Source organism: Danio aesculapii, chromosome 24 (assembly GCF_903798145.1).
Source record: "Danio aesculapii chromosome 24, fDanAes4.1, whole genome shotgun sequence".
NCBI classification, from domain to species: Eukaryota; Metazoa; Chordata; class Actinopteri; order Cypriniformes; family Danionidae; genus Danio; species Danio aesculapii.
Window position 1 is genome coordinate 34,257,178 of NC_079458.1, and position 71,227 is coordinate 34,328,404.

Genomic DNA, 71,227 nt, shown 5'->3' on the forward strand with positions numbered 1-71,227 from the left:
AACCGGTAAAATGAAGTGTGGAATGATTGACCCTTTCACGCACTCAACGACTGTAGTTTTGCTCATGTAGCGGAAAGGGCAGAGCTATCAGGCACACATGTTGGATAACTTTATTTTGGATTGTGAAAGCAAAATTCTCCTCTGAGAGTGATTATGGCACCTGAATGCAGTTATAATAATGGCAAGCAGGGCCGTAGCGGACATTATAAAAGTGAGGGAACGGCTGTATAAGATCATACGTTCATATAATTATTATTCACCTGTTTCTAAATGGTCTGTTAGCCCCCCCTTTAATGGCAAGTATTATTGGGAAGTTTGGTCATTTATTTCACTAATTTGGCAACTGTCAAATGTCATCAGGGAAACAGTTTGAATTTCCGCTTAGTAAAAAAACATTAGTGTTCGATTTGTACGGTGGCCGGGAAGTGCATAACAACATTACAAAGTGTGAGACACTTTTACAAAGCTCGAGACAAATTTACATTTTGAAAAACATTTTTACCTATCATAAGACACAATTACGTGAAGTTTCATAAACTAATTTCGAGAGGAGCACGTGATATGATTGAGTACGACTGGCTGCTCATCTGTAATCAGTAATAATCCAATCAGAGTGATCCTAGTTTACTATAAATGGATCAATTTCTCCCTACTGTTCTATCTTCGTTTGGAAGAATCCCCCCTTCCACCCCATCTCTTCCTTTTCCTCCCTTTTCTAAAGGGGGAGCTCTCAATACCTACCTGATCTCGGATCTCCTGATATGTTTATCGACCGGGCGGGAGCCCTGGGCTCAAATATCTCCGAGCTCAGGGTTCTCTCCCAGGACAGCATGCCAAATCTGCTTTATACGCCAAGCATATCTAAGTGGGAACTCTTGAAATAGGAAAAACGATTTTACCAAGGACGAAACAAATTTACATTTTAGAAAAAAATGTACAAAACGCAAAACACTTTTACAAGTCCTGAAACAAATTTACAATTACAGATTCCTTACGGAAAGGGAATGTACCCAAAGACTTGTAAAGGGAATTTACCACAAAGAATTCAGTTGGCTGTTTATTGAGAGAAGCACGGTTGGCCTAACGAAATATGTCATAATCACTGTAGAGCTCTTACGCTAAAAATAACATGGAAACATCTTGATTTTTTAAGGTATTTAAACACCTCGTAAGACAATGAGGAGCTTAATGAATGCAGCAGGTTTTACAGCTCTTGTGGCTCCAGACTTCCTCCATGTTTGTGTCCAGTTTCCTGTTCGTGTAGAGGGAGGAAGAGGAGCAAGCATGAATGGAAAATGGAAGCTGCTCTGTGGACCGTTTACTACTCAACTCTCTGCTGTGAGTCTCTCTGTAATACTGCAATATGTAAATATTTTACATATTGCAGGCAGTGATGCACAATATTTCTACTAAAATGAAATGTGCTATACTAAATAGGTCTACTTGTTGTCTCAGAGATCATGATATTTGATGTTTTTTCAAAGACCAAAAGTGGAAAGGTCATAGATAGTTTTCATATATTTAAAATTTAAAACATTATGAAACGTGACCATGTTTTACACTCATTTTTGCCTATCAGCAAAGGTTTTTTTTATGTATTTACTGAAAGGTAATGTCAATTTGCCATTCATGGAGCTCCCTCTGATGGATGGTCACGGTAGTGCTTCCCTTGGTATTTATATCAGATGCCAAATTTTACACTAAAATGTGTTACTGGTTTTTGGTACGTTTACTGAAAGTGCTGGGAGAACATCTTACTATTTTTTTAATTTTACAAGTCTGACATTTTCTTATATTAAAAGCAAATATGAATCCTTAATATATAGAGCTCAAACAATGTGAATCCTCATAAAATAGGCTGATTTTGATGAGTGAGAAAATAACTTAAAGTTTTTGTTTGCCAATTCTTCTATGGATTGTCAAAACCTTGACAAATTCAATTGATTTGTTTTTTATAATAATTATTATAGCAAAGCAGCTTGACAAAAGGTTCATATTATATCATTACAATCAAAATCAGAGAGAGTTATGGTACTGAGAATAGGAAGGCCAGTATAAATCATAGGTCTCAAACTCCATTCCTGGAGGGCCACAGCTCTACTCAGTTTTGCTCCAACCCTGATCAAACACAGCTGATCCAAATAATCTAGGTGTTCAAAGGAGGCATGAACACCTTGATTAGTTGGATCAGCTGTGTTTGATGAATGAAATCAATTGTATTATGTTGAACTTAAACACTAAAAACTGAACTACACTGTTCCAATTTACTATGATCTTCTATGTGAAGCTGCTTTGACACAATCTACATTGTAAAAGCGCTATACAAATAAAGGTGAATTGAATATAATGTGTTGATTTTTAGTTTTGTTCCTTCAGTAGGTCACCTCAGAACAGCAAAGAGAAAGAAGACTCCTAATTTTCTGATCTGAAATTCTGAGGGATGGAAACTGGCAAAGGAGAAAGTGAAGGCCTAGGTTGATATGAGAAAAAAAAAAACAGGAAGTTCACCATTTGACACTACTGATGGTTACTTGTAGACCAGGGTTGCCCACAGTTGATCCTGGTGGGCCAATGTGCTGCAGAGTTTACTTCCAACTCCAATTAGACACACCTGAACCAGCTAATCAAGCTCTTTCTATGTATACTATAGAAATTTCAGGCAGGTGTGTTGAAGGAATTTGGAGCAAAACTATGCAGAACACTGGACCTCCAGGACCGAGTTTGGGCACCCCTGCTGTAGACAATGGGCGTTGTAATGCAGTCAAACGTTTACTAATTCAAGCACATCCGTTTAGAGCTCATTTCTGGCTAATGATGTCAGAAAAAAAATTGTGAACAGCGCATTTTTGTATTTATCGGGGAAGTCGTTCCGGAAATTTTCCGGATATTTACTAGTAACACTGTGTGAAAGGGGCTTTGGACTGATATAATGTACCTCACAGTAAAAGTAGTCTTTTCTGAAATTTCCAACTCTAATGGAACACTTAATAGTTTTAATTTAGCTCTCCTCGTCAGTCAGTCCTCTGTGGGGTGCTTTAAAGGAATTTTAATGTTGCATGTTTTATAAGCTGTTTGACATCCAGACTTCCCAGTTACAATTTTCAGTGTAACAAACATAGACTGTAAAAGATAGGTAACAAATGTAAGGCAACAAGCCACGCCCAACCACCCTTCTCGACGGTTTTACTGTTGTGCATGCGGTGCCATTCTAAAAGCCCTCCAGCAGGCGGCAACAGACTCAGTCAGAGGCTGCGATGCCGTGTCTCCTCACCAGCGAGTAACGGGCAGTAGGCTTGAGCGAAGGAGAGGAATGGACCTGTGAAAGACCTCTTCATCAGCGAGTGAGTGTCACTGTACTACACTGACATTATTACCCGTGGATAAACATTTTAGAGGGGTTTAGATGAGTGCCAAGTGAGAATACTGTCTACAACAAATGCTTTATTCGATGCAGCTAGCGAGTTAGCTCGTAGCTCGAAATGCCTGTGTCTCAAAACTTGGTGAGATGCCTACACAGACAGCATGTTTGGGCGTCAGAGGAGATTTACAAACCAGGGATTTTTGGTGCATTCCGGGACAGCAGTATTTACGCCTATTTGGTATTGACGCCTATTTAGGGGACACGTTAGGTTTTGTCACACAACCTGTAATTCTTTGACGTAACGTTATGTTGTGAAATGAAAATATGAGTATGTTTTAATAAAGAATGGTGTCTAGATAGGTAACGTTAGCTAACGTAACCAGTTGTGATGATTAGTTTAGTTTTTTGGACGATAAAATGCAATTAAAAAGTCGTAATCTTTATTTAGAAATGCTGTCTAAATAGGAAATTGCAGGGACAGAATCACAGCAGAATAGTTCGTTTTCAAATTATGTACACAGGGCCCTTAAATCACTAAATCCGCCTAAGTTATTTCGTTGAGGTAAAGTTAGTGTTATATTCGCACATTCCGACTTTCTCTTTAATAATTAAATCTCAGTAAAGTATTCGTTGCAATTTCTAAATAGTGAAATCATATTAGCAGCCAACAACCATCTAAGAACAACATTGTTTACAGTCAATTAAATAGTGGTAATGTTGTTTTGAAGTCATATTTACTGGTGATTTTAGTCCAAATATTCAAAGTACCATGGTAAACATGGAGCTGTCACTACAGGAATGTGCGAATATAAAACTAACTTTACCTCAATAGCAATTCCAGCCATAGAGCCCTACAGTCCTAAAATGCACCCTTTGTACCTTTAATCATTAAAAAAAGATTTTCTCTTTTATTACTCAATCTCCTTTTCTATGTTTTATCGTAATGCATTGTCTACATTTTAAATGATTTGTTTTCTTAAAATGAATTTACAACAAAAAATAATACGTAGAAAATAATGTTATTTCAAAGCTAAATCTTTATTTGATTTGACTGCTTTACTGCTCCATGATTAGATCCATGAATATCATTTCAGAGAAGTATTCTTTGCAAATTCTAAATAGTGAAATTATATTAGCATCCAATGACTATCAAAATGCAACAGTGTTTGCAGTCAAATAAATAGTGCCTATGTTGTTGTGAAGTCATACTTGCATGTTATTTCAGACCGAATATTCAAAGTACCATGGTGAACAATATAGGGAGCATCTCACTGTATGAATATAAAACCATCTTCATATTTGAGACACATCCTGTGATTCTTTGACGTAACGTTATGTTGTGAAATGAAAATATTAGTATGTTCTAATAAATAATGATGTCTAGATACTGTAGGTAACGTTAGCTAACGTAACTAGTTTAAATGATTAGTTGTTATATGTAATAAAGTCCTGATCTTTATTTAAAAATGCTGTCTAAATAGGTAATTACAGGGACAGAATCGCAGCAGAATAGTTTTTCAAACTGTGTACATGGGGGCGGATTTAGTGATTTGGGGGCCCTAAGCAGTTTCAACCATAGAGCCCTACAGTCCTAAAATGCACCCTTTGTACTTTTAAACATTAGAAAAATATATATATATAAAAATAAAAAATAGAAACTAATAAAAAAATAAAAAAATAAAACTAAAAAAAAATAATAAATAGAAAACAATGTTATTATAAAACTAAATCAGTATTTTATTTGACTGCTTTACTGCTCCATGATTGGGGTGTAAGACAAATTTGTGTAGATGTAATAATTCTATTAATATTTTATTTAATAGAAAACGAAGCAATAGGTGTAATTCATACTTTTTAGGTATTATTTGGGGCCCCCCAAATTTCCTGGGCCCTAAGCAGCTGCTTACTTCGCTTATTGGTAACATCCGCCCCTGTATGTACACAAACTAAAGGAGCTAAAGCTTCACAAGATGTCGTTATGGATGGGTTATACAGCACAGTGAATCTGGTTGTACCTAAACATAACCGAGGTAAAGTTGGTTTTATATTCACACGTTCTGAATTTGTCCTTAATACTATAATTTTGAAGTCATGCTTGCTTGTTATTTCTGACTGAATATTCAAAGTAGCATAGTAAACAAAATAGCAAGCATGTTACAAGTTTTCACTGAACGAAAGTGGAATATAAAACCAACTTTACCCAAATCTAAACATAAACATGCCACATTCTGTTAGGCATGGGCTGGTATAAGATTCTGACGGTATGATAACCCTGGGTAAAAATATCACAGTTTCATTGTATTGTGATTGCTGCTCTAAAATATACTCTTTTTAAATCTCTGAGTAAAAAACAAACTTTTTTCCCCTTTGAACACAATATATTTTATTTTTAGAAACATTTAAATATTTTGTAACAGTAAACATGTCAGGCTAAATAATTGAAGTGAATCGTTGACCTCTGCTGTCTTCATTTGTTTTAAATCTATTAATTATGTAATGTATTAATTATTTATTAATGTAATAAATTCATTTATTTCTTTAGAATTTAAAACGGCATCTTTGGATATCTTTTCTGCTAGAGATACAAAAAAAAAATCTAAAAACAAATAAATAAACAAACAAACAACAACAAAAAAATCCTACACGTTCCTTTTAGCAGAAAGTTTTGGCGGTTTTAAAACCTCGACTTTCCAAATCGTTGAGAGCAGTTATCGTCCCATGCCTACATTCTACATTCTGTACTTATGTTAACTCACACACGGGAACTGACAATTACTGTCAAAATACATGTTTTATATTTGTCTTATGATGATTATATTTGTCTTATATTAGTAGCATATTGCCATGTTCTATCATTGGTTACATAAAACTAGTAACAAATACTGTAGTACTTTAAATATGAAGAGTTCACATGCAAGTCCTCTAAGTGCCATCTGGAATTTTCTTCTACAATGAGCATTTTTCTCAGCCCCTTAGGTTTATGTTCAATTATTTTACGTTAAAAGTGATGAAAATAATCTATTCTTTGCCATAAAAGTGAAATTACTGAATCAAGTCAAAGAAACCTGAGAAGAATGGTATTATTAGAAGAAAATTTCAGATGGCACCTAGAGTTTTTTGCATCTAAACTCTTCATTTATGTTAGATAAAGTATGTCCAATAATAAAGTCTGCTTATTTGAAGACAGGTGTATGGCAGCAAGATAATTATTTCAAAATGTATATCATTGCCCTTTAGGACTCAAGTGTGAATTAAATATTTAAAAGGAGTGTAATTCCATATGATTGCAGCAACTGGTTTCACATTTCGATGGATTCTCTCGTGTTGCTGGCTCTGCATGGCTTTACAGAATGACACGTGCTGTTGCATTGCAATGCAATGTGTCTAAACTATAAATTGATTGATTTTTACCCAGATGTGCTGCTTGTATTGCTGAAAATGTTGTACACAGTACATGTTAATGATTGACCAATGCTTTTAAAATACAGAGGTCAGTTACTACACTACTGTCATGTAAGTCTGCTTATGCCACTATTTTCCATTCTAAAAACTAGGCAGCATCCTAGCTATTTATTTAAGTAGCTGCTTTATTGGTATTTAGAGGAGTGTGATTTGTGTCTCATACTATTGGGACGTTAATGTCAGTTGATAGATTATATATTAAATAACCTTGTGCTTAATGAGTTATTGAGTGAACTAAATGTTTTCCGAAAAAAAAAATACTTTGTCTTAATTTCTCTGTATAAAACTGTCTTTAAATAGCCAATATAAACACTTCAAGCTCTACATGTTTAGAAAATGCCTTATTTTTTATTTTAAATGTACAAAATGCCTCAGTGTTGCTTGTTTTAATTACTATCAATAATTATCATTTCATTCTGCGAAGATGCATTAAATTAATTGTAACTGACACCAAATACATTTGTAATGTTACAAAATCTTAACAGCAAATCATGATTCCTGAAACTTTAATATGACAGAGTTATAATAATGTTTCTGAAGCACCAAACAAGACTCAAATAATGACCAAAATCAAAACCGCGATCTGTTATACTCCCAATATCCTCATTTTTACCATATTGTTGTTCAGTAAAACTTTTCCGGCTAATAAAAGTAATAATAATAATAACTATAATAATAATAATGCACCATTGCAAGTAGTAATGATGATGATGATACTACTACTACTACTACTACTACTACTACTACTACTACTACTACTACTAATAATAGCCATACATCTTTTCAAGCCATCCGATATCTCAAGTCAAGTTAATTTGAGCTTTATTGTCATTCTACTACACGTGTGAACATACAGTGGATCAAAATGTAGTGTTTTGCAGGACCACTGTGCTACATAAACAAACATAATCCTTAATATAGATACAACACTGGACATAAGAGCCATTTTAAATGTGCAATATTACACAAGTAGCAGTGCAATTATGACTGTATATCAGCACTGGTGGGAGGCGAGCGTGCCTTAGTGTCCCACTAGTGCTGATAGACATCCATATCACACTGCTACGTGTGTGATATTGCATTAATACAGCAGTTCTATGGCATAATCATATATATATAAAAGAAAATCAAACACTGAGACTAAAAATATTTTCGGTATGAGGAACTATCTTCCGCTATTCATTATCATCTGCAGCTGACGTCAGAACAGCAGAAACAGTCATTTTAGAGCTAGTATAAATTATTCTCTAGCATAATGTCTAAAGTGATGACAAAACTGGTGATTTTGCTAAGATTATAAGATAGAAAATGAAAAGGCTGAACAGCAGGAAAGGCCATCAGTCTACAGATATTTTCCATTATTTCTCTGTTGCAATCAGGAGTCCACAATAATTGAACTCTGAAAAAGCCAGAGCAAACCAATGCCATCTGGTAGAAATTACTATGGTATAAATACAACATACAAAAGAGAGAGAGCAACATAGAATGTCACTTACCTGCTTTATAATGATTTGATCAGCTGTAGTCTTCATATTGACAGGCTGATGGATGCCAACACGCTGTATCTCAGAAATTATAAATATTTAAAATAGGCATTATTCTTAAAAATAAACTGCATAGTTGCAATCTAAACCTCTACATTATTGCTAAAAAGCCTCAAAAGTACATTATGTTGTACAATATTTGTCAAATTGTAGTGAGTTTATTGATCTGCGGTCACACAGGCTGTACGAGTGCTGTTATAAGAGAATATCGCACGACTATCAGCTAATAAGATTCGAGAATCAGACTGAACTGTTGTATAAACCTATAACAAGTAGTATAGTAATCTAAATATACTATACATATGCTATAACACATAATAATATACACATAAAAACCCAGGGCAGACTATAGAGTACTTTTACATAAGACAGAACAATATGGTGCAATATATTGTGCAAAAGAAGAAGTGGAAGAAAACAAGCAGTGCACCATGATTTGTGGTAAAGTCACAGGTAAACATTGTTTTCCATATTGAGTCCTAGTAAGATGGAGTTTAAGTAAAGTGTGTGGTGCATTTGGGGGGAGAAAAGTCTTTCTACAGGTGGTTTGTCAAGCCCACTCACTTCAATAATGCCAATTGTCAGGTTATCTACACTTGATTTCACATGGACTCACACTTGATTCTTTATTCTCAATGTCTTTTAGGGGCCTGATAATGGCCAGCCAAGGATGCTAGCATTACCATGGGCAGCGTCACTCTGCGCTACTTTTGTTATGGTTGCCTCTTCACCTCCGTGACCTGGTCGATTCTCCTGTTCCTCTATTTCAACCTCAGCCAGGAAAGCCGATTATCCTTCAGAAATGTGCCCGTCCAGGGGCAGCACCGTTTTCAGCCTCGTTTTACGCGTGGCCCTGCAGTCCAACATAAAGATGCGAGTCAAGTGCGTAAAGGCCAAGCACTGGAAGCTATCAAGCCAGATCTATCTCCAGAGCTGGGTTAGTGGATATTTCAGCTCTAAATCCATGTGTGTGTTTTAATTGTAATGCTGGACCAGTTATTTTAATTTTTTAATTTTTTATTATTACATTTTCTTGCAACCCCAAATCAGAAAAAGGAAAAAGGGGATTTCTACTTGCACTTGTATTTCATTGCATACAATACAACAGCGCATTATTTAACGTGTTCCTCATGATTTTTTAAAAATAAACACCTATTCCAATTTTGCTTCTTGCAACACATTTCAGAAAAGTTGGAACAGTAAAGCATTTACAGAACCACTTGTAATGTTTCCATACACTGTGCCCTTTTCCTTACACACTGAAATTTAGTCATGTGACGTTGTGTGCCGAGGCTTTGAAGCATGTCTCAAAAAAATGATACATCTCGCAGTGAAGCAGTGTACCGGAGCTTGATTCATTTTGCCATCATCACTTGATCAGTGACGTCCGAAGCTTCATTTTCGCCAATACCCACGTGACTGCTTCGAATTTTGATTTAAAGGTTTAAACACCCCCATGGGTTAGTAAAGTATATAGAGAGAGATTAGGCATCGATTACGTACATTTCTAATGTTTCAATGCACTGCACCGGTCCCATACACCAGTAATTAAACTAAAATACAATAGTAATTTATAGTAAAAAGTTTTTAAAGCATACTAAAGTGTATTAGCATATATTTTTTACAACTATCTTTAAAGAAAACCTCTGCATATCGTAGTATAGTGTTTAAAGGGGGCCAGCTGGCAAGTGCAACCTGAAAGGATTCCTCACATAGCCTCCTCCTTAGAGTATTCGCCTCCCATGCAGGAATTGCTGGTTCGATCCCTCCTTGGAACGAGACTAGTTGTAATATGATAAATGTAAATACTTTTAAATACCTTGGATTTAACTACAGTCATTGGTCGTGTAATGTAACAAACCTTATGTGTAAAAAACTAGAGTAATTTGTTTATATTACTGTTGTTGTTCTACATGAATGAGTTGGTCAGTTGTGAACATTTGACATTATTGCAACACAGTGCTTTCCCACACTCTATCCAGCAGAGGTCCTCATCGAGCACTGATTTAGAAAGCTTCGAGTAACAAATCTTTTTCCGATACAATTGAGTCGAGCGCTTCACTGGTTCAGAAAGCTTCACCATCACTACTGAAATTTCTCCAGACTTATCTTTGAATGATGTTATGCACTGTTGAAGGTGAAATATATAAATGTATTCCTATATTTCTTCGAGGAACTGGCGATCCTCGGCCCATCTTTGCTCCTAAATGACTAGACCTTTCTTGGATGCTGCTTTTGTACCAAATTATAATAACAATCACCTGTTGACAACACCTGTTTCAAATAATTATTTAACCAGTTTAGCTGATTACTAGGCCTAAACTTCTTCTGTCCTAACTTTTTTGGAATGTGTTGCAGGTCTGAATGACACGAAATAATGTATGTTTACAAATAAAATGAAGTTGACCGACCAAAACTTGAAATATTTGTGTTCATATTGTCTGCAATGAAATGCAAGTCAAAATAAGATTGGAAATCACAAATTTTTTTATTTGTGTTTTCCATACGGTTCCAACTTTTTCTGATTTCGGGATTTGGGATATCATCAAAAAATAGTTATTAGATAAAAGCCTATTCCAAATTTTCAGTGAGTGAATGACATCTAATGAGTGAGTGAATGAATGAAATTTCGCTTTCATTTGTATTATGTAATATTTCAAAATGTTCTTTAACAGAGTGATCATGGTTGCCAGGTTTTTTTTCAGCAAATCTAACCCAACGACCAATTAAAACTAGCACGTTGGGCAATCAAAACTGGCCCAATGACATAACTCAAAATATGCCACTGCCCATTTATTAAATACAGATTTTATATCACTGTGTGCATTATACATGGTTTCATTTTTGAAAATAACTATATACAGTATTAGTAATTATTAAGATTCTGTTGTCATAGAAATCTTCTAACCTTAAGATTGAAAGCACAGCTGGTATGGTGTCGCTCATGTGACTGCCGTGGGCCATCCAGTTAAAATGTTGACAAATGCAGAACAAGTGCAAAAATGTTGTGAAATTAATTTTAAAATAAAGATATGTAAAACATAAACATGTAATATGTTAATTAATTTATAAACCCACAGACTTTTCACTGTAGAATAGATATATTTTACAGTTATTAGTGAAAAATCCTGGAGAGTCCTGCTAAGCTGTTACTATGGAAACAAAAACAGCCACTCAAACCATCTCTCCTTTTGTGCCCCTGCGCTTCACGAAAGTGTGCTTACTCTTTCATCATTCTAGCAGTTTTTATCAATGGTAGAATATAAATTTGGTAGATTAAAAACGTTCGATGCAACTGTATCAATGTAATTATTGCAACATGTCAAACCTATAACCTGTGGAATAAAAAACAACATGCGGAAAATGGGGAAATGTATCCCAAGTCTGTGCGGAAACTATGGATTTGGCAACCCTGGGGGTGACTGAATCTCAGCTAGTATTTGACATATTGGGGGATGGGGATGGTGCAAATGAAAATTTCAATTGTTGAAAACTGTCTATTCCAGGGGTAAATGATTAGTGGTGTTTTTTGTTTTTCATTCTCATGATTTGGGTCCAATTAAACATCTAGCATTACAGTCAGGGATAAAAGGAGCCAGAACTACTCATTTACAATAATAAGCTTCAGCAGAATGCCAAGCTGATGTTTCACTGTGTTCTTTTATACATCCAGTTCGTCTACAGGTAATCAGTCTGCATAAGATGAAGATTGTACAAGATTGAATGGTTTGAAAAAGGTTTATTTGACAGGAAGGAGAAATAGACACCTATTGCTTTTGTTATGCAGTTGCAGCGAGTTTAGAATTAATTCAAGTCTAGGCAGTTATTGATGATTATTATTATTGAATTAATTTCAGATCATTTTAAAAGGAGCCACTGTACAGACCTGGGATTGTATTGCCAGATTGCCAGCTTTTGTAGGTATTCTGCAGTTAAGCTGCTTCTGGAACAGCTTTTGTTGCCATGACAACACCTCTTTTACACATACTGTATTCTGAAATTGAATCAATCCAAGTGTTTACTACACCATCTGTCTAACGCTGTGGACTCCTCTAGGTCCTCTGAAAGATGAAGCATTTATTTATTTTTATTGGACTTTTTTATTTTCAAATGATTGCTCTGATCTCTGATTTCAGGAATGATTTTTAACAAGCAGGATCAAGAGGTACGAGATATGGGCTATCATAAGCACGCCTTCAATGTGCTCATCAGTAACCGGCTCGGCTACCACAGAGATGTCCCAGACACCAGGACTGACAAGTACGAGCATTTGTTTCAATCTGTTTTTCAATTTCTATTCACTTTTATGGCCACTTTATTACGAACACCTTGCTAATACTGCCTTATGACATTAGAACAGGCGAAATGAGAAATAATTATGCAATAAATCCCGCTCAGCAACTTGCCACTTAATTGAGATCATATTTAACAGATGACCACAATTTAATCAATAGCTGGTGGGGAAAATCAGTACCCACCCTACATTGTTGCTCTTGCATCCCAGTTGTAAGAGCAACAGATAATAACTTGACTTCTAGTTGATCATTTGGAAAAGTGGCGAAGGTAGACTTTTCAGATGAATCGTCTGCTGAACTGCATCCCAATCATCACAAATACTGCAGAAGACCTATTGGAACCTGCATGGACCCAAGATTCACACAGAAATCAGTCAAGTTTGGTGAAGGAAAAATCATGGTTTGGGGTTACATTCAGTATGGATGCGTGCGAGAGATGGATGAGAGTATCCATCCGCTGCAGAGTGGATGACAACATCAACAGCCTGAGTTATCAAGACATTTGTGCTGCCCATTGCATTACAAACAACAAGAGAGAGCAAATTCTTCAGTAGGATAGCGCTCCTTCTCATACTTCAGCCTCCACATCAAAATTCCTGAAAGCAAAGAAGGTCAAGGTGCTCCAGGATTGGCCAGCCAGGTCACCAGACATAAACGCTATTGAGCATGTCTGGGGTAAGATGTTGGAGGCATTTAAAATGAATCCAAAGAATCTTGATAAACTCTGGGAGTCCTGCAAGAACGCTTTCTTTGCCATTCCAGATGACTTTATTAATTAGTTATTTGAGTCATTGCAGGGATGTATGGATGCAGTCGTCCAAGCTTATGAGAGTCATGCACAATATTAATTCTTTTACCACTGCAGCATGACTTTATTTCTGTACTGTACATTATTTCTGTTAGGTGACAAGACTTTTGTCTAAGCAAAGTCAGACCTTACTGTCTTAATCAAATAATTAAAAATCAAGGCATGATCATATTTTATTTTTGTTAAATAAGCATAGTCTAGAGGCCTTTGCCTTTCATATAAGCCACTTTTAAAACTAAATGATCAACTAGAAGTCGAGTTATTATTTGTTGTTCCTAAAACTTCTCAGGTAGAGTGGACATGTTTATCAACATTAAAGTAAGGAAAAAAGATGCAATTAAAGTGACTACATGGCAAGTTAAGTTACAGATTTTCACAGATTGTTTACCCCACCATTGAATCTATACATATACTTATGTAAATGTGTGTAAATATATTTTTATTCACTTTTAATATTATATTAATTTCAGTAATGTTATAAACTAATATCCAAATGGTTATGTATTTTTATTTATAATACAGTTTGTAAAGTAATATTTTCTGTCTTGTAGTTGATATGTTATATGAGAGACTTGCTTTGTTTCCCAAATAAGCCAATCTAATTGGTTTGCATAGTTTTAAATAAGTTAAAAAGTTATAATTTTTTTATGTCATGTTTTATGTGAAGCTGCTTTGGCACAATCTACATTGTATAAGCGCTATACAAATAAAGGTGAATTGAATTGAATTGAATGTTTTAACATTTTCGTAACTATACTTTAAAAAAATAAATATGTTGATTTTAAGATTTTATTATATATTTATATTATTTTTTTTTTTACAAAATTCTGCACATAATATCCAGAAATGTCCACAGGTTTCTGACCATGGTTATAGGATCATTTTTATTTAAATGAATAGTTCACCAAGGAATAAAAATTGTAATCCACCCCAAATTAAGTGAGCTATTATTTACTCTTCCTCAGGTTGTTCTGTTTTATTTTTAACACTATATTCTTTCAAATTAATTTAAAGTAATATTTGGATTTTAAAATGTAGGGTCCATGTGGGGATAAAGTACAAATATATTCCACATCAAAGTCAAGCTGTATGAAAAAGCAGATTAAAACTTGTGTTGTCGTTCCCAGAAATGTAGATCGCTTCTGAATTTCTGAAATGTCATAAGCATTATTATTCCTAGCTGTTTTAATTGGTGGAATTAAAAATGGCATTTCAGAGCTGAAGCAGATGGGGCAGTTTTCTTCAGTGAATGACAAGAAGTTCATATGGAGCTTCTTGGATATCTGTCATTGTATGAAAAGAGCCATCTAAGTTGCATCAGAAATAATCCCTTTGTGTTTGACACTGAACAACAAGGTTTGGGAGAATGGTAAATAATTACAGAGCTTTTATTCTTGGGTGAACCATTATATATGACCTAGAAAAATGAGCATTTTACGAGGTCAAGGTGCAAAACCTGCTACGTTGTGTAAATAGATATTAAAGAGCTTGTTTGGCGTAATACTGCTGTAAATCATCACAAGACTTCTCTTTCCAACAGGTGCAGGGACAGGGCTTATTCAGTGTCTTTGCCCACAGCCAGTATAGTAATCTGTTTCTTCAATGAGGCGTTCTCTGCTCTCCTGAGGACCGTTCACAGTGTGCTGGATCGCACACCAAACTACCTGCTCCATGAGATCATACTGGTGGATGACCACAGCGAACTGGGCAAGCTGCTTAACTTCTCTGAACATGTTTGGTCTACTGAAGCAGGACATGAAAAAAATTGACATATTGGATCTGACCTTAACTTTAATAAACAACCATCGAGTCCAAAGACTCTCGAAAGGCATTTGTGATGTCTCCAGACAAAAAAACTAAACTAAACTTTGGTTTACTAATAGGCATAAATAAAATAGTGTATTTTAAGTAGATTCATTCATTCATTTTATTTTCAGCTTAGTCCCTTTATTAATCAGGTGTCGCCACAGCGGAATGAACCGCCAACTTATCCAGCACATGTTTTTACACAGCGGATGCCCTCCCAGCCACAACCCAAAACTGGCAAACTATTTATGTAGATATGTACATTTAAATGAATATGTTTGTAAAATACTTTTAAAGGTGCCGTCAAGTGCTTTGAAACGTGCATTTTTATTCAATGTTTGACATAGTGTATAGCTCCACCCCTTTAAAAAAAAAAAAAAAAAACAGCCAATAGCATTTTGTTTTTATCGGCGCTCTGCCAGTGAGAGTGGTTGAGCTCAAACACATCAAGTGTCTTGAAGGGGGCGGGGCATGTCAGATAGTAGAGAGCATTTGATTGGTCAAGATTTGAAGAGAAACTGAAGTCTGAGGTGACGTAAACAAAAAAAACTTTGATCCATTTAGGTAAAAGTGACAAACGACCAGCTTGCTGTTTATATCAGTTTTATATCTTCTAAACACCAATTTTGTCACTGTTTTGGAGCACACTAGCTTATAAAAGCTAACAGTACTGATACTAACATCTAAAAACCTTTATTTTGCTTGATGAGACATTTAACATTCACAGCAGGTCTGAGACAAGACAACATTTACTAGCTTTAGCTGTAGTTCAGTACTCTATTAACTGTCCTGAAAAAAATCTATAACTAACTTTATGAAGCATTGAAGAGAGTGAAGGGGGTTAATATATCACTGCCTGAATGCGTTTAATTTTTAAACTGGGGTCAAGGGACCGACACGGGGTCACAGGTGAGTCCTAGGTCAGTTTAGAGAAGAACAAAAACATAGTAAAACTGTTAAGGTCCAATCCCAATTCTATCCCCTAGCCTTTCCCCTTACGTTTTGCACGTTCATGTTAAGTGGTAGGTGTTCCACAATTCTCTTTAGCTTGAAGGCGTAGGGATAAGGGGAAGGGCTAGATCGCCCTTAAAACTGAGACTTCTCAGGACCACTCTCGAAACCAAGGGGTACGAAAATTTCTCAGAGTACACCATCTACACTGGCAGTATAGCTGCACCCAGAAGTAAAGAGATGCACAAATTATTATTTTTTTGTCATTATAATGAATTTTTAAAACAAACAAGCACATGCTTTTATACACTCATAAAGGTGTTTGTGTTTTACCGTCGTGCAATAAAAGCTGCTATATTTTGCTCTCTGTAATCCCTAATAATAACTCCTCTATTGCAGTCCCACAACATTCTGTCACTGGATGACACTCAAATCCCCTGTCAGAAAAGTCTAGTGGCTGAGAATGACCTTTTCACAGTGTCTGATATAACGTTAATTTGTTTTCATGTGTTTACATAGATGAATATGGCCACGGTGTAAATGCACTGTACAATTATGATCTTATTTCCGCATTATATCGTTATGATATCGTTGCCTTCAGTGATTTCTTGAAGATAAATATTTAAAAAAATTCCACAACTGGAATAACAACAGCAGTCGCGATCGTCTAATCTCATATAAAGCAAGAGATTGAGACATTGACATATGATGACGTGTGCAGGTGTTGTAGTGCTGTCCCATTTTTAGGGGTAAATTTTGAAGCCCTCCCTCTTCACACAAATAATCTTTTAAGGTTTTTTTTTTTTTTTAATTAAAAGCATAGTTCACCCAAAATGAAAATTCTGTCATTATTTACTTTCCCTTCACTTGTTTTAAACCTGCTCAAGTTTCTGTCTCTCTTTCTGTCAAAGATATTTTGAAGAATGATAGAAAGTTTAGCCATTGACTTTCATAGTATTTTTTTTTCCTGCTGTGGATGTCAAAGGCTACCTGTTTTCAATTTATTTCACAATATCTTCAACAGAAGAAAGAAACTCCAGCAAATTTGAAACCGGTTGAAGTTGTCAACTAAATTTGATTAAATTACAAATTGTAAACAATACATGGATACATACAATTTAAATCAATAATAAACACATTACATTTATATTAAAGTTTTTTAGATATTAGTATCAGTATTGTTAGTTTTTAGGATATCTATAAGCTAGTGTGCTCCAAAACAGTGACAAAATTGGTATTTAGAAGACATAAAACTGATATAAACATGTAAAGCTTGTAGTTTGTCACTTCAACCTAAATGATCAATGATTTTATTCACGTCACCTCAGACTTCAGTTTATCTTGAAATCTCGACCAATCAAATGCTCTCTAGTATCTGACATGCCCCGCCCCCTTCAAGACGCTTCACATTTGATGTGCTTGAGCTCAACCACTCACTGGCAGAGAGATGATAAAACAAATGCTATTGGCTGTCTTTTAAAAGGGGAGGAGCTACACAATGCTCCACCTGCTCCATGTTTCGGTTGAGATTGTCAAACATAGAGTAAAAATGCACATTTCAAAGCACTTCACGAGAGCTTTAAATATAATTTAAAAATTAAATCTAAAATATTCTATAACTATAAAAAAAAAACATTTTAGTTGTAATCTGAGGCATTTAGAAGATTACAGATTCTGTTTTTAGCCTTTAAGGAAATTCGAAAGGACAAGTGAGAAAAGGGTTAAAACACCTCCCGGCTGTCACTTTTACTCATCAGATGTCACTCTCTATGTCTTGCAGATGATCTGAAGGAAGACTTGGATTCTTACATCCAGCATCACCTGCAGAAGAAAGTAAAGGTGGTTCGTAATGAGAAAAGGGAGGGGCTGATCCGCGGGAGGATGATTGGTGCATCTCATGCTACAGGTTTGAGTTTAATGGGATAGTTAATCCAAAAGTGAAAATGCTGTCTTAAAGTCCTCATATAATCTTAGTTTAGCTTGTTTATTTTGCCAGTGCACATTGTTATTTTTTGGTGAGCAATTCATCGGTGCAAGTTAATTCACTGAAAAATAAAATCCATCTAAGTCTGACTTCTAAGTCTACGTTCTCTGTTGACGTCAGTTCTACAGCTTCAGCTACAATATTTTTAAATACACCCATCTTACCATTAGTTTGCTTGGAGGGGATGATGCAAAAAGAAAGCCCCACCTCCTACTTAATATTTATTTTACTTTGAAGCACATCAATTAGAGCTATAGAGAAAGAGAGTTGTGACAATGGAAGTCAAAAATGTTTAATCGTCACGTGTTTCATGTAGACTCAAATAGTTCCAGGAAGTGCTTCACAGTTAATTCAAATAATGTTAGATAACGTTAAAGCAAACACAACTTTATTTTTAAAAAGCTTTGCACCTTTTAAAAGTCTTCAGCAGTAACTCAGCTGTAAGAGGTAACTTCCGGGAAGTAGTGAGAGGCTTCATGAGCTAGCGTTGTCGCAATACCATTAATAAATCGTACGATACTATACCAGCTGAAGTATCATGATATCAATTAGTATTGTGATACTGTAATTCATAACTCAAATTTGAAAGAAAATTGCCAGAAATACTATATTTTATGTTATAATAGGCCTACTTCAATTTAATTCATAACTCCCTTAAGGCCAAATATTATTTGCACCTCAATTCACCTAAAATGGATTCATTCGTTTTGTTTATTTTGTAGATAACTGACCAACAAAAAATACATTAAAATGAAGATTTATCTCTTTTCCAACAAAATTAGGCTATTTGAAGTGGTCAAAAATTGCTTCAATGTTTTCTGTTGCTATTTTAGGTTTTTAATCTGTTGTTGTTTTTTTCAGTCTCATCAGGTAACAATCTAAAGTAATTCAACATTTCACTTTGTGAGTCGTTCTTTTTAAGAGATCGTTGCGGTTGTTTTAGCTACTAAATCATATTAACAGAAACAGAAATAAACTGTTTTAGATGTGCGTTGGAACTGAAGCAATAGAAAACGTGCAATAGGCTACCATAAATGGTGCAGATTCTACACAGTTTTGCAACCTTAAAGGGCTCCACAGACTACTAAAATAAAATGTTTTTTGTTGCACAGACGTGTTAGCATTTTAGTGACTTTTCCACATGCAACATTATCTATTGTAGATAGGTCATTAATGACGATACTACCATTTACAAACCACAGTTGCACCGCCAGTATTTTGGAGCCATAGTATCACTATACTACCATAGTTACTAAACTGTGCAACCCTATCATGAGCTGCCATTGGAGTCAGTGGAGTTGTCATCTCACTCTCTCTCTCTCTCACTCTCTCTCTCTCTCTATGGCTCTGACATCAGTATACTGAAATAAAACTTCCGGTGCATGTGGACTTTAAGTTACTTGTTAGTTCACTTTACATTTTCAGTAGGGGCAATTGACTTAGGCCCTGTGTACACTAATACGTTTTAGTTTTAAAACAGCATTTTAGAACGAAAACGATTCACACCCACACTGGTGCTTCATCTAGCGTTTCTGAAAAAATCTCCGTCCACACTACACTGCTGAAAACACACATCACATGACCATACACACACACTCTGTCATGTGCTGCAGCGTATGCGGACGTCTGAGCTCCAGGCAGTCAGCAGGTGCTTTGAGCACACCTCCCCAGGTGAGAGCAGCACACGTCAGACAGCTCATCAAGGATCTACCGATGGATCTTATCTCACTATAGTTGTTTAACGTGATATTTAATTCATCTTGACTCTATCTAATGACTCTTTGGTCTTTTGAATCTATTATTTGTTCTCAGGTAACTCGTTTTAAGTTAATTTTTTATTTATGTATTAAAGATGTTAATATATGAATTTATGTAACAACGTACACTGATTCTGCATATTTGACGGATTTCTTGTCTATATTACCTATATTATAAAAACTTAATGTACTTTTTACTTTTATAATGGCCATTATTGATTATTAAAACTGATAATCAGCAAAAGAGACAGGGTATGTTTCACATTTTTTAAAGAAAATGAAAGATGGCAGTAATGTTACAGGCTCCATTTTGTTATAAATAGGCATACAGTGAAGATGACGGTCATATAAATATGTAGCTACACGATGCCTTAATATTTTTGGTGTCTGTTAAGTTATTATCAAAATGAAAATAGGCAGTTCCTTGTATCATGTTTTTATTTTGTTGTTAAGATAGTGAAACAGCGTAGCCAGGGTGATGTGAATAAGGTTATAAAGTAGCCTACACTGTTCCTTTTGAAGATTTACCCGACAGGTCCTCGGGAGTTTGTTTTCCATATCAAACTTGCGAAGTCTGAACTTACAAGGAAAGGATGCAAGACTAAACTTTGTGCACTTAATATTGAGAAAAAAACTCCAATCAGACAGCGCTTTCAGATGTCTCCGTTTTCCACCATTCACACTGACACGGAGCAGCAGCGTTTTAAAACCAAAACAACCTCGTCAGCGTTTCCAAAAAGCTCAGTTTTCAGGGCTCGAAAACTCCGGGGTAGTTTAGCCACACTTAAACTAAAACATATTAGTGTAAACGTGGCCTTAAATGGTGAGCAGATCTAATTTAGGCTTTTATTCAGATATAAAAATAGATCAACACACAAAATTAGAGCTCATCAGAAAAGGTAAATAAAACCTCTGGTTTTATTTCTTACTGTACAAGAACAAAACTCTTTGGTTCTTCCCCTCAAGTAAGCATGATTGAGCATCTATTTACCATCCTTTTTATCACTTATTTTACTTATTTTGTTCTTTAATTCACATAATTAGAAGATCTGTCTGTGTTATTGTTATTATTGTATCCTTCTATAAAGGTGTCTTCATGTCTTTCAGGTGAGGTGTTGGTGTTTCTGGACAGTCACTGTGAGGTGAATGAGGCATGGCTCCAGCCTCTGCTCACCCCTATTAAAGAGAACAGGAAAACTGTGGTGTGCCCAGTCATCGACATCATCAGCGCAGACACACTAGTATACACCCCCTCTCCTATCGTTCGAGGAGGATTCAACTGGGGCTTGCACTTTAAGTGGGACCCAGTGCCCGTGTCCGAACTCAACAGCCCTGATGGAGCCATCAGGTATTACCATTATGCATTACATTATGGTGGTATATAAACTGCTCACATTTTGGAGAAATCTGCATCCATTACATACCAAATTAAAAGAGAAAATGACCTGAAGAGATTAATCAATGAGTTAATAGTTTAATTTTGCAATAGAGTATGCAATAAAGCAATACGTTTTTGTTTGTTTTATTTAAATTGCGGTCAAACCCACGGGTAGTACTGTGGCTTACCCACTGCTACCCTGAAGCTGCTGTCATGGATGAGAATGAAGTCCATCATTTTAACCATGTGGTCGCAGACTGTATTGTTTATTATCTCACAAGATGGATTCTTTGAACAGAAATTGAACCATAGAGTTGTCTGTGTTAAACTGTGCTCTTTTGTCAGCTCTTTAGCAGGCAAATCTATTCTATTTCGCTTTAGGTTAACCCTTATGTGCTGTTGGGTATGTTTTCGTCCATTTTAGGGTGATTTTTGTGTCTTAATTTGGTCACAACTTTCTCTGTGTTTCAGCTAGCAGAATGATTTTTGGTGACAAATCTTATTTTGACACATATTTTGAAAAAATGCTTTGAATTAAAAAAGAAAACTTAACAAAACCCACTGGGCAAATGTATTACCCTTTTGTTTTGTCTGGGATGAAAACATTCACTAAATGTTTTTACTATGTAAAAATGCATCAGATAAAAAAAATTTCAAATTGTTTGACATAAATCTGTTAATCAACCTCAGTCCTGATCAAAACTACATAATTGCTTAGAAAATTACAGGATTTCAACTCTTTAATGGCCAAATTCATAAATGACACACAACACACAAAATGACGTATTTTCAATATAAAAAGTAATTGTGGGCTGGTTTTTACTTTACCTTTTATCAAAGTGTTGGACATGTGAAACACCATTGCCTTTGATGCATTGTTTTTGATTAATTTTCCTTTTTTTTTCCTCCATAATTTACTGTCTGTTTTTGCTCCATTGACTTCCATTATAAACACATTTTTTGATTACAAAACCATGACACCATATAATCATGCATTTTTGATTTTTGGTGGTTTTCCTTGTTGGAAAGAGGTAAATACAAGCTCCCTAACTCCCGTCATGTTTCACTGCAGGTCTCCCACAATGGCAGGTGGACTCTTCGCCATGGACAGAAATTACTTTTACGAGCTTGGTCAGTACGACCGTGGCATGGATATATGGGGTGGAGAGAACTTGGAAATATCTTTTCGGGTAAATGGTTTGTGTTTAACTAGGGGTGTTCAATCCCCTGAAATCTACCTTCTTGCAAAGTTCAGGCCCTAATTTTATCAAACAAATCTAAACCAGCTAATTAAGATCTTTAGGAACTCTTCATAATAACTGACAGGGCTGGAACTGAACTCTGAAGGTAGATAGTTTTCAAGTGGTTTGTCTTAAATTGCATACTTCCCTACTGTATAGTATGTAGGCTGAAAAGTACAGTTTGTATAGTATTTGAGAAACACCAGACAAGAAGTGCCTGGTTGACCTACTTCTTGACATTCTGAATATTCGATGGAGAATTTACTTTACCTTGAGGACAACATTTGTAATTAGAGTTAAAATAAACTGCTTAATGATTGCAGAAAGAATACTTTGGAAATTAATTTAACCACATAAATCAAAACAGCTTTACAGAGATGAACAGGCAAAATGCTCAAATCAATTTTCAGAAATGTTCATGTATTTCAGTTCAATGGGCTATATGCACACAGACTTTTATTTTCAGTCAGTCAATTCAATTCAATTCACCTTTATTTGTATAGCGCTTTTACAATGTAGATTGTGTCAAAGCAGCTTCACATAAAAGGAGAGGGAAAAAAAAATTCACTAATTGGCGAAAGTGAAGAAAAAAAACCTTGAGAGAAACCAGACTCAGCTGGGCACGACCATTTTAATTTCTCCGCTGGCCAAACGTCTTGTGCAGAGCTGCAGTCAGTCCCAGGGCTTCCAGTTAATTGTCATTCATACAAAAACGCTGTGTTTAAGATCTAATTTCTTTAAATAACAGCGGTCATCACTACCTGGCTGAGATATGATATAATCTGGGTATCAGACCAAACAAGAAGCACTATAATATTTTTCCATGCAATGTCTTTAAAATGTGGAAATTAATTTGACCCCAGTATTTTCAATGGAGTTTTTGTACTCGCCTGCTGCTAATGGCGGTGCCTGCGGTTAAATAGTATTTCGTCTCTTTTTACACTTTAACAACCAAATATGATTATATTTGACTTACATTTCAACATCGATGCTGTAAAAGTAACCTTATGAAATTGAAAATAGTCATATAAACCTAACCCTAATCCCTAACCCTAGTTAATTTTGTAGCAAAAACAACATTACTATCTATTTATTTATTAATGCTTGCTCAAAATATTTAATATTTTGTTTAAATCTTTTTTTATTATGGTATTAAAAAAGAATCCAATAGTTATTGTAACATACAACTTTAATTGTATTACAAAGAGTAAAGATTAAAAAAAAAAAAACTACTTGCATTAAAAAACAGCAAAAAAGTACAACAAACAAACTAATAAACAGAGCAACCCCTTACTTTCCAACTCATTCATGGCACTAAAACATGCCACCACTAATGGTCAGTGTTGGGGAAGTTACTTTTGAAAGTACAAAAAAGTAACTAGTTGCGTAACTTGGTAATTTTTTTATAGAAAGTAATGCGTTACTTTTTCATACCTGCCTGAGGCTTGATCTCTTTCAAAACTTGCAGGGTATTTTTCTTTCTTTTTATATAGAGGAGCTCTGGATTTAACAACACACTGTATAACCTGCACCTTCATTTCACCTTAAAAAAAAGTGATTCAAAAATTAGAATGTTATCTTACGAGAACTTCCTGATGCTCTACATGCCGTATATACAGATTAATGAAAGTTTTGTGTGGTATTTTTGTCTTATTAGTTCAGTAAAATCATTGTCCATTGAGGCTATCCCCCTTTCTTTGCTGTGTTCGAAATAATGAGATCACTTCCATCCAGTGGTGGATTTAGGCATGGGCAATGTGGGCGATTCACTTTCGTCCACGAAAGGCCAGCACGAACACCGTGAGGGCGGCACAACCGTCGTTTGCCTAGAGCACCAGTTAAGCTTGCGCTGCTACTGCTTCCAGCACAGAATTGTAAAGCTCTGCCATCTTGTCTTTTGTCTGTTCCTGCGGGGAGCTCATTTCCTCATTGAGTGTGATTCAACATGATTACACTAATTTTAATTTAGCAATTACATTTTTTCAAGTGTATTAACTCATCAAAATAGTAACTCGAGTCAAGTAACTCAAATTCATTCATTCATTTTCTTTTCGGCTTAGTCTCTTTATTAATCTGGGGTCGCCACAGTGGAATGAACCGCCAACTCATCCAGCATTTGTTTTATGCAGTGGATGCCCTTCCAGCTGCAATCCATCACTGGGAAACACATACACACTTATTCACACACGCATACACTACGGACAATTTAGCCTACCCAATTCACCTTTACTGCATGTCTTTGGAATGTGGGGGAAACCGGAGCACCCGGAGGAAACCCACGCGATCGCAGGGAGAACATGCAAACTCCACACAGAAACGCCAACTGACCCAGCCGAGGCTCGAACTAGCGACCTTCTTGCTGTGAGGCGACAGCACTACCTACTGCGCCACTGCCTCGCCAGTAACTCAAATATTATTGCTTATTTTTTTTAAGTAATGTGTTACTTTACTCGTTTTTTTATAAGAGTAATATTATTATAACATTACTTATAATGTGTTAACCCCTAACACTGCTAATGGTATGGTCAACACTGCATGATTACTTAGGTTAGGTTACAGAATCAAGAACAAAGCCTTATGTAAGTATTTTTACTGACATCAGAGAATTGTGATATGCCATTAATGTATTAAAATATATATTTTCAGCTGAAGTTTGCCTTTACATTTGATTAGATTCAGATGTAAAAACAAAAACGTGTATATAAAAGTTTGGTGACCCCTGGCTAAGACAAAATTATTTCTTGTTTGGAACCAAAAGTCTAACTAGCTTAAACTATTTTTCTCTACAGATTTGGATGTGTGGAGGCCAGTTACTGATCGTTCCCTGCTCCAGGGTTGGGCACATCTTCCGCAAGCGTCGGCCGTATGGGTCACCTGGAGGTCAGGATACAATGGCCCATAATTCCCTGCGACTGGCCCATGTCTGGATGGATGACTATAAGGTAAAGAACAGTAGCATAACACTAATAATAATAATAATCTCTCAGTGTGTTGAAATATAGTTTCTAACGTTTCAGTTTTTTTGCTCGTAGTAGAGTTTTGTAACTGTTCAGTAGGGCATTCTAGCCTTAGGTTTGTGGATTTTTACACATGATTTCTTTGGGAGTACAGAGTTTGACCTCTCATTGTAAAGACCAATGAGTGCTGCTATTACATGACTTAAAAAAAATCAGTATGTCCACCCTGACCCTGATTCTTTAAAGTCACTCAATAAATTGATTGCTTTTTGGCGTGTTGGACATTGTCAGCTGTGCTGCTAAATGTTGTCCATTGCTTTTGGCAACCCATAACACACGTGCAGTGTGCTGCATTATTACATGATAGAGATGTGGGGAATACATCGTGTGTGTTTAAATTCCATGCTTTTGTATTTCGTACTGTACAGAACTTCAAAGGTTCCTCATAATTGGCTCCTCGTCTAAGAGGTAATTGACCCAGTTAGAGAAAAATCTAATTACCTGTCAGACACGTTTAACTCTGCTTCAGCCGGTTATTCTCTGCTATTTTCAGTGATATTTTAGTCTTATTCTGTTGGTCGATTTGTTTTCTTTTTGCTTTAGTGATGTAAATACAGTTGAATTCTTTTCCAGCTAACATGAATTTTATTTATAGTTGCTTTTTAGATGCTTGATCAGTACTTAATAAATTATTCTGATGTACGCATGAGCACATGATTTAACACTTGAGTTTGGTAGCTGTTAAGATTGCTTTGTAGGTGGGTGGATGACTCGGTTTTGGAATTGATCAGCAATGTGTAATCCCATCATGCAGCTGATTGAAGTGTCTGCTTCATGTGTGTATGCCAACTATTGTCTTGCTTAGTAGGCTTAGTAGTTATCTTCATTCCTTTCAAAAGCACAGATTTCTTTACAACACCTTACAAACACCTTAGAAACGGTATAACAGAAAATATTAACGGTTTAAAACTAATTAACCTAGTTAAGCCTTTAAATGTCACTGTAAGCTGTATAGAAGTGTCTTGAAAAATGTCTAGTAAAACATTATTTACTGTCATCATGGCAAAGTTATTATAAATCAGTTATTAGAAATGAGTTATTAAAGCTATTATGTTTAGAAATGTGTTGAAAAAATCTTCTCCGTTAAACAGATATTGGAGGAAAAAATAAACAAGGGTGCTAATAATTCAGGGGGGCTAATAAGTCTGACTTCAACTGTACATCCTTGTTTTTCGTAATGGATCAGTTTTAACAGCTAAACATACTTACAGGTTGTGGCTCACAATCCACAGCTTCGTCTATTATGGTTAGAGCTGCTCCTTCTTTGAGGAGTTTTTGCCGAATCCAGCACTGAACTGGGCGAGATTCTGGAAGCTGTCCTTTGTCAAATGCTAGAGCTATGTCTTTATTATAATTGTCTGGAACATAATTAAAATTAAATTGTAAGCACTTCTCTCTTTGCGTCATGTCCTATGGAAGTCCAAATGCAGAAACAGAAGAATCTCTGTGTAAATAGCAGCATTTGGACGACATTTTAGCTTTCTCTGCATTAACATTACAGCGCCTCTGGTCACGCTTCTTCGCTGTGTGGGGTGTATGTATGGGTGTAACCTGAAGCATTTGTGATCTCACTAGCCCAGATGTATTTTTTTGTAGTCTCCCAACTTCGTTCGCTAAAGGCTTTGCTAAGCTAACTCTGTAAAAGCCAACGTCTCTCTTTGCGTTGAACTTTGAGTATCTTACATTTAGAGATGTTGTTTATGTTAACACAGCTACATTACACATCAACTAAAGTTTAAAATATGATATCGTAGTGGACCATACCTTTAAAAACAAACTACTTAATTCTAGTGCTTAAAATACTAGAATTAAATTCGAAATTAAATGTCTTTAAGGGGGTTATTTTAACAATTGTACTCAATTATACAAGAATGCTGACAAATAATGCACACTCTGTCAATATTTGAGAATGTGTGTCAATTTTTGAATAACACCAGTATTGAATTCAACAAATTTAAAGTTCTCTGTACATGACTTTTTAAAATGGCCAGAATTTTTGGAAAATTACTCTGACATTTTTAATGTGAATTTTAAGTGTAAGTGAAATGTTAAGTACAATAAGGACTTTCATTTACTGGGCTATGAATTAAAAAGGTGCTTTATTTAAAATGAATGGTGCTTGAATCTGCTGAAAGTGTGGGAATCCTGACAGTAGAATGGACTAGGCTTGTGCCGGTATTCGGTAATGCGATAAATCACGGTAATGAATATGCACGATATTGTTATCGCGGGCACTTCAAAATACCGTGAAAAATAATAGATCCGAATTTATATTCTTAGAAAGCGCCTTAGCTTATTTTCCATCAACCGCTTGAAGAAACACTGCGTATATGCTGCGCAGAACTGATGCGCACTCTGATGTAAACAATCCCCGCATGTAGAAGCACTGTGTGCACGCAGTGCGCGCCGCCGCTGCCACCGCTCTTTAATCCTCACACGAAGAAGAAGCATGGCGGAAGGAGGAACGCTGCCGACAATTTATCCCCCTTCAAAAAAAAAGTCAGAGGTTTGGAAATATTTTGGGTTGCAAAAAAATGCAGAGGGATTGCTGATCGAAGACGGTTTCCCTTTGCACATTCACTTTGATATAATTGCTCAAGTTTACTTTTATATTGTGTATTGTTTTATTTATATTTATTTGTATTTAAATGTTTGAAGTACTTTTAGTTAATTAAAAAGTTATTAAAGTTACTAAGTTGACGAAACTGAAGTTTTTTTGTGTTTTTTTACCTGTTTCTCTAGTAAAATTACAATATCGTGATAATACCGTATACCGTGATAAAAGCTCAATCAATTAATCGCAGCATGAAAATGTGATACCGCCACATGCCTAGAATGGACTCATGAAGTAAATGTACAGGCCAAAATGACAGAGAATGTTTAAAATGTGTTCAAAATGTGTTGTGGCAAGTGTTCCAAGTAACCTATGTTTATGAAAGTTCGGCATGGTGTCCAAATGAATTCAATATTTTTTATAGTAATAACATCACTAAATAATGATAATAGTGTGGAGCAACATTAGTTTCACAAAAAATAAAATTCAGCAACATTACTTGGCATTTGAATGTTGCTCACTACTACTAAGCTCGCAAAGTGTACCAAGAAAAATACCACCTACACCATTTTTGACTTGCATATAATTTCTTTCAGTAAAAGTAAATCTCAAAGATGTCTGTATGTTCATCAGGAGCAGTACTTTGCATTGCGGCCTGAGCTGAGGAACCGGGACTACGGAGACATCAGTGAGCGGGTCTCTATTCGCAAGCGGCTGCAGTGTCACTCCTTCAAATGGTACCTGGACAATATATACCCCGAAATGCAGGTGTCCTCTCCACACAAGCCCCAGCAGCCTGTCTTCATCAACAAGGGTTTAAAGAGACCCAAAGTACTGCAGCGGGGCCGGGTAAGACCTCATGTTAACGCTTTCACTGTTCACTATGTCTTGTTTCTCTGATGGTAAACTGTAGGAATGTGTGCTTTAATGTTTTTAGACTCTCACAACACACAGTACTGTACACTATTTTGTGTATTGAATGCCGTTTTAAGCTCTACGTCACTAGCTATGATTCCATCCACCTATTTTTATCTGCATTTTGGATATGCGCGTAATAAAATGGTTGATTGAATTGGCAGGATGCGCATACATTTTGGAAATGCGCATAAAAATGTGTGTAACGGAGTAGGATAAACTTCAGTTATTAGATAAGAAAAGATGTGCATAAACTACCATGGAAACACTTTTACCGAACAGATTCCAGTATGCGCGCTTAAAAAAAGTCATGTGATTTTGTTATAAGAGATCATGTGATGGCAAAAATGTGTGTGAATGGACAAACCAGCAGGGTGAGCACACTGTAAAACATCTCAAATGTTATTTTGGTCATTCAAAAATGCCGTAACCGTTTCATTATTAGTCTTATTATATTATTGTTACCTCCAGAATTGTTAAGAGCGTCTGTGCTTCGCATCTCATGTCCTCAAACACCACCACATCTTCATTTTGTGTCAGCATTTGTCTTCTGAGGCGCAAGTCATTTATTAAATAAAGAAAAGATTGACGCAGCTTCTCCTATTTCAGCAAATTCTGTTTTTACTGTTGATATTTGGCGCCAGTTAATCAGGAGGTGACGATTTTGTTGTCTTTGACTCGTTGGCTGGAAACACTGCTGTATTCGTACGTCTTTTATACGATATTCCAGTTTTGCGCATTAATTTAATTCGCATATTTGGATGGAAACATAGCTATTGGTGCCTAAACTCGGTTCTGGAGGGCCGGTTTCCAGCATAGTTTAGCTTCAACTTCCTTTAAAACACCTGCCTGGAAGTTTCAAGTATACCTAGAAAGAGCTTACCCATTTCAGGTGTCTAATTGGAGTTGGAACATCGGCCCTCCAGGAGCGAGTGTGGGCACCTCTGCTCTACATCATTTACTGTATTTTCAAAGACATCAGTCTTGTAAACAGCAGAGGGCAGTAGAGCAACACTTTCATCAACAGCATAAAAAAAACTGGAATTTTCCAGCATTTTCAGGCTCCCATAATATTTTGTGGTTTAAAAGAAATTTCACTATACAACAACAATAACAGAGAGACTGATAAAAGAACAAACACATCACATTTCTGGCTGCTTATAGTCTTTTTATTTTATCAACACCTGAATGTTGGCAGGTGTCAAAGTAGATCATGGGATTACAGCAATATCATATGGGATATCATGAAATGAAATGTCCATTATAGACAATTGAAAGTCAGGGAAATGTATATATTTCTGTTAAAGTCTGATATAACATTATGTTTGCTTGTCAATTTGATAAACATTTTATTTCTATATCATGTTTTTATCACGTTGTTATGGTGTTGGAAAAATGAGAACCCAGTCCAGGAGACTCGTGACAAGCAGGATTCTTTATTGAGACGTGTTGTTTGTTCTGCAACTTCAAGAAGTAAATGAGTCTGCAAGTCTAACACTAGTCTGAAACAAGTCTAAAAGGAGTCTGACTTAATACAGAGTCGTCCTGTCTATTGTATGTTTTAGGAGGAGCAGTGTATAGAAAACGGGCATGACAAGTTTAGTTAACAATCTTGTTTCAGGGTTTTTAATAAGCATCACCCATAGACAAAGGCACAGTTGTTGGGACCCTGCTTTTAGCATTTGCATCACTTTTGCCACTCAGGCAGTGCTCAGGAAGCAAAAGGTTAATACCCTGGCTACTAGAGTTTTGAATGAAATTATATAATTAAAAACCAAAGAATATAACCTTCAGTTTTGTGTGTGTGTATATATATATATATATATATATATATATATATATATATATATATATATATATATATATATATATATATATATATATATATATATATATATATATATATATATATACAGTGCATCTGGGAAGTATTCATAGCGCTTTTACATTGTTACAGACTTATTCCAAAATGGATTCAATTAATTTATTTCCTCAATTGTACACACAATACCCCATAATGACAATGTGAAAAAATAACATTTTTGAAATTGCTGCAAATTTATTAAAAATAAAAAACCTGAAAAATCACATGTACAGAAGTATTCACAGCCTTTGCTCAATACTTTGTTGATGCACCTTTGGCAGCAATTACAGCCTCAGCTTTATCAGGTTGAATGGGAAGCGACGGTGTACAGCCATTTTCAGATCTCTCTAGAGATGTTCAGAAGGATTTAGGTTTGAGCTCTGGCTGGGCCACTCAAGGATCTTTAAAGAGTTGTTGTGATGTCACTCCATTAATATTTTGGTTGTGTGCTTTGTCCTGCTGGAAGATGAACCGTCGTTCCAGTCTGAGGTCAAGAGCACTTTGAAGCAGGTTTTTATTCAGGATGTCTCTGTACATTGCTGCATTCATCTTTCCCTCTATCCTGACTAGTCTTCCTGTTCCTGCTGCTGAAAAACATCCCCACAGCATGATGCTGCCACCACCATGCGTTACTGTAGGGATAGTATTAGCCTGGTGATAAGCAGTGCCTGCTTTTCTCCAAACGTAACGCCTGACAGTCACTCCAAAGAGTTCAATTTTAGTCTAATCAGACCAGAGAATTTTGTTTCTTATGGTCTGAGAGTCCTTTAGATGCCTTTTGGCAAATTTCAGGTGGGCAGTGGCTTCCGTCTGGCCACTCTACCATACAGGCCTGATTTGTGGATTGCTGCACAGATGGTTGTACTTCTGTAAGCTTCTCCTCTCTCCACAGAAGAACGCTGAAGCTCAGACAGAGTGACCATCGGGTTATTGATCACCTTCCTGACTAAGGCCCTTCTCCCCCAATCACTCAGCTTAGATGGCTGGCCGGCTCTAGGAAGAGTCCTGTTGGTTCCAAACATCTTCCACTTACTGATGATGGAGGCCACTGTGCTCATTGGAACTTTCAGAGCAGCATAAATTTTTCTGTAACCTTCCCCAGCCTTGTGCCTCGAGACAATCCTGTCTCGGAGGTCTAAAGACAATTCCTTTCATGCTTGGTTTGTGCTTTGACATGCACTGTCAACCCTGGGACCTTATATAGACACGTGTATGCCTTTTCAAATCATGTCCAATCAACTGAATTTACCACAGGTGAACTCCAATTAAGCTGCTGAAACATCTCAAGAATGATCAGTGGAAACAGAATGTACCTGAGCTCCATTTTTTCACATTGTCATTACGGGGTATTGTGTGTAGAATTTTGAGGAAATAAATGAATTTAATCTATTTTGGAATAAGGCTGTAACAAAAAGTGAAGCGCTATGAATACTTTCAAGATGCACTGTATGTATGTATGTATGTATCTCACTTATGCATGCAAAATCAAACTAATGCAACTCATCATAACTCAGAAAGTGGCACCTCATATTGAGTCATTTGGAGATTGTCGAATGTCATTTATTTAAAGAATGCCAAATACAAATAAGTACAATGTTTTTGCACATCTATCGTTAAATTAATAGTAATACTTTCCACCATACATAAATCTTTTTAGCATTTTCTCTTTTTACCAACGTCTTTCTGCTCTCTTTCAGTTGCGGAATCTCCTGGCTGACAAGTGTCTGGTGGCACAGGGGCGTCCCAGTCAGAAGGGGGGCGCTGTGGTGGTCAGAGACTGTGACCCACAGGACCCTGAGCAGGTCAGTTTGTCACACCTTTGTGTTTATTAGTTGAAGATATAACGTTTAGTCTTTGGTGGAAATTATGACTGTTCATTGTGTTCAGAATTGATTGATATATTTATTAATTAAGCATTAAATTGATCAAAAGATACAAAAATTCTACTGCTGTATATATTTATTTAAACCTCTTCATTTGCCAAACTCATAATAATATTGTTTGTATTGTTATTTGAGATTCATTTATTATAAATGTTCTATTTTCTTGGCTAGCAGACTTCTGGTAATTCAGAGAACGGTCTACCATCAACATCTCGGTTAAATCAAGCTCAAGTAGTCCAATCACATGGCTAAACTGCAGACTTGCGACACTTCTACAGACCCCTGAAGAGCATATTGTAAAGATGCTGTATGTAGGATAGTGGTTGACCTAGGTATTGCAGTCCAAATTCAAAATATTGGAGAGGGGTTTTGTCACCTTACATCAGGGGTCACCAAACTTGTTCCTGGAAGGCCGGTGTCCTGCAGATTTTAGCTCCAACCCTAATCAAACACACCTGAACAAGCTAATCAAGGTCTTACTAGTTATACTTGAAACATCCAGGCAGGTGTGTTGGGGCAAGTTGGAGCCAAACCCTGCAGGGACACCGGCCCTCGAGGACCGAGATTGGTGACCCCTGCCTTACATGATCAGCTAATGTTTACGTTTGTAATTATTTGTATTATTTCCTAATTTAAAACCACCTCATGTGTATTTTTATATCTCTGAATCTGCGTCTCATTTCGGAGGCTGCTGCTGGCCCTCAGAGATTGTATTATTTGGCTGTGCACACATATTATATATTGAGGGAGACTTCAAGACTGAAATGGGAAACCCAGGGTGCTGAAATATAATTGGGTTAACTGTAAGTAGGCGGAGTCAGACAGACCAAAACAAAGACAGACATTCTGACACAGAACGCACATTTTCAAAGCAGAATGAGTGACTTTAGCATTGTTTATCAGATAAACAAATATGTTCACGCTTCTATCTGTAAACATATGGTGGTTTTGTGCTTTAGAAGAGTTTAAAACTCACATACAGCAGCTTTAAGTTTTTGCTTGGTTGTTTTGCAGGAATGGGCATATGATGAGGAACATGAGTTAGTTCTAGCCGGGCTGCTGTGTTTGGACATGTCAGAGATTCGTTCCTCTGACCCGCCGCGCCTCATGAAGTGTCACGGCTCTGGTGGATCTCAGCAGTGGACACTGGGGGTGAGAAATGACACTGCTTTTACCTCTTCTATCACCTGTACATTATAGCTGTAACTACAAGTTTTTTTTAATTGTACTAGCTTTATTTGACTTATATTGTTATTCATTAGGTAAACAAATAACCCTTTTAAGTTAATCTGAAAAATTTTTTGGCAAACTTCTATCAAAGTCTGTCGATTTGCTTCTGCAGGATCTCTGCGGGGTCTTAAAAGTTAATAAATTAATTCAGAGAAATTAAAGGCCATTAAAAAGTCTTCATTGCGTATTCTTTAAAATAGCTAAAACTTTGCTTTTTCCTTCTTGCTCTTTAAAAAAGAATTTTTGTCATGTAAGTAAAACTACACACAGTAATCTGTCCTTTCTAAAGGTCTCAGATCACCAGTTAACTACACATAAATAGGGATTTAGGCTAATCTCCTATTAAAGCAATGTTGTTGTAAAAAATGATATGAACCTTATTAACTAAAATAACTGTAAGCAAAAGAAAGCAGTTAAAAAACATACTGTGTGTGTGATAATGAAAGGATGATCGCACACACACGGTTAACGTTTGGGCAAATAATAATATGTTGAAAAGCGAAAGTAGCAACCAACAGCTTTCTGTTTCCAAAAGAATATATACATTTTTGAATTTTGAGCTCTTGAAAGCAGCAGGACTGTGGGTGCAGGAGCATTGCTTTTAGTCCAGTCTATTTCAAAGAGAACCCATCCCACCACTTTTGTTTCCAGGCACTGTTGCTTTCAATAGTATCTGGATGCAACAGTGATGATGCAGTCTGACATTGCATATCTTAGAGATCTAGGTCATATATACTTGCAAAGTAAAAGAAAGTTTTGCAAACAAACAAATTAAGTATTGAGCAAAAAATAAATAAAAAAATAAATACAAATCTCCAAAAATCACAAAGCAAAAATTAATTTAGCAAACAAAAGTAAAGAACTGCAGAGGGAAAATTAAGTTTTGAGAAATAAAAATGAAATTTGCAAACTGCAAAAAATCAAGCAGAGCAAAAAAACGAAATATTTGCAATTAAAAAATAAAAACTATATATATTTGCAAAACATTTTTATAGCATTGCCTTTATAAAAACCTGTCCAGTCAATTGTAATGCTCCTTTTGATTGGCTCTTTAGTCAACTGTGAGTTTGCGATGCTGTTTTCACTTTGCACTTCACTTTGTGGCCCTGATTTGACAAGGGGGCGGTGCACCTGTGCGTGAGTGATCATTCTCTCATATTAACCTGCTTTCTTTTGTGAGTTGCGGTTGGTAATGTTAAACCCTGGTTCTAAAGTTTGGCTGAATTGAATCCGTGTAGTTTATGAAATCAATAAAATCCTGCTAGATTTGACATCAACTTTATTTACTGCAATAGCCAAGGCAACACCTTTATTACTGCTGTACTGTAGGCACCCCCTGCTGGATTAGCATTTCAATCCACTTTAAAAATAGACCCTTTTCACAAGACTGTTATGCTCAGTGTTTGAGTCATCAGCATCTTAAATCCTTTTTATATCATCTTTGAATACACAGATGGGCTAATAATTCAGACTTCAACTGTAAATAAACACAATAACTGTAGGCAATGAAATGCATTATTATTATTATTTGTCCCTCTCAGAAAAAGAACTGGCTGTATCAGGTGTCAGTGGGACAGTGTTTGGCTGTTGGCGACCCTCTCAGCATCAAAGGGTATGTTTCCATGGCGATCTGTGATGATTCCCGCTCCCAGCAGTGGCAGTTGGAGGGTTGAGGATGCTGGTAGTGAAGAACCGCTAGTAAATCCAGCTCAGACAGAGGACTGAACTGCAGCAGAACAGCGCCGGCAACTCAACACGGTTCCAGCAGTCTGGAGGGTCTGATGGCCATGTCTATCGAGGTCCTGATCTCAACTTTGAATTTCAAGCCTTGGTCTGATGCTTTCTTGACCCATTTTCTTTACTCAGACACTATTTTAAAGAGTATTTTAAGAGAATCGTGCTCAGTATTTGTACGTTTTAACTATTTGAAATGTAAACTATTTGCACAGAGAAAATCTATTTTCATTGTAAAGACGTCTTAAATATAATCACAGTCTGCTTGATTTTATGTTCGGTCGGTTTTAATGATTAATTTAACATTTCTTAGCATTATATATATATAAACACAAGCCTGATGTTTGATTTCCTTTTATCAAGTTTTGTTTGATTTCATGATCACTGGATTTACCTTGAGCTTAATAAACTCTCAGTGTGTTCTTCTGTAATCATTCATTCATTTTTCGTCTGCTTCGTTCCTTATTTATCAGGGGTCGCCACAGCAGAATGAACCACCAACTATTCCAGCACATGTTTTACACAGCGGGTACCTTTCCAGCTGCAACCCAGTACTGAGAAACACCCATACACTCACTACGGCCAATTTAGTTTATTCAATTCACCTATAGCGCATGTTGTTGGACTGTGGGAGAAACCAGAGGAAACCCACACGTATGGTCATACACTGTGGTTATAAAGGGACGGACATGGTCAGTAACAATACTCAGGTAGGCTGTGGCATGGACAAGATGCTCTTTAAAGCATAAATATAGTTCCAGAACTCTGCACTTTAAAAATGTCTTTATTGATTTATTTGTTCATCTTTGAGGCTGATCTTTCAGTTTCCTCATCAATGGCGTGCAAAATCTCCATTGTTGCCCACCACCATCCTGCGAATGTAGGTAGGCGGGGGACCAGCAAGAGGGGGTCGGAGAGGAGGGTTCTGGAGATTAACAATGTCGTCCTGTTGAAGAACAGACATACTCATGAAAATCTCTTTTCGTCAGTTTCACTTTTGAGGACGTTTTTATCCACACTGGGGGGATTTTGACTCTTAATTTGTCCACAACTTTCTTTGTGTTTCAGCAAATGGAATGGAATTTTTTTGGGGAACAATTCTGGAAAAGCACATTCAGTGTAGACGAATTCTTAATTCTGGGTAAAACAGAAAGCAGGAACTAACCTGTTCCCTCCTCCTTCTGAGAGGACGAGCAGACTGAAGACCACGCAGAACCCCACGCACTCTTCCATTCACTACTAAATCTCTCTGCTGAGGTCTTTCAGGTTCATCCTGTTGCTGCTCCTCAGGCTGTGGTTCAGGGATCTGATTTTGTCCCCTACTGGCCACAACCTCCTCATGCTGCTGGTTCTGATGAGGCATCTGATTCACAAATGCTTCATCCTGTTGGAGACAAAGACAAAATCAAGTTACTCAACAGATTTACAGACAATCTGAAGATCTGTCAACTCAAACTTCTACATGTGGAATCTATGATTTAACACTGAATCTAACAAAACTCTAAGTAAGTGAGTGTATTTACACACACACACACACACACTATAATTAGTTGATTTATTCCATAAGACTCCATATAAAAGCCAGACACTTTTTTGCACAGGCCTTTCTGAAGGGTTAATAGTGCAAACTAATGATCAACAGTAAAAATAACAAATGTTTCCTCTTCTCATCCGGGAAAACCACCAACAATCAAGATTGTATGATCATTTGCTGTCAAGGCTTTACAATCAAAATGTGTCATTATAATGGAGGTCAATGGAGCAAAAACAGCCACTAACATAATGAAAGGGTAGTAACAATACACAAGGGTTAAAGAGAACATTTGAGCATATTTATAAGAAACAGCATTGGTCCTGGAAAAGCACATTCAGTGTAGACAAATTCTTAATTCTAAGACCGAGTAAAACAGAAAGCAGGAACTAACCTGTTCTCTCATTCTTCTGAGAGGACGAGCAGACTGAAGACCCCGCAGAACCCCACGGACTCTTCCATTCACTACTAAATCTCTCTGCTGAGGTCTTTCAGGTTCATCCTGTTGCTGCTCCTCAGGCTGTGGTTCAGGGATCTGGTTTTGTCCCCTACTGGCTACAGCCTCCACATGCTGCTGGTTCTGATCAGGCATGTGGTTCACAATTGCTTCATGCTGCTGGAGACAAAGACAAAATCAAGTTACTCAACAGATTTACAGACAATCTGAAGATCTGTCAACTCAAACTTCTATATGTGGAATCTATGATTTAACACTGAATCTACCAAAACTCTATAAGTATTCACACACACACACACACACACTACGAGTTGACTTACTCAATAGAACTCCATATAAAAGCCAGACACTTTTTTTGCACAGGCCTTTCTGAAGGGTTAATAGTGCAAACTAATGATCAACAGTAAAAATAACAAATGTTTCCTCTTAACCAGGAAAACCACCAACAATCAAGAATGTATGATCATTTGGTGTCAAGGCTTTCCAATCAAAAAGTGTCGTTATAATGGAGGTCAATGGGGCAAAAACAGCCACTAACATAATGAAAGGGTAGTAACAATACACAAGTGCTAAAGAGAACATTTGAGCATATTTATGAGCATTAGTGTTGGTAAATAAGTGATATATGACCATTTTAAGCCTTTCTTAATCTAAATATAGCGCAAATACAACATATTTTTCACATCACTTACTTTAAAACGTAACTAAGTAACACATTTAGTTCCTTTTTTCCAACACTGATAAGCAGATTGATGCTTGATTTTTTGGGGAACAATTCTGGAAAAGCACATTCAGTGTAGACTCATTTTTAATTCTAAGACTGAGTAAAGACTGACTAACCAATTGTCTCATTCTTCTGAGAGGGCGAGCAGACTGAAGACCTCGCAGAACCCCACGGACTCTTCCATTCACTACTAAATCTCTCTGCTGAGGTCTTTCAGGTTCATCCTGTTGCTGCTCCTCAGGCTGTGGTTCAGGGATCTGATTTTGTCCCCTACTGGCCACAACCTCCTCATGCTGCTGGTTCTGATGAGGCATCTGATTCACAAATGCTTCATCCTGTTGGAGACAAAGACAAAATCAAGTTACTCAACAGATTTACAGACAATCTGAAGATCTGTCAATACAAATTGCTACATGTGAAGTCTATGATTTAACACTGAATCTATTACAATTCCATATGTAAGTGAGTGTATTTATACACACACACACTCACACTCACACTATGAGTTGTTGTTATACTCAATAGAACTCCATATAAAAGCCAGACACTTTTTTTTGCACAGGCCTATCTAAAGGGTTAATAGTGTAAACTAATGATCAACAGTAAAAATGACAAATGTTTCCTCTTAACCAAGAAAACCACCAACAATCAAGCCTGCATGATTGTTTGCTGTCAAGGCTTTACAATCAAAAAGTGTCGTTATAATGGAGGTCAATGGGGCAAAGACAGCCACTAACATAATGTAAGGGTAGTAACAATACACAAGGGTTAAAGAGAACATTTGAGTATATTTATAAGCAACAGCATTGGGTGTATGTATGTAAGAATGTAATATATGACAATATTAGGCTAAATATTAATCTAAAAATAATCTAAAATATTTTCACATCACTATTAAAAGTAACTAAATAACACATTTAGGGCTTTTCCCAACACTAATTTTTAGTTCTAAGACTGAGTAAAACAGAAAGCAGGAACTAACCGGTTCTCTCATTGTTCTGAGAGGACGAGCAGACTGAAGACCAGACAGAAGCTCATGGATTATTTCATTCAAATCTCTCTGCTGAAGTCTTCCAGGTTCATCCTGTTGCTGCTCCTCAGGGATCTGATTTTGTCCCCTACTGGCTACAAGCTCCACATGCTGCTGGTTCTGAAGAGGCATGTGGTCCGCAAATGCTTTAAGCTGTGGAGACAAAGACAAAATAATGTTACTCTGAACAGATTTACAGGCAATCTGAAGATCTGTCAACTCAAATTTCTATATGTGGAGTCTATACATTAAGCAGGTCCTAGATAAATCATGTGTTGATATGTAAGCTTTTAAATGGTGGCTGCAGATATAAGTATACTCAGCATAGAGTTGTCAACACTGGTTCTAAAACTATTGAACAACTCCCAATCTCAATTTTGATCCACTTCAAATGTTTAGAACTGTGTAGACTAAAATCTCCACCCAGTAACAACTAAAAGAAAGCAGGAACTCACCCATGCTTCCCTTATCTTCAGCAGAGTAGGAGACCGGCGACACCTCGAAAATCTTCGAAATCTTTTCGGATCTTTAGGCTTCGCTGAAGCCATCTGACACACGTCTCCATTGTCCTATCAAGGAAACAAACAGATTAAATGAATACTGAGAACTTAATAGTTCAGTTTAAAGCTTCTGTTAATTAATATTCTGAAGATAAGTGAAAGCGAGAGGCAGTAGTGACGTACAGAAGACGCAGGTAGGGTCAAAGCAGGCGTGGGGTTTTCATATCCGAAAAAGAGATAGCCCGGGGTGTCAGACTCAGCATATCCGGGAGCTCCAGACGGCTCAATCTGGCTCTTGAGGACTGGGGATGTGGTGGGTTCCCTGTTCTCAGGCACAGAAGCTCCCGGTGATATTTCTGGTGCCTCCAAAAACTGCACCGAGGAGATGTCAACCTGAGGCTCCTCAATAGGGCGCTCAACCTCCATGATGGCCCCTGCAGCGAGGGCAGTGGCGAGCTCATCTGAGGCCTCAGGGACGGAGGACGCATCTGCTGTCTCTGCTGGACCAGACGCAGAAAACTCTCTGTCGTCCTGTTGAAGAAACAGACATAATTTTAAGTCAGTTTAACATATTAAAAGTTAATTTGACTTAGGTTAACTTGATTTAGCTTAAAATTTTAAGCCAACCAGGATTTGTTTACAGTGTTTACAGTGTATGACTTTATAAGCAATATTTTATTTTTGTAAACGTTACCTCCACAGTTTGACTCTGGTAAACTGAAGTGAAGTCAAACTGACGCTCCTCATCGATGGGGTGTAAAACCTCCATGATAGCCCACCAGCGGCCGGTGGAGAGGGCCGTGGCGAGCTCTTCTGCGCTCTCAGGTGACAGAGAGGCAGGAATCAGGTTGGAAAGATGGTTAAAATCAATGGTTGACATGCTGATGACAAATGCAATGACGAAATACAGAAGAAGTAGAAGATCGATAGACACTGATGACGATGGCAAACACACTGTAAAGCACTGAGAAACAAAGAGATAAGATTAGTAAATAATAAAAAGCTTCTGAACAGTTTTTTTCTCTTTAAATAACCAAAACACAGTAATGTAATGAAAATTTCTGCATTGGCGAGAGCAGGGATGAAAGCAACATGGGACAACCCTGACAACATTTGCTCTTCAGGCTATAAAGGCACAACCCTTCATGGAGCTGCCAAATATCAACTGATTTTGGGTCTGTGTCCAGCGGTTAGGTCCCAATTTCAGCGTTTTAGTGCAGAATTATTGTATTGGTTCTTTTTTCCTTATTACAAGTTGTGTTTCTGATATCATGTGTCACACTAATGATCAATCTACAGGTTATTTAGTGCAATAACACATCCTTAAGTATAAAATGGCAAGAGTTCCTGTGGGGACGAAAGTAACACAGTTATTTATTAGACAAACCTTATTTTTCACTTCCACATTAGAGTTTTTACTGTTTGGATTCAGATGTTTTAAAGAGTTAATGCATATTGCCAATAATACTAAAATATTCAAGAAATTGTAGAAAAGTTTAACATTTTGCATTGTTAGACTGCTTTAGAAACATTTGATGTAGCTGAAATGTATAATGACAATGCAGTTTAATGTTTTTTTTTTTGCAAAAATAAAGGACAAAATATGTTTGCAGTTAACATGAACAATGTCATAGTCAAATATATTTCAAATAAACAAGATTAAGCCAGTAAATCTAGCAAATATTGTGTTACTTCTGACCCACCCATGCTCATCCAAGCCTATGTATGGGGTCAAAAGTAACAATGTCTAACTTTTGTTTGACATGAAGTAACAGTATATTGGAGCTGTTCTACATTAATACAAAATAACACCTGGTCTTGATAGAGTTAGTTACCACAACAAAAATATTGTTTTGTTTATTAGGTTTTTATTAAAATAGTTACTTTTATCCCTGCTCAAAACACCCACAGTATAACATTGTGAATTTGTATTTCACTGCGTGTAACGTTAGTCTCAAAACAATAGCTGCTTTTCAACTGCCCGGCCTATTGAGACCTTTAACTCCGGTCACCGCCAGGGTTTTTGGTCTGCCAGACACTTTTAACCAAAACCGGACAGCGGAAAAGCGGCTATAATACAATAATTTAGCTAAAAACAGCATGTTTTCTGAAATATTAAACATTTTTAACAGAAAAAACAGATTTATTAACATAAAAAAGGTGAAGAGCACAGTATAAAATGTACTTACGATCATTCGACGACTCGGTATGATGTAAAAAGTAGAACATTCCATTTTACAGAATTCAAACGTTCTAAAATAACCATGACGACGCCGCGATGGAATCTATTACATTAGTACAGTATGTGTAGCTTATAGCTAAAGTAGTCATTACCACAGTATATGCTTTTAAATGTGTTTATATGAATACATTTTTCCACTTCTTTTAATATTTATACAGCATAAAGTACATTGAAATTTATATATTTAATAAAGGTATACATATTTGTGCGTATTTATTTTCTAAAAAACAAACAAAAAAATTAACGAACATTAAAAAAACGTACTTGAAAGCTAATAACATACTTTAGGTAAAAAAAAAAAACATAATAATAATAATAATAATAGTTTAGCTGTACATAAGTTGTCAAATTGAATAAAGACATGCATTCTGTTGCTCTACTCACTATTTTATTAGAGTAATTCTTCAATGCTGCCAGTAAACCTTTTTATGAAGTGGATCATTCCATAATTAATTGCATTTAAAAGAGTATATTTTCAATAAGACGTTTTTAAGAGCTTAATATGCATCTTTGGGATTGAGCTTTGGTTGAATGTACACACTTTGGGCCAGCAGGTGTCGCCAGCAGGTGGAGATTTCAATGCTTGCAAACAGTGAATTATTTTTGTGAAGTAATTCAATTGTAGTCCAACTCACTCACCTCTCTGCATATTCAGTTCTTCATCCGGGGTCACCACGGTGAGTGATCCACAACCCTGGCACATGTTTTACTGGCTGACTCTAGAACAATAGCCTACATACAATAAATATAATGCCCACATTTATCAAGTAGGTGGCCAATATGAGACTCCAGTGTGTGTGTGTGTGTGTGTGTGTGTGTGTGTGTGTGTGTGTGTGTGTGTGTGTGTTTCACCTTTTTGACATTCATTCATTCATTCATTCATCAATTGTGTATTCATGTTATAAATAAAGGTGTTAAAGAAAGGGAATTTCTGGAACAGAGCAGCACTGTAACATTGACTATAGTTAATTAAAATTTTCCTACATAGTGGCCACATATTGTATTAAATTTAGTTTCACATCCACCTTTTTTGACAAAAATAAGGCAGACAGACCCCAAGTGTTGCTCAAGCACTGGTTATGTAATTAATAATTATATTTAATGTTAGCTTCTTATTTTCTTTTTGAAAATAAGATAATGTGTTGCTTAATAAGATTTCAATAATGCAAAATGTTTTTGTATCAAGCAGTCAAAACGTCATGCTCAGAATACCACCTTTTTTGAGCCAGGAAAACCCTGGTTAATAATAATTGGTGATTGCAGTGATTGCTGCTTGGTAAGCATTGTGATATCAGTACTGACTTAAGCAACTGTTTATTTGATCCGTTTCATTTAAAAATCATTTGATCTGACCAAAAGAGCCAGCGAAAGAGATAGAAAGAGCTCCAAAAAGCTTTTACTTTATTTATTTGTTAAAAAAGAAGTACAAATAAAATTCTAAATAAAATTAGTTTTAGCCTAAAGTGAGGATTCAGAAAAAATAAAGCAGAAAGCCAAAAGAAGCAACGATTCATTGAATTTAAAAGGGGGATTTATGTGGAGTGATGTACTGTACCAATATAAATTCCCTAAAAACCACAGCTTCATGCTTAATTCCTAAAAGCAGCAAGGTTTCACACAAATAAAACTAAAGAAATGAAACAAATAAAGGTTTCTTTGGCACAATACTGATAGCAGAACGTTTACCAAAGCAAAAGTTGCAGAATCAATGACAAACTCAGAATCAACAACATGAACTACCCATTTTATAACTGAGATTTTTTTCTACTAAAAAAGCTTCAAAATGCACATTTTCATTCACATCCTTTTTTCCTCCATCTACTGGTGACAATTTCATATCACATTGCAAGGTGAGTAAAAATAAATCTGACAGCTGCTATATACGGTATAGATAAACTCACCGGCCACTTTATTAGGTACACCTGTCCAACTGCTCTGTAACGCAATTTTCTAATCAGCCAATCACACGACAGCAACTCAATGCAAGTAGGCATAAAGACATGGTCAAGGCAATCTGCTGCAGTTCAACCTGAGCAACCTGAGGGAAGAAAGGTGATTTAAGTAACTTTGAACATGGCATATTTAAACCGCTGTAATTCCTACAGCATTCACCTAATTTGGATGTAAATACCCTCAAATTAAAGCTGACAGTCTGCAGTTAAAGCATATCTTGTTCGTTTAATTTTAAATCCATTGTGTTAGTGTATAGAGCCAAAAATATTAGAATTGTGTCGATTTCCAAATATTTATGAACCTAACTGTACTGTATATCACAGCAAAGCAAAATATTGCGATGTCATTTTTCCAATATGTTTTACACAGGGGACACCCTTCCACCTGCAACCCAGTACTGAGAAACACCTATACACTCACAACAGCCAATTTAGTTTATTCAATTCACCTATAGCGCATGTTGTTGGACTGTGGGAGAAACCGGAGGAAACCCACACGTATGGTCATACACTGTGGTCATAAAGGGATGGATATGGTCAGTAACAATACTCAGGTAGGCTGTGGCATGGACAAGATGCTCTTTAAAGCATAAATATAATTCCAGAACTCTGCACTTTAAAAATGTCTTTATTGATTTATTTGTTCATCTTTGAGGCTGATCTTTCAGTTTCCTCATCAATGGTGTGCAAAATCTCCATTGTTGCCCACCACCATCCTGCGAATGTAGGTAGGCGGGGGACCAGCAAGAGGGGGCCGGAGAGGAGGGTTCTGGAGATTAACAATGTCGTCCTGTTGAAGAACAGACATACTCATGAAAATCTCTTTCCATCAGTTTCAGATATTACACTTCTAACCCTTGCGTGCTTTTGAGGACGTTTTCATCCACACTGGGGGGATTTTGACTCTTAATTTGACCACAACTTTCTTTGTGTTTCAGCAAATGGAATGGAATTTTTTTGGGGAACAATTCTGGAAAAGCACATTCAGTGTAGACGAATTCTTAATTCTGGGTAAAACAGAAAGCAGGAACTAACCTGTTCCCTCCTCCTTCTGAGAGGACGAGCAGACTGAAGACCTCGCAGAACCCCACGGACTCTTCCATTCACTACTAAATCTCTCTGCTGAGGTCTTTCAGGTTCATCCTGTTGCTGCTCCTCAGGCTGTGGTTCAGGGATCTGATTTTGTCCCCTACTGGCCACAACCTCCTCATGCTGCTGGTTCTGATGAGGCATCTGATTCACAAATGCTTCATCCTGTTGGAGACAAAGACAAAATCAAGTTACTCAACAGATTTACAGACAATCTGAAGATCTGTCAACTCAAACTTCTATATGTGGAATCTATGATTTAACACTGAATCTAACAAAACTCTAAGTAAGTGAGTGTATTTACACACACACACTATAATTAGTTGATTTACTCCATAAGACTCCATATAAAAGCCAGACACTTTTTTGCACAGGCCTTTCTGAAGGGTTAATAGTGCAAACTAATGATCAACAGTAAAAATAACAAATGTTTCCTCTTCTCATCCGGGAAAACCACCAACAATCAAGAACGTATGATCATTTGCTGTCAAGGCTTTCCAATCAAAATGTGTCATTATAATGGAGGTCAATGGGGCAAAAACAGCCACTAACATAATGAAAGGGTAGTAACAATACACAAGGGTTAAAGAGAACATTTGAGCATATTTATAAGAAACAGCATTGGTCCTGGAAAAGCACATTCAGGGTAGACAAATTCTTAATTCTAAGACCGAGTAAAACAGAAAGCAGGAACTAACCTGTTCCCTCATTCTTCTGAGAGGACGAGCAGACTGAAGACCACGCAGGACCCCACGGACTCTTCCATTCACAATTAAATCTCTCTGCTGAGGTCTTTCAGGTTCATCCTGTTGCTGCTCCTCAGGCTGTGGTTCAGGGATCTGATTTTGTCCCCTACTGGCTACAGCCTCCACATGCTGCTGGTTCTGATCAGGCATGTGGTTCACAATTGCTTCATCCTGCTGGAGACAAAGACAAAATCAAGTTACTCAACAGATTTACAGACAATCTGAAGATCTGTCAACTCAAACTTCTATATGTGGAATCTATGATTTAACACTGAATCTAACAAAACTTTAAGTATTTATACACACACACACACACACACACACACACACACACACACACACACACAAACTACGAGTTGATTTACTCAATAGAACTCCATATAAAAGCCAGACACTTTTTTTGCACAGGCCTATCTAAAGGGTTAATAGTGCAAACTAATGATCAACAGTAAAATGTTTCCTCTTAACCAGGAAAACCACCAACAATCAAGAATCCATGATTATATGCTGTCAAGGCTTTACAATCAAAAAGTGTCATTATAATGGAGGTCAATGGGGCAAAAACAGCCACTAACATAATGTAAGGGTAGTAACATTACACAAGGGTTAAATAGAACATTTGAGCATATTTATGAGCATTAGTGTTGGTAAATAAGTCATATGACAATTTAAGCCTATCTTAATCTAAATATAACGCAAATACAACATATTTTCCACATCACTTACTTTAAAACGTAACTAAGTAACACATTTAGTTCCTTTTTTCCAACACTGATAAGCAGATTGATGCTTGATTTTTTGGGGAACAATTCTGGAAAAGCACATTCAGTGTAGACTCATTTTTAATTCTAAGACTGAGTAAAGACTGACTAACCAATTGTCTCATTCTTCTGAGAGGACGAGCAGACTGAAGACCACGCAGAACCCCACGGACTCTTCCATTCACTACTAAATCTCTCTGCTGAGGTCTTTCAGGTTCATCCTGTTGCTGCTCCTCAGGCTGTGGTTCAGGGATCTGATTTTGTCCCCTACTGGCCACAACCTCCTCATGCTGCTGGTTCTGATGAGGCATCTGATTCACAAATGCTTCATCCTGTTGGAGACAAAGTCAAAATCAAGTTACTCAACAGATTTACAGACAACCTGAAGATCTGTCAATACAAATTGCTACATGTGAAGTCTATGATTTAACACTGAATCTATTACAGATCCATATGTAAGTGAGTGTATTTATACACACACACACACACACACACACTCACACTATGAGTTGTTGTTATACTCAATAGAACTCCATATAAAAGCCAGACACTTTTTTTGCTAAAGGGTTAATAGTGCAAACTAATGATCAACAGTAAAAATGTTTCCTCTTAACCAGGAAAACCACCAACAATCAAGAATCCATGATTATATGATGTCAAGGCTTTACAATCAAAAAGTGTTGTTATAATGGAGGTCAATGGGGCAAAGACAGCCACTAGCATAATGAAAGGGTAGTAACAATACACAAGGGTTAAAGAGAACATTTGAGCATATTTATAAGAAACAGCATTGGGTGTATGTATGTAAGAATGTAATATATGACAAGATTAGGCTAAATATTAATCTAAAAATAATCTAAAATATTTTCACATCACTTTACTTTTAAAAGTAACTAAATAACACATTTAGGGCTTTTTCCCAACACTAATTTTTAATTCTAAGACTGAGTAAAACAAAGCAGGAACCAACCGGTTCTCTCATTGTTCTGAGAGGACGAGCAGACTGAAGACCAGACAGAAGCTCATGGATTATTTCATTCAAATCTCTCTGCTGAAGTCTTCCAGGTTCATCCTGTTGCTGCTCCTCAGGGATCTGATTTTGTCCCCTACTGGCTACAAGCTCTACATCCTGCTGGTTCTGAAGAGGCATGTGGTCCGCAAATGCTTTAAGCTGTTGGAGACAAAGACAAAATAATGTTACTCTGAACAGATTTACAGGCAATCTGAAGATCTGTCAACTCAAATTTCTATATGTGGAGTCTATACATTAAGCAGGTCCTAGATAAATCATGTGTTGATATGTAAGCTTTTAAATGGTGGCTGCAGATATAAGTACACTCAGCATAGAGTATATGCTGATTATACTTGAGTACAACTCCCAATCTCAATTTTGATCCACTTCAAATGTTCAGAACTGTGTAGACTAAAATCTCCACCCAGTAACAACTAAAAGAAAGCAGGAACTCACCCATGCTTCCCTTATCTTCAGCAGAGTAGGTGACCGGCGACACCTCGAAAATCTACGAAATCTTTTCGGATCTTTAGGCTTCGCTGAAGCCATCTGACACACGTCTCCATTGTCCTATCAAGGAAACAAACAGATTAAATGAATACTGAGAACTTAATAGCCAGGTTTAAAGCTTCTTTTAATTAATATTCTGAAGATAAGTGAAAGCGAGAGGCAGTAGTGACGTACAGAAGACGCAGGTAGGGTCAAAGCAGGCGTGGGGTTTTCATATCCGAAAAAGAGGTAGCCCGGGGTGTCAGACTCAGCATATCCGGGAGCTCCAGACGGCTCAATCTGGCTCTTGAGGACTGGGGATGTGGTGGGTTCCCCGTTCTCAGGCACAGAAGCTCTCGGTGATGTTTCTGGTGCCTCCAAAAACTGCACCGAGGAGATGTCAACCTGAGGCTCCTCAATAGGGCGCTCAACCTCCATGATGGCCCCTGCAGCGAGGGCAGTGGCGAGCTCATTTGAGGCCTCAGGGACGGAGGACGCATCTGCTGTCTCTGCTGGACCAGACGCAGAAAACTCTCTGTCGTCCTGTTGAAGAAACAGACATAATTTTAAGTCAGTTTAACATATTATAAGTTAATTTGACTTAGGTTAACTTGATTTAGCTTAAACTTTTAAGTATGACAGTTATGCAGTATGTCACTGTATTTTAAAGCTGCATTGTGAAAATGACCGAACATTTTACAGTAAGGATACAGTATAGACCATTTCAATGTGGTCATGTCATTGGCACATGAACATTTCCTGCTTCTTATACTATTTCATAACTCTAACAAGAGGAATGCCATCAGAAAAAAAATAAAAACAGGAGAGAAAATGTAAAACAGGAAACACATTAGAACCATTGTTATTGTTTACATCCCTCAAAATAGTCTATACAATAGTGTAAATACATATACAGCAAGATAAATGGTGCTGTAAATGTCAATACAGATTTTTGATGTACAGTAACTGATTTACAGTATGATACTGAAGATTCTACAGGACAGTGTTAACAGTGTGGACAAGATTTCTTTGACTCAATCTTTTACTATTCTTTAAAAATATAATGGAGTTGTGTGTGAATCTTAATTTACCAGAAATCGACTCTTAAGACTGGCTTTGTGGTCCTGAAATATCTGAAAGCAATATCTTATTTTTTGTAAACGTTACCTCCACAGTTTGACTCTGGTAAACTGAAGTGAAGTCAAACTGACGCTCCTCATCGATGGGGTGTAAAACCTCCATGATAGCCCACCAGCGGCCGGTGGAGAGGGCCGTGGCGAGCTCTTCTGCGCTCTCAGGTGACAGAGAGGCAGGAATCAGGTTGGAAAGATGGTTAAAATCAATGGTTGACATGCTGATGACAAATGCAATGACGAAATACAGAAGAAGTAGAAGATCGATAGACACTGATGACGATGGCAAACACACTGTAAAGCACTGTAAAACAAAGAGATAAGATTAGTAAATAATAAAAAGCTTCTTAACAGCCAAAACACACAGTAACGTAATGAAAATTTCTGCATTAGGGGAGAGCAGGGATGAAAGTAACATGGAACAAGCCTGACAACATTTGCTTTCCAGGCTATAACAGCACAACCCTTCATGGAGCTGCCAAATATCAGCTGATTTTGGGACTATGTCCGGCGGTTAGGTCCCAATTTCAGCTTTTAAGTGCAGAATTATCGTATCGGTTCTTTTTTTCCATATTACAAGTTGTGTTTCTGATATCATGTGTCACACTAATGATCAATCTACAGGTTATTTAGTGCAATAACACATCCTTAAGTATAAAATGGCAAGAGTTCCTGTGGGGACGAAAGTAACACAGTTATTTATTAGACAAACCTTATTTTTCACTTCCACATTAGTTTTCACAGTTTGGATTCAGATGTTTTAAAGAGTTAATGCATATTGCCAATAATACTAAAAATATTCAATAAATTGTAGAAAAGTTTAACATTTTTCATTGTTAGATTGCTTTAAAAACATTTGATGGAGCTGAAATTTATAATGACAATGCAGTTTAATGTTTTGTATGCAAAAATAAAGGACAAAATATGTTTGCAGTTAACATGAACAAGGTCAAAGTCAAATATATTTCAAATAAACAAGATTAAGCCAGTAAATCTAGCAAATATTGTGTTATTTCTGACCCACCCATGCTCGTCCAAGCCTATGGGGTCAAAAGTAACAATGTCCAACTTTTGTTTGACTTGAAGTAACAGTATATTGGAGCTGTTCTACATTGATACAAAATAACACCTGGTCATGATAGAGTTAGTGACCACAACAAAAATATTGTTTTGTTTATTAGGTTTTTATTAAAAAAAGTTACTTTTATCCCTGCTCAAAACACCCAGAGTATAACATTGTGAATGTGTATTTCACTGCGTGTAACGTTAGTCTCAAAACAACAGCTGCTTTTCAACTGCCCGGCCTAAGACCTTTAACTCCGGTCACCGCCAGGGTTTTTGGTCTGCCAGACACCTTTAATCAAAACCGGACAGCGGAAAAGCGGCTATAATACAATAATTTAGCTAAAAACAGTATGTTTTCTGAAATATTAAACATTTTAACAGAAAAAAACAGATTTATTAACATAAAAAAGGTGAAGAGCACAGTATAAAATGTACTTACGATCATTCGACGACTCGGTATGATGTAAAAAGTAGAACACTCCATTTTACAGAATTCAAACGTTCTTAAATAACCATGACGACGCCGCGATGCAACCTATTACATTAGTACAGTATGTGTAGCTTATAGCTAAAGTAGTCATTAGCACAGTATATGCTTTTAAATGAGTTTATATGAATACATTTTACATGTCTTGTAATATTTGTATAGCATAAAGTACATTGACATTTATATATTTAATAAAAGTATATATATTTGTGCATATTTATTTTCTAAAAAAACAAACAAAAAAATTAACGAACATTAAAAAAATGTATTTGAAAGCTATTAACATACTTTAGGTAAAAAAAAAACATAATAATAATAATAATAATAATAATAATAACAATAGTTTAGCTGTACATAAGTTTTCAAATTGAATAAAGGCATGCATTCTGTTGCTCTACTCACTATTTTATTAGTGTAATTCTTCAATGCTGCCAGTAAACTTTTTTATGAAGTGGATCATTCCATAATTAATTGCATTTAAAAGAGTATATTTTCAATAAGACGTTTTTAAGAGCCTAATATGCATCTTTGGGATAGAGCTTTGGTTGAATGTATACAGTTTTGGCCAGCAGGGGCCGCCAGCAGTTGGAGATTTCAATGCTTGCAAACAGTGAATTATTTTTGTGAAGTAATTCAATTGTAGTCCAACTCACTCACCTCTCTGCATATTCAGTTCATCATCCGGGGTCACCACGGTGAGTGATCCACATGCCTGGAGTGAACCCTGGCACATGTTTTACTGGTTGACTCTACAACAAAAGCCTACATACAATAAATATCATGCCCACATTTATCAAGTAGGTGGCCAATATGAGACTCCAGTGTGTGTGTGTGTGTGTGTGTGTGTGTGTGTGTGTGTGTGTGTGTGTGTGTGTGTGTGTGTGTGTGTGTGCTCGTTTATGTGTTTCACCTTTTTGAAATTTCATTCATTCATTCACCAATTGTGTATTCATGTTATTATCAAAATAAGGTGTTAAAGAAAGGGAATCAGCTACAGATCAACTCTGTAGCATTTATTAGAGTTCATTAGAATGTTACTTCATAATGGCCACATACTATATGAAATTTTCTTTCACCTCCGCCTTTTTTGACAAAAGTGAGGCAGACAGTCACACTACTGACAGACCCCAAGTGTTGCTCAAGCACTGGTTATGTAACTAATAATTACATTTAATGTTAGCTTCTTTTTTTTTTTTAAATAAGATAATGTGTTGCTTAATAAGATTTCAATAATGCAAAATGTTTTTGTATCAAGTAACAAAAAAAGACATGATCAGGACACCACCACAGCTTTTTTTGGCCATAGTTAATAATAAATCAAATTGTTCCGGTCCTTGATTCTGACTGGCTGAGCTGCGTTCTAGGCCTTTGTAAAATATTCTACAGACAGACGGTGATTGCTGCTTCTGATATCAGTACTGACTTAAAAAAAAACGTTTTTTTGCTGCATTTTATTTTAGGAAATTAATAATTCTTTACATTTATATAGCGCTTTTCTGGACACTCAAAGCGCTTGACACAATGGGGGGAATCTCCTCATCCACCACCAGTGTTCAGCATCCACCTGGATGACTTGACGGCAGCCATATTGTGCCAGACCGCACACCAGCTGATTGGTGGAGAGGAGACAGAGTGATGAAGCCAGTTATGATATGGGGATGGTTAAGAGGCCATGATGGACAGAGGCCAGTGGGCAAATTTGGCCACGATGCCGGGGTTAAACCCCTACTCTTTTTTGAAGGACATCCTGGGATTTTTAACGACCACAGAGAGTCGGAACTCAGTTTAACATCTCATCCAAAAGAAGGCGCTCACTGAGCAGAATAGTGTCCCCTTCACTATACTGGGGCATTACTATACACAGACCGCAGGTTGAGTGCCCCCTGTCGGCCTCACTAACACCACTTCCAGCAGCAACGTAGCTTTCCCATGTGGTCTCCCATCCAGGTACTGACCAGGCACAGCCCTACTTAGCTTCAGTGGGCGGCCATGTAAGAGTTGCAGAGAGTTAGCTGCCGGCTAGCTCAAATTCTAGCTAGAATCAACCATTTGCTGTTGTCCAAAGTCTGATCTGACCAAAAGAGCCAGAGAGAAAGAGCTCCAAAAAGCTTTTATTTATTTATTTATTTAAATAGCTACACATAAATTTAAAAATAAAGTGACTTTGGGCTTAAAGTGAGGATTCGGAAAAAAAAATAAAGCAGAAAGCCAAAAGAAGCAACAATTCAATGAATTTAAAAGGGGGATTTATGTGGAGTGATGTACTGTACCAATATAAATTCCCTAAAAACCACAGCTTCATGCTTAATTCCTAAAAGCAGCAAGGTTTCACACAAATAAAACAAAAGAAATGAAACAAATAAAGGTTTCTTTGGCACAATACTGATAGCAGAATGTTTCCCAAAGCAAAAGTTGCAGAATCAATGACAAACTCAGAATCAACAACATGAACTACCCATTTTATAACTGAGATTTTTTCTACTAAAAAAGCTTCAAAATGCACATTTTCATTCACATCCTTTTTTCCTCCATCTACTGGTGACAATTTCATATCACATTGCAAGGTGAGTAAAAAAAATCTGACGGCTGCTATATACGGCATAGATACACTCACCGGCCACTTTATTAGGTACACCTGTCCGACTGCTCGATAACGCAATTTTCTAATCAGCCAATCACACGACAGCAACTCAATTCACGTAGGCATGAAGACATGGTCAAGGCAATCTGCTGCAGTTCAACCTGAGCATCAGAATGGGGAAGAAAGGTGATTTAAGAGACTTTGAACATGGCATATTTAAACCGCTGTAATTCCTACAGCATTCACCTAATTTGGATGTAAATACCCTTAAATTAAAGCTGACAGTCTGCAGTTAAAGCATATCTTGTTCGTTTAATTTTAAATCCATTGTGTTAGTGTATAGAGCCAAAAATATTAGAATTGTGTCGATTTCCAAATCTTTATGAACCTAACTGTACTGTATATCACAGCAAAGCAAAATATTGCGATGTCATTTTTCCAATATGTTTTACACAGGGGACACCCTTCCACCTGCAACCCAGTACTGAGAAACACCCATACACTCACAACAGCCAATTTAGTTTATTCAATTCACCTATAGCGCATGTTGTTGGACTGTGGGAGAAACCAGAGGAAACCCACACGTATGGTCATACACTGTGGTTATAAAGGGACGGACATGGTCAGTAACAATACTCAGGTAGGCTGTGGCATGGACAAGATGCTCTTTAAAGCATAAATATAATTCCAGAACTCTGCACTTTAAAAATGTCTTTATTGATTTATTTGTTCATCTTTGAGGCTGATCTTTCAGTTTCCTCATCAATGGCGTGCAAAATCTCCATTGTTGCCCACCACCATCCTGCGAATGTAGGTAGGTGGGGGACCAGCAAGAGGGGGCCGGAGAGGAGGGTTCTGGAGATTAACAATGTCGTCCTGTTGAAAAACAGACATACTCATGAAAATCTCTTTCCATCATTTTCAGATTTTACACTTCTAACCCTTGTGTGCTTTTGAGGACGTTTTCATCCACACTGGGGGGATTTTGACTCTTAATTTGACCACAACTTTCTTTGTGTTTCAGCAAATGGAATGGAAATTTTGGGGGAACAATTCTGGAAAAGCACATTCAGTGTAGACGAATTCTTAATTCTGGGTAAAACAGAAAGCAGGAACTAACCTGTTCCCTCCTCCTTCTGAGAGGACGAGCAGACTGAAGACCTCGCAGAACCCCACGCACTCTTCCATTCACTACTAAATCTCTCTGCTGAGGTCTTTCAGGTTCATCCTGTTGCTGCTCCTCAGGCTGTGGTTCAGGGATCTGATTTTGTCCCCTACTGGCCACAACCTCCTCATGCTGCTGGTTCTGATGAGGCATCTGATTCACAAATGCTTCATCCTGTTGGAGACAAAGACAAAATCAAGTTACTCAACAGATTTACAGACAATCTGAAGATCTGTCAACTCAAACTTCTATATGTGGAATCTATGATTTAACACTGAATCTAACAAAACTCTAAGTAAGTGAGTGTATTTACACACACACACTATAATTAGTTGATTTACTCCATAAGACTCCATATAAAAGCCAGACACTTTTTTGCACAGGCCTTTCTGAAGGGTTAATAGTGCAAACTAATGATCAACAGTAAAAATAACAAATGTTTCCTCTTCTCATCCGGGAAAACCACCAACAATCAAGAACGTATGATCATTTGCTGTCAAGGCTTTACAATCAAAATGTGTCATTATAATGGAGGTCAATGGGGCAAAAACAGCCACTAACATAATGAAAGGGTAGTAACAATACACAAGGGTTAAAGAGAACATTTGAGCATATTTATAAGAAACAGCATTGGTCCTGGAAAAGCACATTCAGGGTAGACAAATTCTTAATTCTAAGACTGAGTAAAACAGAAAGCAGGAACTAACCTGTTCCCTCATTCTTCTGAGAGGACGAGCAGACTGAAGACCACGCAGAACCCCACGCACTCTTCCATTCACAATTAAATCTCTCTGCTGAGGTCTTTCAGGTTCATCCTGTTGCTGCTCCTCAGGCTGTGGTTCAGGGATCTGATTTTGTCCCCTACTGGCTACAGCCTCCACATGCTGCTGGTTCTGATCAGGCATGTGGTTCACAATTGCTTCATCCTGCTGGAGACAAAGACAAAATCAAGTTACTCAACAGATTTACAGACAATCTGAAGATCTGTCAACTCAAACTTCTATATGTGGAATCTATGATTTAACACTGAAACTAACAAAACTCTTTAAGTATTCACACACACACACACTACGAGTTGATTTACTCAACAGAACTCCATATAAAAGCCAGACACTTTTTTTGCACAGGCCTAAAAGGGTTAATAGTGCAAACTAATGATCAACAATAAAAATGTTTCCTCTTAACCAGGAAAACCACCAACAATGTAGAATCCATGATTATATGCTGTCAAGGCTTTCCAATCAAAAAGTGTCGTAATAATGGAGGTCAATGGGGCAAAAACAGCCACTAACATAACGAAAGGGTAGTAACAATACACAAGGGTTAAAGAGAACATTTGAGCATATTTATGAGCATTAGTGTTGGTAAATAAGTCATATATGACCATTTTAAGCCTATCTTAATCTAAATATAATGTAAATACAACATATTTTCCACATCACTCACTTTAAAGCTTAACTAAGTAACACATTTAGTTCCTTTTTTCCATCACTGATAAGCAGATTGATGCTTGATTTTTTGGGGAACAATTCTGGAAAAGCACATTCAGTGTAGACTCATTTTTAATTCTAAGACTGAGTAAAGACTGACTAACCAATTGTCTCATTCTTCTGAGAGGACGAGCAGACTGAAGACCACGCAGAACCCCACGGACTCTTCCATTCACTACTAAATCTCTCTGCTGAGGTCTTTCAGGTTCATCTTGTTGCTGCTCCTCAGGCTGTGGTTCAGGGATCTGATTTTGTCCCCTACTGGCCACAACCTCCTCATGCTGCTGGTTCTGATGAGGCATCTGATTCACAAATGCTTCATCCTGTTGGAGACAAAGACAAAATCAAGTTACTCAACAGATTTACAGACAATCTGAAGATCTGTCAATACAAATTGCTACATGTGAAGTCTATGATTTAACACTGAATCTATTACAATTCCATATGTAAGTGAGTGTATTTATACACACACTCACACAATGAGTTGTTGTTATACTCAATAGAACTCCATATAAAAGCCAGACACTTTTTTTGCTAAAGGGTTAATAGTGCAAACTAATGATCAACAGTAAAAATGACAAATGTTTTCTCTTAACCAAGAAAACCACCAACAATCAAGAATCCATTATTATTTGCTGTCAAGGCTTTCCAATCAAAAAGTGTCGTTATAATGGAGGTCAATGGGGCAAAAACAGCCACTACCATAATGTAAGGGTAGTAACAATACACAAGGGTTAAAGAGAACATTTGAGCATGTTTATAAGCAACAGCATTGGGTGTATGTATGTAAGAATGTAATATATGACTATATTAAGCTAAATATTAATCTAAAAATAATCTAAAATATTTTTCACATCACTTTTAAAAGTAACTAAACACAATTAGGGCTTTTTCCCAACACTAATTTTTAATTCTAAGACTGAGTAAAACAGAAAGCAGGAACTAACCGGTTCTCTCGTTGTTCTGAGAGGACGAGCAGACTGAAGACCAGACAGAAGCTCATGGATTATTTCATTCAAATCTCTCTGCTGAAGTCTTCCAGGTTCATCCTGTTGCTGCTCCTCAGGGATCTGATTTTGTCCCCTACTGGCTACAAGCTCCACATGCTGCTGGTTCTGAAGAGGCATGTGGTCTGCAAATGCTTTAAGCTGTGGAGACAGACAAAATATTGTTACTCTGAACAGATTTACAGGCAATCTGAAGATCTGTCAACTCAAATTTCTATATGTGGAGTCTATACATTAAGCAGGTCCTAGATAAATCATGTGTTGATATGTAAGCTTTTAAATGGTGGCTGCAGATATAAGTATACTCAGCATAGAGTATATGCTGAGTATACTTGAGTACAACTCCCAATCTCAATTTTGATCCACTTCAAATGTTCAGAACTGTGTAGACTAAAATCTCCACCCAGTAACAACTAAAAGAAAGCAGGAACTCACCCATGCTTCCCTTATCTTCAGCAGAGTGGGAGACCGGCGACACCTCGAAAATCTTCGAAATCTTTTCGGATCTTTAGGCTTCGCTGAAGCCATCTGACACACGTCTCCATTGTCCTATCAAGGAAACAAACAGATTAAATGAATACTGAGAACTTAATAGTCCAGTTTAAAGCTTCTTTTAATTAATATTCTGAAGATAAGTGAGAGCGAGAGGCAGTAGTGACGTACAGAAGACGCAGGTAGGGTCAAAGCAGGCGTGGGGTTTTCATATCCGAAAAAGAGGTAGCCCGGGGTGTCAGACTCAGCATATCCGGGAGCTCCAGACGGCTCAATCTGGCTCTTGAGGACTGGGGATGTGGTGGGTTCCCCGTTCTCAGGCACAGAAGCTCTCGGTGATGTTTCTGGTGCCTCCAAAAACTGCACCGAGGAGATGTCAACCTGAGGCTCCTCAATAGGGCGCTCAACCTCCATAATGGCCCCTGCAGCGAGGGCAGTGGCGAGCTCATTTGAGGCCTCAGAGACGGAGGACGCATCTGCTGTCTCTGCTGGACCAGACGCAGAAAACTCTCTGTCGTCCTGTTGAAGAAACAGACATAATTTTAAGTCAGTTTAACATATTATAAGTTAATTTGACTTGATTTAGCTTAAAATTTTAAGCCAACCAGGATTGGTTTACAGTGTATGACAGTTATGCAGTATGTCACTGTATTTTAAAGCTGCATTGTGAAAATGACCGAACATTTTACAGTAAGGATACAGTATAGACCATTTCAATGTGGTCATGTCATTGGCACATGAACATTTCCTACTTCTTATACTATTTCATAACTCTAACAAGAGGAATGCCATCAGGAAAAAAAATAAAAACAGGAGAAAAAAATGTAAAACAGGAAACACATTAGGACCATTGTTATTGTTTACATCCCTCAAAATAGTCTATACAATAGTGTAAATACATATACAGCAAGATAAATGGTGCTGTAAATGTCAATACAGATTTTTGATGTACAGTAACTGATTTACAGTATGATACTGAAGATTCTACAGGACAGTGTTAACAGTGTGGACAAGATTTCTTTGACTCAATCTTTTACTATTCTTTAAAAATATAATGGAGTTGTGTGTGAATCCTAATTTACAAGAAATCGACTCTTAAGACTGGCTTTGTGGTCCTGAAATATCTGAAAGCAATATTTTATTTTTTGTAAACGTTACCTCCACAGTTTGACTCTGGTAAACTGAAGTGAAGTCAAACTGACTCTCCTCATCGATGGGGTGTAAAACCTCCATGATAGCCCACCAGCGGCCGGTGGAGAGGGCCGTGGCGAGCTCTTCTGCGCTCTCAGGTGACAGAGAGGCAGGAATCAGGTTGGAAAGATGGTTAAAATCAATGGTTGACATGCTGATGACAAATGCAATGACGAAATACAGAAGAAGTAGAAGATCGATAGACACTGATGACGATGGCAAACACACTGTAAAGCACTGAGAAACAAAGAGATAAGATTAGTAAATAATAATAAGCTTCTGAACAGCCAAAACACACAATAACGTAATGAAAATTTCTGCATTAGGGGAGAGCAGGGATGAAAGTAACATGGAACAAGCCTGACAACATTTGCTTTCCAGGCTATAACAGCACAACCCTTCATGGAGCTGCCAAATATCAGCGGATTTTGGGTCTGTGTCCTGCGGTTAGGTCCCAATTTCAGCTTTTAAGTGCAGAATTATCGTATCGGTTCTTTTTTTCCATATTACAAGTTGTGTTTCTGATATCATGTGTCACTCTAATGATCAATCTACAGGTTATTTAGTGCAATAACACATCCTTAAGTATAAAATGTCTGAGTTTTTCAGTTTAAAAGTAAATCAGGTTTAAATGGCAGAGTTTTCACTGTTTGGATTCAGATGTTTTAAAGAGTTAATGCATATTGCCAATAATACTAAAATATTCAAGAAATTGTAGAAAAGTTTAACATTTTTCATTGTTAGATTGCTTTAGAAATATTTGATGGAGCTGAAGTTTATAATGACAATGCAGTTTAATGTTTTGTATGCAAAAATAAAGGACAAAATATGTTTGCAGTTAACATGAACAAGGTCATAGTCAAATATATTTCAAATAAACAAGATTAAGCCAGTAAATCTAGAAAATATTGTGTTACCTCTGACCCACCCATGCTCATCCAAGCCTATGGGGTCAAAAGTAACAATGTCCAACTTTTGTTTGACGTGAAGTAACAGTATATTGGAGCTGTTCTACATTGATACAAAATAACACCTGGTCTTGATAGAGTTAGTTACCACAACAAAAATATTGTTTTGTTAATTAGGTTTTTATTAAAAAAGTTACTTTTATCCCTGCTCAAAACACCCACAGTATAACATTGTGAATGTGTATTTCACTGCGTGTAACGTTAGTCTCAAAACAACAGCTGCTTTTCAACTGCCCGGCCTATTAAGACCTTTAACTCTGGTCACCGCCAGGGTTTTTAGTCTGCCAGACACCTTTAACCAAAACCGGACAGCGGAAAAGCGGCTATAATACAATAATTTAGCTAAAAACAGTATGTCTTCTGAAATATTAAACATTTTTAACAGAAAAAACAGATTTATTAACATAAAAAAGGTGAAGAGCACAGTATAAAATGTACTTACGATCATTCGACGACTCGGTATGATGTAAAAAGTAGAACATTCCATTTCACAGAATTCAAACGTTCTTAAATAACCATGACGACGCCGCGATGGAACCTATTACATTAGTACAGTATGTGTAGCTTATAGCTAAAGTAGTCATTACCACAGTATATGCTTTTAAATGAGTTTATATGAATACATTTTACATGTCTTGTAATATTTGTATAGCATAAAGTACATTGAAATTTATATATTTAATAAAAGTATATATATTTGTGCAAATTTATTTTTATAACAAACAAATAAACAAAAAAATTAACGAACATTAAAAAACGTACTTGAAAGCTAATAACATACTTTAGGTAAAAAAACAACAACAATACTACTACTACTACTACCACTAATAATAATAATAATAATAATAATAATAATAATAATAGTTTAGCTGTACATAAGTTGTCAAATTGAGTAGACGACATGGATTCTGTTGCTCTACTCACTATTTTATTATTGTAATTCTTCAATGCTGCCAGTAAACTTTTACATAAACTTTTTTATTAAGTGTTTTTATTCCATAATTAATTGCATTTAAAAGAGTATATTTTCAATACGACGTTTTTAAGAGCTTAATATGCATGTTTGGGATTGAGCTTTGGTTGAATGTACACACTTTTGGCCAGCAGGTGTCGCCAGCAGTTGGAGATTTCAATGCTTGCAAACTGTGAATTATTTTTGTGAAGTAATTCAATTGTAGTCCAACTCACTCACCTCTCTGCATATTCAGTTCTTCATCCGGGGTCACCACGGTGAGTGATCCACAACCCTGGCACATGTTTTACTGGCTGACTCTAGAACAATAGCCTACATACAATAAATATCATGCCCACATTTATCAAGTAGGTGGCCAATATGAGACTCCAGTGTGTGTGTGTGTGTGTGTGTGTGTGTGTGTGTGTGCTCGTTTATGTGTTTCACCTTTTTGACATTTCATTCATTCATTCACCAATTGTGTATTCATGTTATTATCAAAATAAGGTGTTAAAGAAAGCGAATTAGCTACAGATCAGCTCTGTAGCATTTATTAGAGTTCATTAGAATGTTCCTTCATGATGGCCACATACTGTATGACAACATGAACTACCCATTGGACAATCAACAACATGAACTACCCATTTTATAACAGATTTTTTTTCTACTAAAATAGCTTCAAAATGCATATTTTCATTCACATCCTTTTTTTTCTCCATCTACTGGTGACAATTTCATATCACATTGCAAGGCGAGTAAAAATAAATCTGACTGCTGCTATATACAGTATATATACACTCCCGGCCACTTTATTAGGTACATCTGTCCAACTGCTCGGTAACACAATTTTCTAATCAGCCAATCACGCGACAGCAACTCAATGCATTTAGGCATGTAGACCTGGTCAAGGCAATCTGCAGCAGTTCAAACCAGGCATCAGAATTGGGAAGAAAGGTGATTTAAGTGACTTTGAACATGGCATATGTAAACCGCTGTAATTCCTACAGCGTTCACCTGATTTGGATGTAAATTAAAGCTGACAGTCTGCAGTTAAAGCATATCTTGTTCGTTTAATTTCAAATCCATTGTGTTGGGGTATAGAGCCAAAAATATTAGAATTGTGTCGATTTCCAAATATTTATGAACCTAACTGTATTGTATATCACAGCAAAGCAAAATATCATGTCCTATTTTTCCAATATCGTATTATAAAATTAAACGCATATTAAAATGAAAATTTTTGACGACCCCCCCCATAATGAACACAGAAAAGGAATATGATGTAAAATATTTTATTTTTGTAAATGTTTCTAAATCTTGATTCCACAAACTCCAAAACCCACACGTTGTATACTTCCAAAAAAAAGCTCTGTTTTAAACATCGGATACTACTATACAGGACAAAGAAAAAGACAAATACTGTTAAATGTCTGGATATTGTACAAGAAGGGGGAGAAAAAAAATATCCAAGAACAAAATTTTATTACATCCAGTCATTGAGAAATTATGTACAATTGATTTATCCGAAAAATTGAAAAAATACATCATGCCATGTATATTACAAGCTCAGGACCGCGTAAGAATACCAACAACTGCAGTCCGCGTGAAAAAACTTCATCTCAAACCGGTCTGCAAATGGCTACCACCGGGTTTGAATTATTTAGCTAATCGGAGTTTGTGACATCATACCGTGATTCTGACGTTTTCCACAAACCAAAAATAAATCCTCTTTTATCGGTTAAATGTAAACAAGAAAGAAGCGTACGTTACATTTCATGAAGCATGGAGTTTTCTGAACGTGAAAGGCATGGAACTTCATCTAGGCTGCAGAGAGTTAAGTAGAGCATTATTAAACGCATTAAGGGTGGGAATTCACAGTGCACACTAATCTGATGAACAGAGTTAAGAGATTAATCGCCTCGGCATGATTGGTGCTCGTTCTCGATTGCGAAAATATATATAAAAATGGCAAAAAAAGGAAAGGTAAGGAAAGAGTTCTTCAAGTGGTCAGATCATTTTAGACAATATTGATTCTACATTCTAAATACAACAAAAATACTCTGAATTCTTTCATTTTTACAGATTCTGTACATCTTTATACAATACATAAACTCTCAAAATGATATCTCCACATCCTTCTTAAATATATAGATTTTTTTCGTCATATTTTTTTTTAATTTTCTGCCGTTTTGTTGAAAACAAACAAAAGGTCACCCAGACAGCTATGATAAAGTTAAGGTAACATTTGGTCGAGTATTTAAAAATGTTTCATTATAGACGGATATTTACACATCATATAAAGTAACATGTTCTGTTCAATCGGCAGGCTTTCCCAGCAGCTCGACTCTGCTTTTCCGCATCTTTAAAAATAGCTTCAATCCATAATAAATACAAAAGCTGTCTCTTATTTTACAGAAATCAAAGCAAAGGAGAAACGAAACAAATAAACTGACTCATGGAATCAAGTATTTAAACGGTATCTTTCTGTTTTAGTGCAAGTTAATAATTCCCTTAGCTTAATCCCTAAGGAAGTCTTCTCAGTACATTCCTTGTTCAGTGGTGTCTACATTTCTGTAACTACATGTGTATGTATATATATATATTTGTGTATATATTTCTTTATCCAGAGGACCTGCCTCTATATATGTAAATAAGGCTGTGGCCAGCACTTTCAAGCCTAAGCCCACCTGAAAATCCTGTTTAGCACTCGCTCACCATCTCATCTTTCATCCAGAAAAAACACATTTACATTGTCTTTGCAATTCAGAGTTACCAGTGTGCAGCCTATTCATTTAATTTAGGTGAAGGTGCTCGATCATAAACTATATGACAACTCTTTACCAACTGAACCAAAAACAGACCCCCTGGAGTCAAAATCCATACCTTTAGACCCCCTTTACAGTTCTGCGGTCTATGTCGTACATTTCTTGGGTCTAAGAAAGGAATGCATATGATGGATTCTGTCTTGACGGAGAACTCTTTCAATTCATCCACTTCCTGCAGTTAACGGCACCGCAGTGACAGGGGATTTTATGCTGATCGTCCTCCAGATCAAACTTGTAGTCGTAACACAACTGGAAGAGAGAGAGAAAGAGAGAAAAAGAGAGGGAAAAAAGGTGACCGGAATGTTAAGCGTCAATCTAGTCAGCATGAAGGCTACATTTTAGTATATTGTTTTAAGAGCAAATGCCTCTCAGACTGGCAGAATGAACTGGTTTTACCTCTTTATCTTTATTTCTATAATGTGAATGTAATGTGTATTTGTATAGCACATTTATTGTGTATGGCCATACACCCAAAGCACTTCACAATCATGAGGGTGGTCTCTCCACACCACCACCAGTGTGCAGCATCCACTTGGATGATGCGACGGCAGCCACAGGACAACGGTGCCAGTGCGCTCACCACAGACCAACAATAGGTGGAGTGGAGAGACAGTGATAGAGCCAATTCGGTGGATGGGGATGACTGGGAGGCTATGATGAGTAAGGGCCGATGGAGGAAATTTGGCCAGGGCATCAGGGTTACACCCCTACTCTTTACAAGAAGTGTCATGGGTCCAGAGTCAGGACCTCGGTTTAACGTCTCATCTGAAAGACTGCACTCACTGACAGTATAGTGTCCCCTTCACTATACTGGGGCATTAGGACTTACACAGACTGCAGGTTGAGTGCCCCCTGCTGGCCATACTAACACCACTTCCAACAGCAGCCTAGTTTTTCCATGTGGTCTTCCATCCAGGTACTGATCAGGCTCAGCCCTGCTTAGCTTCAGTGAGTAACTGGTCTCTGGCTACAGGGTGAAATGGATATGACCATAGCGCTTTTTACAATATCAATCATGTCAAAGCAGCTTCACACAGTTGAAAATAAGGATTAAAAAGACATTATTTCTGATTGTGGAATTTTTCAGAATTAGCATGAGATTGAGACTCATTCAGTTCACCTAATTGCTTAGTATGAATGCCAATGACTAGTTTTCCATCCTAATGTGCAAAGAATCTTTTCAAAGACTGAAAAAATATCAATAAAATCCCAAATATGAAGTAAATTAGTTTCCATCAAGTTGTTGGAGCAGCTGACTGTAGTACTGGTACAACAGTAAACAAGGCAAGTTTAATGGAGTCACATGGGTGTAATGTCGAAGCTTCAAAATGTTTCAAAACCCATCTCAGTGACACCTAGTGGTCATTTTTATGTATTGCTTTGGAACAGCTTCAGCAAAGAAACAGTTCAGTAAATTGAGGTGTCAAACCCCACATTGTAGAGTTGAGGATTCAAATGATTTAGTGGAGCGGTGAGAGTTCCTGACTAGCATGCAGATATAATGGGTTTGAACCCAGGGTTATAGACATTTTTAAATGTTCTGTTCTTGTAATGTGTTTTGCTTTAACATTGGTCTGACATCCGAATGAACACTTTGTGAATAAATATGTCTTGTTTTGGTCATAAAAAAAAGTAACATTAATAAAATACATCGTCACAATTTCTGTGTCTGGATTTGCACTCGGGACATTTGCAGCACAGTTACGTTGTGCACACGCATGGTCCACTAGGCTACACGAGAGCTGGGTGTTTCGGATCATGCTTCGGTGCGGTGTTTCGAAACACTTGCGCTTTGGGATCTCGACACGGTGTCGAAACGTCAGTTTTGCGTCAGCCATCCTTAGTGATACGAGGTGTTTTGGAACATTCCAAATGGGATTCCGTATGGAAGCAAAAACTGTTTATTTCTGACTATACTGCTGTGGAGAGATTTCATTTTAGTTTATTAAGATCAGCTGACTGCAATAAACAAAAACATGTGAAGCCAGTGTATGAAGTGAATACAGTTTAATTATTGCTATTACTGAGTCAAAAGTGAATCAAGTGTTCTAACAGTGTTCCACAAGCCCTGCCGCCTTAGCAAACTAAACCAAATGAACCAAATGAGTAAATACAGTGAACAGTGGCACTGGTGTATTGTTACAACTAATATTTAATATAACTAGTAAAACTATATTTACCAGTATATTTTTTTTATTTTGTGAACTAAGGGATTTTTTTTTTTGAGAAATTTGGCATTTCCATCACTCGTTTCCGATGCAATAATTAACAACTGCCATTAACACAGGGCTATGGAGTTAACATCAAAAGGTTATAGACACAAAGCTTATGTCAAAGAACAATGTATTGAAGAGTAGCTCTTTTTACAATACACACCTCTTCGCCTCTTTGGATTCTGCGGTTGGAACTGATAATGATTTTGTGACCCCTCTCCAAAGCCACAACCTCAGTAATGCAGTTGGGTGCACAGGAGTGGTTGATATACCTGATGAATAGAAGGCAAGTTAGAAATCCAAAACTGATCAAGTCAAATATGCTACACAAGTGAGATTCACGTGAAAATCGCTTAAAATGTGATCCAATTCAAATCAGTTGGGATGTTTAACGAATCCCGGTACAAGTTTTGAGCAGCAAACAAGTTGTAGCAGATATTTAAAAGCGTCAATAACTGTGGATTTTCATATTGAGGAAGCATCATCCCCATCCTCATTCAAACTAGATGAATGCCGGCCAGTCGAAGGCAAATATCTTGGTCCTTACTTGGTGATTTCCAATAATCAAATTCATTTGAATAAACTATTAAAATTACCATATTTAATCCATAACCTACAAACAAAAAAAATATTAGTTAATGGTTACATTAAAAAAACAACAACATGCAAATAAAAATCCTTCAGCCTTTGATTTATTATTTAGTTTTTTCTTATTGGATTGCGACCTCTGGGGTGATTACGTTATATTAAAGACACAGCAACAGCGTCAGATGCAGCAGATTGATTTTATGGCACCATGTTAAATTTTCTGACACCTTTAAGGCACTCACATAAATTAAATATATACACAGGCCATGACTGAACATGGAGGATGAGCTCCAAGTGGTCTCCAAAATTATACCAAGAATGGAGCAACATGCAAGATTTGTATATTTATAACCTCCTCAGAGGAAAGTGGGGGTCATGAATCACAGTCATTCTTATTTTGGGGGGTTTGTGGGCTGAAAAGTTTGGGAACCCCTGGTATATAGTATAGTATCTAGAGCAAACAGTAATGGCATGTTAAGAAAATCAAGTAAATTTTCCACCTTGCAGGTCCCCCTGTAATAGTAGCATCAATCACATGCTCACTATCGATGCGAAACATGTAAACTCCACGATTCTGCAAAAATAAAAAGCAATAACATCAGTTTACTTTTGCACAAAACAAAAACCTGTTCAGAAAGATGTTTCGATTTACATTTGATTCTAATGCATACCTGTGCCTCATACATCTTCTCTTTCCTGTTTGCCACCTCACTGCGAATGATGGTACCAATGTATTCAATAACCATAGTGTATTTTTCAATGTCTCTCGCAGCATACAACCCTAAACCCTAAAGTAAAATAATGCAGAAACGCGAATTATTACATGTTTGACCAATTTATAACAATTAAGACAGAAAATGGTAAAGGATTAAGATAAAGGTTATGTCCGTAACAGAAAACTAGATTATTTCTGCTTACTGTATTTAAAATATTAATGTCTAATAACATCAATAACATCAAAATAAAATAACAAAACGTTTTACATTATTAATTTATTTAAGAGTAAAAATGACAACTGCTAACAGCTCAATAAGAAAACAAAAAAAAGTCAATTAATAATATTACACTCAACATGAACATGAAACCAAATACTATTTTAGCAGTTGGATTAATGGCATAACTGGGTTTAAAAAAAAGCCTTCATGCAGAACCCTTAATCAATTCGTCTGAGCTTTCTAGTCCAATTGAGAGGACATGTAAATGGAGCCAGGAATTAAAAATAAACGAAACTGGAAAGTACTATGCATGTGCAATGATGCAGAAAGAGCGGAATGACATATGACACATGCTATCATATTTTTCTCAAATTCTCCTTCTTCCAGTCGTCTAAGTACAACGTCCAATCAGTCCTGACTCTTATACTCTTATACACAGACAGCTTGATTTGGCCACAGGACTGAATCATTGTACTGCTTGCTAAATATCCACCTTTTTTCCACACACATGACTACCGTGTTTTAAATTATGGGTTTCATTTCTGGTTAGGGGATTTTCATGCAAAAGAACTCACATAATTCATATTAAATTATAAGGTTGAGCTACAAATAATCCTTATATACAGTTAAAGCCAGAATTATTAGCTCTCCTGAGTTATTAGGTCCCCTGTATATTTTTCCTCCATCTCTGTATAACAGAAGGTAGATTCTCTAGGCATAGGTTAATAAGGATAATTACTGTAGGCAAATCATTGTATAACCACACCACCTAGTTTCTCCGTAATTTTAATATATTTTTTTGTGTTTTTTTGCAATAAAAATTTGGGGACAATTTTGTGATTAAGATATCATATATCATTTTTTATATTTTATTTTTATTTACGATATTAGGTAGCCTACTTTATTTTGATCTCTTGTCAAGACAAGATCTAAAACAGATCTAAAAGGGTAGGGATTAAATCAAAGGAAGGTTGTATAACTCTTATTTTTATCCATGATCTTACTTTCTCCTTCTCATATTTAACTCCCTGGAGCATCTGAAATCATGTACCTCACTCAGGACATGCGCTAGGGCATGTCAATGGGAGGGAAGTGTTTTTTTTCGTCAACGGCAGGGAAAGAGTTAAGCTAAATCATTTATCGATTTGACATCGAAAGCAAAAATAATGTCCCTCAATTCGGTCACGAACCAATTTCCACCATTGTAAGCTGCTTGCCTTTCTGTCTGTTCCATTGATTCGTTTGTTAGATGTTTGCTCCCACTTTCTTTTGCAGTCTGAAGTGCGTCAAATGCACAAAACGCCCAATTCACGTGTTATTCACACAATTTGCGCCACAGGATGTCTAATCGCATCTTTGCATTGACTTTACATGTAAATCACTCGCGCTTCATCCACATCTACTTACTGCATAGGCTGCAAAACTATTTTCCCCCACTTCCATGTCGTGTTACACTCAAATACATCACGTGCACTACGTTTGCAACGTCTATAAGTAAAGCAATTAATTGCACACTGAAATAAATGAAATTTTAATATGGTTTGGAATTGTATGTTTAATGAGATTATTTAATTTGATGATTGTTGTGTTTAATTAGAAATTTTAGACTTTTTGTTGTTTTTGCGTTGGATTCAGCGATCACAAAATCACAAAAACTAGGGGGTCTGTATAACGATGTTTTATTTGGGTTGTTGACCTTGAAATCATTTTTTTTAATATTTAAAACAGCATTTATTCTAGCCAAAACAAAACAATTAAGGTTTTCTTCAGAAGAAAAAAAATTATAGGAAATACTGTGAAAAAGTCTTTGCTGTTAAACATTATTTGGGAAATATTTGAAAAAGAAAAAAAATTCACATGAGAGCTAATCATTTTGACTTCAACTGTATATAGAATCTCTATCAATGTTGCTAATGACGGAACTGAACGTTGGTTTTTGGGAAATGCAACCAAGAATGATTGGACTCTGATTGAAAGGATTGAATGTAGTCATTAAGCAATGAAAAATTGTCACCCAGGCACAGTAGTTTATGCTTCCAGATATATAGACTATATACTGTTGAAATAGTAAGAACAGTAACATACTATAAACAAAGTCACTTCTTAGCTACGAAACTATAATTTTCACTAACAACCTGAAATTTAAGCATGATCTCTCTACCTGTATGCGTGAACGAGCCAGGTAGACGTTGGACTTCCACTCAGCATTCATGCGGCGGTACTGAGCAGACTTGGAATGGACAAAATGCTTGCTGTATGGAGGGACACCGATCTCAGCTGGGATCCCAGGGGTCTGCAGGGCCTTCGACGTGCTAGTCAGGGTATGAGGTCTACATGAGAAAAACAAGCAAACATGCCTCATTATGAGGAGAACACATAATTCTTCAAATCAGAGAAGACAAACAGTTAAAGTGTCCAGTTCCATTAATGCATTCAAATGACAAATTCTGTCCTATTCATATAATGAATGCTACAATGCTACAACAAAACAACTGAATACTTATTTGAGCAGTTAATGAGATAATAGAGACTAACACTGCTGATGTAATCTAAATAGACGACACGCAAACATACAACATGAACATGTAGATTGATCCACAAACAGATGAGTTTGGTTTACAAGGAGGTTCTTTTAAATAAATCATAGTCATTCATTTAAATGACCTAATTACTTCTTGACTACATTGAAATCTCTGTCAACGACAAACTCAAAATGAACCAATTTCCATCATTTGGATGCTCAATGACCGATTGTGTGTAATGGTAACTCACAGGAAAATCATCCTTGCAGTGTAAACCGGGACATAAATTGATGTAGACTCACAGAACACAGGGATAGCTGGAAATCCAGTACAAACACGGACGAAAAAAAGTTTAAGTTATACAGAATACCTTAACACAAACCTCTTGATGTGTGTGCAAGCTTTGGGTTCAGAGCGGGCACATCCAGAGGGGTTGATGGCCAAGGGGAGCTGCATCAGTGGGTTTCGTCCATAACGAAACGTGTACTGCTCGCATACCTCCACTCCAGGAAGCTGAAGGCAAAGATTATTGTTACAACAGGAATGCTAATAAAGAAATAAAGATTTGAAATGTCACAGGCAACTGATTTTTATTTATTTATTTATCTATTTTTTTTAATCAGTCCATGGAATTTAAAGCCTTTTAATTACAACATACTTGTTTATAAACAAGAGGAGGCCATACTGAAAATTATGATTGTTATTATCATGCCAACAAAAGATGAGATGCAGACATTCATTTAACAGAGAAATGCAAACAAACATTTCAGAAATCTAATTTGCCGTGTGTTTCTGCTTGATTTTTTCCACACAACACACATCTGAAACCATGTATTGAATACAACATTGAGAGAATGTTTCATCTTAATAAGTGAATGAGAGTTATTAAATATTTGACATTTCACTTACAGATTCCACAATCCTAGTAACTGCAGATACAGTCAGGCCAAATAGGTCCTCTCCCTTCAGGTAAACAGGGAAGAGCCTCAGAAATCCGGTCTCATTTCTTCTCTCCGCCACAGGCTCCAGAACTTTATCCCACACACCTGCACCACAACATGAGCAAAATCTCATAGTTACTCCTGGTGAATATTAGGTTCCTTGTCAATTTCACCTTTGGCTTGATTAGGGTCTGAAATACACTTAATATTGAGTAATATCAACCTGGACTATGAAATGATTTTTCATAATGAATGAATTCTGCAACATCACCGTAGGCTGTTTTTATAATGAATGAATGTTTTCAGTGATTAATTACTCACCCTCAGGTTTTTCAAATCATATCTTAGTTCATCT

General features: G+C 36.7%; 5 protein-coding genes across 17 annotated transcripts in view; 1 reads left to right on the forward strand and 4 right to left on the reverse strand.

Moving 5' to 3' along the window:
- Nucleotides 1-3,232: 3,232 nt before the first annotated feature.
- On the forward strand, nucleotides 3,233-35,797 carry galnt11 (UDP-N-acetyl-alpha-D-galactosamine:polypeptide N-acetylgalactosaminyltransferase 11 (GalNAc-T11)). Its single transcript, XM_056450834.1, has 12 exons — nucleotides 3,233-3,341; nucleotides 9,014-9,304; nucleotides 12,504-12,627; nucleotides 15,011-15,177; nucleotides 18,008-18,133; nucleotides 21,076-21,316; nucleotides 22,419-22,536; nucleotides 25,377-25,529; nucleotides 28,792-29,007; nucleotides 32,635-32,739; nucleotides 33,835-33,972; nucleotides 35,592-35,797. Exons 2-12 carry the CDS (start codon nucleotides 9,052-9,054, stop codon nucleotides 35,721-35,723), a joined length of 1,773 nt encoding a protein of 590 aa, XP_056306809.1. The 5' UTR covers nucleotides 3,233-3,341; nucleotides 9,014-9,051; the 3' UTR covers nucleotides 35,724-35,797.
- A 755-nt stretch (nucleotides 35,798-36,552) lies between these two features.
- LOC130218324 (putative mediator of RNA polymerase II transcription subunit 12) lies at nucleotides 36,553-44,535 on the reverse strand. 5 transcript variants are annotated; one of them, XM_056450498.1, is made up of 10 exons: nucleotides 44,170-44,535; nucleotides 42,908-43,000; nucleotides 40,721-40,990; nucleotides 40,210-40,557; nucleotides 39,982-40,095; nucleotides 39,479-39,679; nucleotides 38,613-38,834; nucleotides 37,710-37,931; nucleotides 36,950-37,168; nucleotides 36,553-36,730 (listed from the first exon to the last, which is right to left on the reverse strand). In XM_056450498.1, exons 3-10 carry the CDS (start codon nucleotides 40,904-40,906, stop codon nucleotides 36,617-36,619), a joined length of 1,626 nt encoding a protein of 541 aa, XP_056306473.1. In that variant the 5' UTR covers nucleotides 40,907-40,990; nucleotides 42,908-43,000; nucleotides 44,170-44,535; the 3' UTR covers nucleotides 36,553-36,616. The 5 variants fall into 5 exon arrangements, with proteins under 5 accessions (XP_056306473.1, XP_056306475.1, XP_056306476.1 ...); XM_056450500.1 differs by lacking the exon at nucleotides 44,170-44,535 and having other exon boundaries at nucleotides 37,710-37,928; nucleotides 42,908-43,076; XM_056450501.1 differs by lacking the exon at nucleotides 44,170-44,535 and having other exon boundaries at nucleotides 37,710-37,928; nucleotides 38,613-38,831; nucleotides 42,908-43,075.
- Nucleotides 44,536-44,640: 105 nt separating this feature from the next.
- LOC130218325 (uncharacterized) lies at nucleotides 44,641-50,213 on the reverse strand. Of its 2 annotated transcripts, none has more exons than XM_056450503.1 (8): nucleotides 49,485-50,213; nucleotides 48,513-48,860; nucleotides 48,285-48,398; nucleotides 47,787-47,987; nucleotides 46,930-47,151; nucleotides 46,008-46,229; nucleotides 45,256-45,474; nucleotides 44,641-45,010 (listed from the first exon to the last, which is right to left on the reverse strand). In XM_056450503.1, the coding sequence occupies exons 1-8, from the start codon at nucleotides 49,668-49,670 to the stop codon at nucleotides 44,897-44,899; spliced, it is 1,626 nt and encodes a 541-aa protein (XP_056306478.1). In that variant the 5' UTR covers nucleotides 49,671-50,213; the 3' UTR covers nucleotides 44,641-44,896. The 2 variants fall into 2 exon arrangements, with proteins under 2 accessions (XP_056306478.1, XP_056306479.1); XM_056450504.1 differs by having other exon boundaries at nucleotides 46,930-47,148; nucleotides 49,485-50,212.
- Nucleotides 50,214-51,929: 1,716 nt separating this feature from the next.
- Nucleotides 51,930-58,948, reverse strand: LOC130218264 (probable basic-leucine zipper transcription factor Q). Its single transcript, XM_056450405.1, has 8 exons — nucleotides 58,940-58,948; nucleotides 57,909-58,256; nucleotides 57,681-57,794; nucleotides 57,186-57,386; nucleotides 56,343-56,561; nucleotides 55,456-55,674; nucleotides 54,704-54,922; nucleotides 51,930-54,459 (listed from the first exon to the last, which is right to left on the reverse strand). Exons 1-8 carry the CDS (start codon nucleotides 58,946-58,948, stop codon nucleotides 54,346-54,348), a joined length of 1,443 nt encoding a protein of 480 aa, XP_056306380.1. The 3' UTR covers nucleotides 51,930-54,345.
- A 3,176-nt stretch (nucleotides 58,949-62,124) lies between these two features.
- kmt2ca (lysine (K)-specific methyltransferase 2Ca) overlaps nucleotides 62,125-71,227 on the reverse strand; it is a 207,892-nt gene continuing 198,789 nt past the window's right edge. For 6 of the 8 annotated variants that reach the window (XM_056450456.1, XM_056450455.1, XM_056450453.1 and 3 more), the window contains 7 exons: nucleotides 70,841-70,977; nucleotides 70,302-70,444; nucleotides 69,571-69,739; nucleotides 67,146-67,262; nucleotides 66,975-67,048; nucleotides 66,050-66,158; nucleotides 62,125-63,922 (listed from right to left, as the gene is read on the reverse strand). In XM_056450456.1, coding sequence (XP_056306431.1) covers nucleotides 63,830-63,922; nucleotides 66,050-66,158; nucleotides 66,975-67,048; nucleotides 67,146-67,262; nucleotides 69,571-69,739; nucleotides 70,302-70,444; nucleotides 70,841-70,977 — 842 coding nt within the window. In that variant the 3' untranslated portion in view covers nucleotides 62,125-63,829. The remainder of the gene's footprint in view (nucleotides 63,923-66,049; nucleotides 66,159-66,974; nucleotides 67,049-67,145; nucleotides 67,263-69,570; nucleotides 69,740-70,301; nucleotides 70,445-70,840; nucleotides 70,978-71,227) is intronic. The other 2 variants (XM_056450458.1, XM_056450454.1) reach the window with 1 other exon arrangement.

What these genes read in the sequence shown, in the direction of transcription:
- galnt11 (XM_056450834.1), top strand. Translation starts at nt 9,052, where the DNA reads ATGGGCAGCGTCACTCTGCGCTACTTTTGTTATGGTTGCCTCTTCACC. An exon ending in AGATCTATCTCCAGAGCTGG is followed by an intron (nt 9,305 to 12,503) that starts GTTAGTGGATAT and finishes CTCTGATTTCAG; the next exon opens with GAATGATTTTTAACAAGCAG. An exon ending in AGCCCTGATGGAGCCATCAG is followed by an intron (nt 21,317 to 22,418) that starts GTATTACCATTA and finishes GTTTCACTGCAG; the next exon opens with GTCTCCCACAATGGCAGGTG.
- LOC130218324 (XM_056450498.1), bottom strand. Translation starts at nt 40,906, where the DNA reads ATGTCAACCATTGATTTTAACCATCTTTCCAACCTGATTCCTGCCTCT. An exon ending in TGACCCTACCTGCGTCTTCT is followed by an intron (nt 40,096 to 40,209) that starts GTACGTCACTAC and finishes TTTCCTTGATAG; the next exon opens with GACAATGGAGACGTGTGTCA. An exon ending in TGAAGATAAGGGAAGCATGG is followed by an intron (nt 39,680 to 39,981) that starts GTGAGTTCCTGC and finishes TTGTCTCCACAG; the next exon opens with CTTAAAGCATTTGCGGACCA.
- LOC130218325 (XM_056450503.1), bottom strand. Translation starts at nt 49,670, where the DNA reads ATGTCAACCATTGATTTTAACCATCTTTCCAACCTGATTCCTGCCTCT. An exon ending in TGACCCTACCTGCGTCTTCT is followed by an intron (nt 48,399 to 48,512) that starts GTACGTCACTAC and finishes TTTCCTTGATAG; the next exon opens with GACAATGGAGACGTGTGTCA. An exon ending in TCAGAACAATGAGAGAACCG is followed by an intron (nt 47,152 to 47,786) that starts GTTGGTTCCTGC and finishes CTTTGTCTCCAA; the next exon opens with CAGGATGAAGCATTTGTGAA.
- LOC130218264 (XM_056450405.1), bottom strand. An exon ending in TGAAGATAAGGGAAGCATGG is followed by an intron (nt 57,387 to 57,680) that starts GTGAGTTCCTGC and finishes CTGTCTCCACAG; the next exon opens with CTTAAAGCATTTGCAGACCA. An exon ending in TCAGAAGGAGGAGGGAACAG is followed by an intron (nt 54,460 to 54,703) that starts GTTAGTTCCTGC and finishes GTTTTTCAACAG; the next exon opens with GACGACATTGTTAATCTCCA.